The sequence below is a fragment of the Mesoplodon mirus genome (assembly GCF_964341445.2).
Source record: "Mesoplodon mirus genome assembly, chromosome: 1".
Lineage (NCBI taxonomy): Eukaryota > Metazoa > Chordata > Mammalia > Artiodactyla > Ziphiidae > Mesoplodon > Mesoplodon mirus.
The window spans coordinates 192,580,725-192,652,813 of NC_138976.1; the positions used below are offsets into that span (position 1 = coordinate 192,580,725).

General features: G+C 37.5%; 1 long non-coding RNA gene across 1 annotated transcript; it reads right to left on the bottom strand.

Moving 5' to 3' along the window:
• Positions 1–49,172: 49,172 nt before the first annotated feature.
• On the bottom strand, positions 49,173–56,427 carry LOC309804797. The gene is made up of 3 exons (XR_014294166.1): positions 56,212–56,427; positions 54,605–54,693; positions 49,173–50,808 (listed from the first exon to the last, which is right to left on the bottom strand). It is a non-coding gene; the product is annotated as an uncharacterized lncRNA (long non-coding RNA).
• Positions 56,428–72,089: the final 15,662 nt, after the last annotated feature.

Here is a 72,089-nt window from a genome sequence, read left to right on the forward strand (position 1 = left end):
ACCATGCAATGACTCAGGGAGAGCCCTGAGCACATTATTCAGATAGACACCAACATGATGCAATTTTTCTTCGGTGTGTTCAGTGAGAGAAGCAATACAAGAGGCACTGCCCTTTTACTTTGGGGGAGGTTGAAAGTCCCTTCTTGGAAAGGAAAAATAAGTACTTTTAGAGCATTTAGAAAACCTAGAACCTGTGACTCAATTTTTTTAAGTGCAGAGTTAATTTTACCCAAATGTGTTTTCTTAAAAATTGCAACCAGTCAAGATCAGTATCTTCAAGGGTTGCATCACTTTTGATATTTGCTGACTTTACACTGTTCTGAAATTGAGGATACCTTCCCTCTACTCAGTTAATGTTTATTTTTATTAACTTTTAAAACTGTTTTAAGTAGGAGATCTTTTACTGGAGCCTGAGCATTGATAATGTTAACCACTGTGACACTGCTCTGTTACCTCACATCAACCAATCAAAGAATTGTGCAGGAGCTGATCACATACCCTGTGATTCCCCTCTCTCACCTGGTATTTAAAAATGCTTTCATAAAACCCATCAGGAAAGGGGGTTCAGGTGTTTTGAGTACTACCTGACCTGAACTCCCTGCCTGGCACCTGCAATAAACGCTGCACTTTCCTTCGCCATAACCTGGTGTCAGTAGATTTGCTTTACTGCACATGGGAGAGCAGACCCAAGTTTTTTCATCAACATATTTATATATATTATTATATATTGTAGGCAGTGGAGATATTTTACTTCTTTCCTATTGTGCTGTTTTATTTTTTAACTGAGTTAACCATGAAAGTCAATTTTTGTTGATAGAGGAGCAAAGGTACAAATTAATTAGCTATAGTTAAAAATTTAACACTTTCAAAATGCTTGTTATTTATAATGAGGTTTATTTAACAGAATTAGGAAATAATTCTGTATTTAAATGGTTCGATTGTGATTGTGGAACATGAAACTGGTAGTCCACAGGACATATACTAAATTTTCACCCTTAGTGATACTATATTTGTACCATCCATGTCAAGCTAAAATGTTGTTTTTCAACAACCTTTAGCAAACATATCTTAGTTTAATTATTCAGAGGGAATATAGGAGCTCAATTTGATATAGGGAACTTGAGCATTCCATCAACATGAATTTGAAGAATACACTAAGAATATCTTCTACATTACATTGGAGTAGTGAATTACTGGTAATTATTTAGGGAATTCTTTTGAAAAATATAGTCACCAGGGGCCAATAATTGAATTCTTTTGAAATATAGAGATAGATATTAATAAGAATGGAAAATCATATTTTCATTTTATATTGCCCATATCTTCATTTTGTTTGTAGGTTTTGAAAGTTTGCAAGAGAAAGATATCAGAATTTATACTTCATTCAGCAGAATCCCTTGGACCAAATGATCACACACTCAGAATACATAAGTGGAGACATTACTGACTGTGGCCCAGGAGACAAGGACAAGACCTAGAAAAGACACAGTCAATAATGGAGGGAAAAAAGATTGGAATAGACAGGCATTTCTCTTAATGAAAAATGTTAACAGTAGAATCCTTGAGGGAGAATCTTTGAAAACATTGGATTTCTATAACAATAAAAAATTGAGTCCCAAAGTACAATGAGAAATAACAATAATGAATAAATAGGATAAAGAAATTATATGTTAACTGGCATACATTCCAGGCGATGATCAGGCTCCTGCAGAAACCAGGGCTTTCTGGCCTTTAATTCCCCTTGGGCAGAACTGCAGCGCCCCTGTCCCCAGCCTTCAGCCATCAACTCCAGGACTACAGAGGCAGATTCCTGGCCCTCAAGTCAGGCTGCCTCACTGACTTGAATGCCCATGGAAAAGGGAACATTGATCCTGACCTGAGACACAGCCCTCAGATGTTTGTAAGCTGGAAAGTCTGCATCAGACTTCCTCCTTGCATCTCTCTAGGGTGAACTAGGGAAAACAAAACGTCACAAAACCCTTTCCCACAGAAGAAGTCTGGGAAAAAACACATGACGATCTTGGCCTTGGTGCCAGGTGAGGCTGATATCACTAGAGCACACCTTCTCCTGGGTTTGGTACCAGAATCCAGGGCCCTGGTGGGAGGACCTGGGCTCTGCCCTGGGTTCCATGGACACAGACAAGCAAGTGTGATCTCAGCAACCTTCAAGGACCCAGATGTGAGAAAGAGGCAATGAAGACACGATGGCTGCTTCAGGGTGGCTTGGTGTCAGCCTAGAACAGCTGGACTTCATAAGGAATAACACACTGTGGAGGGAAATAATAAAGAATTTATAATAGGAACAGAAAATAGTTTTATTTGAGCCAAGCTGAGGGCTATAATCTGGGAGGCAGCCCCTCAAAAGGCTCTAAGGAACTTCTCCACTGAAGCATGGTAGTCTTATACTTTATCAGAACAAAGAACATACATCAAACATGACAGGGGTCTATTCCTTAAAGATTTCAAAAGAGACAGATTGAGGACATATCTAGTGAGACAGTAGGGTCCTGGCACGTGGGAAAGGAACCTCATCTTCAAGAGGGAGTTAACATGGGCACCATAAGAAGGGAGTCATTTATCCTTCTTTTTGAATCAGACATTTCTTTTCCTTAATGGTTAAAGCAGATGTGCTGTGTGTGTTTGACAGGCTCTTTCAGTTTACACAAAGTTTAGACTGAACCATGTATAAGCCTAAATGATTTCCCCATACCTCATTACGTGAAAAGTTTCTCCCTCAAAACTATAATTTGGGGCTTGACTAATCTTGGAGATAAACCAGACCCATAATACCCTCAGCTCTCTAGGCCTCTCCACCTGCAGATCCTGCTGTATCCTCCCCCCAGAGCACAGCACCACAAGAGGGTGTCAGGTGAGGGGTTTGAGACTCAGAGAATTGACTCCCGAAAGTGTTTCTGTTTTCCAAGATAAATAACAATACAGTTTGGATTCTAAAAATCATCCAAATAAGTGAAAAAAAAAATGCTAGACCAACAGTGAATCACAGCGTTTTTCATAAGATAAATGAATGTTATATAATGAAAGAGTAAATAGAGCCCAGAGGCTTTAATATGTAAAATTAAAATGGAGTTCAGTAGTGTTTAAAACACATCCAAAGGTCATATTTATGAGCTGCACGTCCAGCTGTATTCCACAAGAATTTAGGCAAATGCATGAAAGATGAGTTATGAGTAAAGCACTATCCCCAAACTGTGGGTGTGGGGAAACTCATCCTAGCAAGCACTTTGTGCAGAACTAATACATTGCAACCATATCAGGTTTCAAAACTGATACTTTCTGCAACTAAAAAGGCAGAAATTAGCTAAATAAGCTACCTATGCCCCCTCTGTCCTTCAGTTATTAATTGACTCCTATTTCTTCCTCTCTTATCTATTTTTTAAATTCCAATTTCAAATGCCAAAATATTCAGCTATTATATATTTTATTGTTCTCTTAATTTAGTCTCTACACAGCCTGAAATTTCTTTTTAATTTCCCTATTATATAATTAGTTTTATATTCATCAATTATGTGATATTTCCAGCAGGTACTGAGATTTTATGCTCCAAATATATGCCCTTCCATACTTTAAGGCACATAAATATACTTTATACTTTTACATCAATTTAAAAAGTAATCTATTGAGTGCAAATTCTGTCTTCAGCATTTTGTTGGGGTCAGCAGTGGGGAGAGAAAATGTAGAAGAAGGAAAAGACATGGCTTATTGTTCTCAAAAGAAGTTACAGAGAAACCTCTGACTTCCTTATCAAAAGGAGGCCCATTTCTTTTTCAATGTCTTTTTTTAAATGTTTTTAAACTTAATTTATTTATTTATGGCTGCATTGGGTTTTCGTTGCTGCGTGTGGGCTTTCTCTAGTTGTGGCAAGCGGGGGATTCTCTTTGCTGCGGTGTGAGGGCTTCTCATTGTGGTGGCTCCTCTTGTTGCACAGCACGGGCTCTAGGCTCATGGGCTTCAGTAGTTGTAACATGCAGGCTCAGTAGTTGTGGCTCGCGGACATAGTTGCTCCACGACATGTGGGATCTTCCTGGACCAGGGCTTGAACCCGTGTCCCCTGCACTGGCAGGCAGATTCTTAACCACTGTGCCACCAGGGAAGCCCTCAATGTCTTTTCTATTGACTTCAAATCTATCGGGCTTTAAAATTATTTGTGTGTGTGTGCTCATATTCTGACTGTCTCTCATAGCAGATTGTGAGTTCTGTGAAAGTGAGGCAGGAGATAGATGGGCCCCAGGGTAAGCAGCAGGAGTTCATTCCCTCTGGACAGAAACTCCAAAATATCAATAACAGGGCAATCGAGAAAGGAGGCTGTGCCCTGCCCAGATAAGAGATAAAAGACTAGATGTTCCTCATTCTCGTAGTCAAGGAGACCTTCCCAGCTACACATGTGCAGAAAGGTTCCTTGGAGGTCAAAAAGGGAGAGGGCACCACCTCATAGTAAGTGATGTCAACTACCCATAGGCCTCTTCGCTAGAATCCATCTTGGCTAAGAGATGCACATGAACACGGGAGGAACCTGAGGTATACCAAATATGGACTCAGAACCAGGCAAAGCAAGATGATTGGTCAAAGGAAACCTGGAAGAAATTCCCCATAAAAGTGATTCAAACTACCAAGTGAGCGCAACTCTCTCTCTGAGCCCACCCATGTGTCTAGCCACATGTATTCTTTGTCCTCCTAATAAACATTTTACTTGTTTCAGTACTTTCCATGTCTGTGGAAATTCATTTCTACACAGCAGACAGGCCAGGAACTTGTCACTGGCCACTAGTCCCTGGTGGTCTAGTGGCTAGGATTTAGTGCTTTCACCGCCCTGGCCTGACTTCAAACTCTGGCCAGGAACCAAAATCCTGCTTCAAGCAGCTGCAGGCTGAGGCCACCTGAGATGAAAACAGGGGCAATGTTTATCTTGTTTAAGATCATGTCTTGTTAAAAAACAAAGTTCAACTGAGTACATTTGAAAATCTGGATGGCCTTATTTGATGCTTTATGAATTGGGCAGCATCTCATCTAGTAAATAGAAGGGCACTTTGAGAAGTTATACAGAGTGGAAGGTTTTTATAGAAAGGAGGGTGGGCAAGAAAGTCATTAGCAAAAGAAAAAAAGGTTATTTGGGACCAGTACTATCTTCTCTTTGTAGGGAAGGGAAGCCTTGAGTTTATCATGCAGATTGCCTCTTCTTCTTGGTTTGGGGGAGATGGAGAGGGCCCCTGTGATAGATTACCACATTGGTGCTGACCAGAAAATTCCAGATTTCAGAATTAAGATAACATTTCTGGTGAAGGTCGAAATTGCAAGTAGGTTAGGCATTAAATATATGCGTGGTATCGTGGGCTTCAGCACAAATGAAACCATTTTGTGTCAGTGGTTTTCCTCCTTAATAGTCCCTAATGCAGAACTAGCAGAAACACAACAAAGATTTGTGAAAAAGGAAATGAGTGCCTAACTCAATTGGTCAACTGGTGTAAAGAATGTGGCATAAGAATAAAAAGATCTAGAGAGCAGATGAAAGAAGCTTTTGTTTATATTTGTAAAAGGAATGTCTTCTGTGTTTTCAAATTACTGCCAATCTAATCAGCAATGTTGATGTGACTTAAAAATGATGCTTTTTGAGAGGTTAGAGAAAGGAAAAACAAGAAAAAAATAAGGATGTTTGGCATTCTGGATGTTGGCTAAATGGCAATTTAATCACTAAGAACATATTTTATTCTATTGTCATGATATATATGTAATATATGTAAACATATATTTATATGTCATACATAATATATATTTCCTTTTAATCACCCCTTTTGGGGTACAATTTACATACAACTAATAGCACTCATGTTAAGTGTATAGCACAGTTAGATAAATTTTGACAAATATGTACATTTGTGTAATCACTACCACAATCATGATACAGAAAATTTCCATTACCCAGAAAGTTTCCTTAGGCTGCTTTGTGGTCAATCCTCACCTTCCTACAAAAGTGATATGATGATTTGCTTTCAGTGACTATAGTTTTCCCATTCTCAAATTTCCATAACTAGAATCTAACAGTGTGTATTTGGTTCCTGTTTTCTTTCACTCAGCATGTTTTGAGATTCATCCATGTTATGTATATTAATATTTCATTCCCCTTTATTGCTGATGTGAATTACTCATTCACTTGATGATGAACATTTGAGCTGTTTACAGTTTGCAGCCTTAACCTTTATGAAACCATCGGGATTTCCATTAGAATTCTTTAATATCTTACCCAATTCAACGGTATGATTTGAAAGTTATCAGAAACCTGCGCTTGTCAGAAAGTCTTTAGTATGAATCTTCCTGAAGATGAAGCACTTTTGAAAAAGCATCTATGAATGATAAAAAGACTTAAAAAGACACAGTTAAAGAGCTGGTTAAAATGCAATTGACAAAAAAAAGTGTTTACTTCTGTAACATACAAATTTGACATATTCAAATTTTAGAAATTTTATTTAATTTCATATAACATAAGAATATCTATATTAATGATATTTAGTATAATCTAAATGTATAACCTAAAATGTTGGAGATACATTTATCTCTAATCAATTGACAGTGCCTCCCATAACATACCAAATAATCCTTATTAGTTTAATATCTCTCTTTGAGATGACTTAGGGGTCCTCTGAAACATCCCAAAACTATCTAGAGGTCAAAATATATTTCATTAGGATTCTATCCTTGAGAAGTTTATCCAAAATGTTAAAAAGTTTCAAGACACTTGGTCAAATAGCATTACAGATCACTGTGAAACAATGTGTATCCATTTAACCAAAGTTACAATGAAAGATTTTAAAAGCAAATAGAGAAAGTTATAACAGATTATTTAAAAGGTAAAGAAAATTTACAATCTGTAATCAAAAGCAAATCAATATTCCAAGAAAACTTTTTTCTCTTAACAGAGAGAGAAAAAATTTTTAAGTTTTTGTACCAGTTTACTTTTAATCTTAAAATTCATTTACTTAATTAAATTCATTCTAATCTTAGTGAGTCCTGACAACACATAGAATTTCTTTCTAAAGATTACTTCTTCCCCAGAAATCTACAACTTTCTATATTCATATTAACTTGCCCTTTATTTTATTTCCTCTTTAGAAATAACCAGCTTTAAGACAAAATTACTTCCTTTTTCTTTAACAAAATAAATTCCTATTCTTCATACCTTCTTTTAATGAAAACACACATCCTATTACCCTGTATACGAAAATGTTCTCATTATTTCTAGTGGCTTTAATTACATATTTAATTAGAATTCTCAAGTCTTAAAAACCTAAATTCGTAGTGAAAATTAAGAAGTAAGCAATTATGAGCTGTTCTTTACATTAGCATTCTGTAGATTGGCAAATTTATAAATAAATGCTATTTATAATTTCTAAAAATATGTACTTTCTTATGGAAAATGTCTCAGTGTGACACCAAACATATTTATTAATAGTCTTAAATATCTTTACTTTCTCTGTGAAAGGAAGCCAATATTTAGTAATTAATAGTTCAGTATATTATTTTATTTGGAAAAGACCTCGATATTCAATGAATTCTCATCATTTAGCTTAATTTAGTTAAACTCTAAAATTTCAAGTTACTAAAACTTCCAGAAAAGCTATTTTTAAGTAGACATTCCTAAAATATAATTATTCCCAGAGTTCACCTAAAACTCTTGTCTCATTTACTTCTATTTTATTCACTTGTTCTCAAAAATTATGTTTAGATTACCCAAGAAAACTTTATGAGACATTAGACCAAGTCAGCCATTATCCCAAATTGAATATTGAATATTTTTCAGATCACATGAACCTGAAATTCATTCAAGTTAGTTTCTTTTATATTTCTGAGAATTTCTGTAAGTGCTTAATTTCCTTTAAGTCAATTAAATAGAGCTCATTTACAAACTAACTTTGATAATACCATCCAAAGGAAAAGAGATATATTTATAATGTACACATGGACATACATACATTCCAGACAAACAGAGATCTCACAGTTTTCCTGCCTGAGTTTTAAAAGGACTCTTCTCCCTTTTTCCCCCTCAGTCTCAGGAATTGGCAATGGTATAGACAAGAGTGAGTGAGAGTACATTAGAGCCCAGGGTAGAACATTTACATTTCAGAGGCACAGGGAGAAAAATGTAAGTTCCTCCTAGTAAGATTTGTTTCCTTCTGGTCAGAAGAGTGAAGAGATACTTTTAACAAGCCAGCTTTTTCATATGCAAAAACAAGATTTAGAATGTCAAAAAGTGCCCCATCTGGGGCATTATTCTCCAGAGCCTAAAGAATACTGTGACCACATGATTTTTAGAAAGATATCACCTTCTCCTTTTCATGGGTATGAGCCCATGAAACTAAGAGCTAGGAATTTCCCAATTCTGCAAAATACACCGTAGGGAATATAAGATGAAACAGAGCTCTGATTACCCATTCTCAGTTGTTTATGGCTGGTAATCTTAAAATCTCAAACAAACAAACAAATGCAGTCTCTCAGGGTTTCAAAATCCTCAGCCCAAAAGGGAAAATCCCAACAAATGTTTAGCCACTGACAGACCCAAATGGCTAAGAGAATGAATACCCTGGTATTATCACACACAAGTTCCACTACTTACTAGAGAAATCTCAACCAGCAAAGCATGTATCTTTTTCCCTTTACCACAGAAATCAAAAGTGCCATGGGCCAATGATGCCTGCTCAGTGGCAAGTGTTCAGGGCCATCTCTGAGACAAAGGTGCTCAAGCAGCTGCTGAGTCGTATCCATGAGCTGTCACTTGTCAGGGGCCAGTGTGCTATGGTTGAGATGCCCACTAGGGTTGGTGGCCCCTTCATGGTTGCCAAAATTATTGCCAAACCAAACACAGATTCACTCACCCAATGCAGAGCAAAGCCAATCTACTGATACCAGTTGTGGTGAAGGAATGTACAGTGTTTATTTGCAGGATGTGAAGCAAGGATAACAAGCAGCTAATGCTCAAAAGACCCAAACTCCCTGAAGACTTTTGGGCAAGTGTTTCTAAAGACAACATTAGGAGTGAGGGTCTCAGGGTGAATTATCAGTTCATGGACATTCTTTTGATTAGTTGGTGGAGAGGTGACAGGGTGATGTTTTTGGAACCTTAATCATCAGCCTTCTTGTTCCAACCAGTCTGGGACCTACATGCTTGTGATCAGCATGTAGTCAAATCCTCCATCAGGTGGAGAGCCTTAGTGTCTACAAAAAACGCTCAAGTGTCGTGGTCCATACGTGGGTTGGAAAAGAATTTCCAGACACAAGGCAGAATGTAAAGAAGATATAATTTATTAGAGGAAAGTGTCTCTGCCAGAACAGCAGGCTGACTTCCTAGTAGTCTGGGGGAGTCGACCCCAAACATGTGCTATTGATCAGTTTTTATAGCCAGAAAACAAAGGAATGCTCAAGGTGAAAATTTATTTTACTAATTGGTCGAGGCACATATACTTTCCTTCTATAGAGTGTCAGTGGGACAGGGAAGATGCCTTTTCTTATTTGGGACAGGTCTCATCGCCCAGCTGGGCTCAGGAATTTCATAACCATCACAACATGGTGGGGAGGGCAATTAAGGGTCTGATAAGGGGTGTAACACTGACACTTTTTCAGAGAGGGTTGTCCTTTGTCCTTGAAGCACCATTGTCCTTGGAGCACCACATCAAGGATATGTGTCAGACTGTTATCTATATCCCTTGAGGAGAAAGGGATAGAGACAACACTGTTTTTCAATCTATTGTTACTTTTCTTGCTTGACTGCTTTTCCTTTGTTTCTGAATTTGGTCAGTTCTATAATCATTAACTGCTCTTTGGAAATCAAGGGGGGCCTAGGAGACTAAAGCTTTGTTCTACAAACAAGAAGCAGGGAACACTGGGAGTCTGTCACTGCGAAGGCCCCACAGTATCCTACTCAGTTTCACAATCATGAATAATGTTGTTTCTATGAACGTTCATGTACAAATTTTGCGTGGACATATTTTTCTCATTTAAATTCCTAGGGGGTGAAATTAGGGGGTTGTATTAATGCCGAATTGTTTTCCAAAGTAGTACATCATTTCACATTTTCTTCAGGAATGTATGAGACTTCTGGTTGTTCTCCATCCTTACTAACATTTGATGCTATCAATCTTTTTAATTTTAGTCATTCTAGTAGATATGAAATTATTTGCATTGTGGTTTTAATTTTTCTTTGATGACTAATAATGCTGAACATTTTAAAATGTTGCTTATTTACCATTCATGTGTCTTCTTTGGTTAAGTGTCTTATTAAATTTTTGGCCCAATTTAAATTAAATTGTTTGTCTACTTAGTATTGTTTTAGTAAAAGCTGAAGAAGAAGCAAGGTTGGCTGGATTACAGAAAACAAGGGGGAGAGTGGTAGGAATGAGGCCAAGAGAGACATGGGAGAAGGGGAGAACAGATCAAAAAGGCCTTTGAGGCCTTGGTGAGAACTTTGGATTTATTGTAATTAAATTGAATTCATTGGATGATTTTGAGTATAGAGTGGCACAATCAGGCTTAAATTTTAAGGGACCACTTTGGCAGCTCTGTGAACAGGCCAGAGGAATGGGAGTAAACACAGGATAGACTAGGAGGTTATTGCAGCAGTCAGAAAGAGAGAAACTGGTTAGCTGCAGTTCTGAATGACCTTTCCCCTCACTCTTGTTCCTGACATTCCAAACTGCACAATTTCAGATGTGGAAGACTGAGAAATTTCCTGGATTTTCTCAACAGAATATTGACTTACTCAAGGCCTTTAAGTGGAACACACTCTACTGAGGGTTGAGAGAAAGCTGACAATAGTGGCTTGCTTAGCTTAACTCCGTGGTTATGGTTGTTAGTTGTGGTTGCAATATTATGGTTGTGTGACTCTTTGGTTAGTATTCACTTTCTCCATCTTGGAATATACGTTTGATGAGGATGGAAAAATGATCTCTGTTTTTAACTCACCACTGTAGCTTCAGTTTGAGCACAGTGCCTGCCAATTAGCATTTAGTCAATGGGTTTTTCTGTAGGGGAAAATTGTATGTGTGAGGGAGAGAGAGAAGAGGGGCAGAAACAGAGAGGGGAAGAGACAGACATAGGGACAGGGGAACAAGTCCATATTGCAAAAGAACAGGACAATATTTTCTGTGAGTAGAATGCTCAGAGCCTGTGTACTGTGTTCTTTTCTACTTTCTCAGGTTAGATTTATCACTTCATAAATTTTCTTTATCTTATCCAAAATGAACCTACATTTTTTTTCCCTTATACGTATAAAGAAAAAGATTTTTTGTGGTGGAAAATTATTAATGTCTCACTACAATTCAAGTACCATACATGTCTCTTTCTATTATTTGTATATCTTGAAAATATACCAGCATTATCGTCTAACACAAAGGAGGCACTAAATAAAAGTTTTTCTTTGAAACATTGGTACTATAAATTATAAGAGACAGGAGCCATGTTTTCACAGCTCTGTTTCTTGAGCACCCAGCCCAGTGGTATTGTGGAGATGGAATAACAATCACCATGAGCACAGGTCATTGCTGACAAAGGGACTTGCTTTCTCTCTAAACCATTTGACTTTGTTGGTGCCCAGGGCAGGATGCTCCAAAATATGCCTCAGTGGAATATTACTTTGAATTAATGTTACTGAAGAAATGACTGATGCAAGAGAGACACACTGACCTTCCTATCTGTCTCCATGAAAGCAGGAAATTAATATCTCATCTGAATGCTGCCCTCCCTGTACCAGGAGGTAGAAAGACATCATTAGCACCAGAGATAGGGAATGCAGGGTCAAGAAGGCTGTATAAACCTTGTTACTTCTTTAACTCAAGAAGGTTGGCAGGGACATTTCTTCCTCCTCAACAGCTGACAAGACAACCAGGAGGCTGGCTAAACCCTGCTTCCCAACACAAGACTGCTGCAGCTGAGAGATCCTAGGACACATGACAAAGGCCAGCAGAAGGTAAAATTTCTTATCTCCTCAACTTCCCAGGCCTGTAAGGTCTGGTGGGAGGGAAAGTGCTTAAGAGTCTCCTTTTCTCTATCTCTAAATTTAGATTAGCAGAAGAAAATACTTATCGAGCAAGATCCTTGTGACATAGAATATCTGGTTTTTGGAAAGGAGTAATCTTGTCTCAGTTTTTCTTAATCCTTTCCTCCCAGAGATAGTCACTGTTTATCTTTGTCTCTGTCTCCTGAGTCATGTTTCATAAGAAGAAAGAACCATAGGGCAGAATACAGGCATAGGCCCTATAAGCCTGGTGTTTGAGACAGCCTCACAGACTGGTGAGTTACCAGTTCTCTCCAGTCCAGTGCCTACTAAGACAAACTTTGCTGTCAGTCCTCTATATAAAAACTGGATGAGATTTTTCCTTCTGTATTTTTCTATGTCCTGAGAGTTTGGCTTTTTGTCCAGTGAGAATATTCTCTCTGGTCTCCACCATCTGAATGGTGTATTTACTAGGGTGCATCTGGTAACCAGTTGAATTGACTGGGGTTCTGAGACAAAAAGTTATAAACAGCACACTCTAGTCTTGTTGTGCCAGCTGTCAGAGGAGTTTGTCCTAAGGGGACCCAGTCCATAAGGGGCCTTTGTTGTTTCAACCTTCATTACCTTGTAAGTGTTGGAAAAGTCCCATTCCAGCAGCATATGCCTGATGTCACAGATTAGTAGGTTTGGGATCAGAGGTGCCTCAAATTCCCAGGAGAGACCAGGGACACAGTTTGCATTATACCACCCTTACTGCCTGTGCAATGAAGGCCTTTGCTTTCTTAGATTATCCTTGGAAATGAATTTTCACATTATAGGGGCTATACCATCCGTGCCTTCTCCATCTGAAAGTATGCTTATTTCATCCATGGTAAGGATTTATTCTAAGCCTGAAAAGTTACCTCTGGGTCGTTCCATAAAAAGCCTTACTGATTTGAGTCACTATTTGAAATTAATGAAAGGTCTTACTCCTCAATGGCCAGATGATGGATCCTTTAAATTTGCTGTATTTAAAAGATTACCTTTTTGAGAGCTCTCATCATGAACAGCTGTCATATTGGTATTTATGGAAGGATCAAATTGAAAGGAAAAATAATGTATAACAGCTAGCCTTAGGGAATCATTATTAAGATGAAATAACAGAAATTAGACTTAAAATAAAAATCCAACGTGAATTCCCCTTTTTAAGAAAAATTTAAAAAATTGCCCCATCTCCTCAGCAATTCCTTAGGCCCTCCTACAAATAATTAGGAAAAGATCAGTTGGAAGCTAATATTCAAGAGCTAATAGAAACAATTATCTTTGTCTTCCAAATCTCTACAAAACCAGAAATGCAACTTAGGAACAAGTCAAGGCCCATTTATCTTCACCAACCCTGAAACCTATTCCTCTCAAATTCTTGTAGATATTATAAAAGTTGAGGATAATTGGAGCAAAATTGTCCTGTACTTAAGAAGAAAAAGTTTTTAAAATAATAATTACCCTGAGACTTATGATAATAGAAAAATACACTCCAAAACTCACAGAAGAAAATTTACATTTTTTTCTCTGTCCCTTAAAGTTATAAATCTTACCATGTCTCTGAAATGTAAACACAGCCACATTGCCTGAGACTGAGCCCAGATTATCTCAATTGTTAGAACCTGAAACTAAAATTTAAAGAAAAAAAAGGAAAGAGGTGTTTTTTTAAACAAAAACCACCAAAAAAACCCTCTCTTGCTCAAACTCTAAATCACAGTCTCCTTAAAATTGTTTATCAAGGGCAAGTACACTTAAAGGGCAAGAAGACTTAAAAGTCTTCTCCGTAACTAATAAAAGACTGTAGCTATCTGGAGTAAACTTAATTTATTCCAACAAGCAATCTAAAAATTCTCAAAAATATAACAAAAACGAATACAAATATTTTTCAAATTCACATTATCTTGGATAATTTTTGGTAAGTAAAATCTAGTTCAGGTTTAATGGATTAATTAATACAGACATATCTTAAGAGTTATCAGCATTAAGTATAATAGCTTTATGCTAGGTAGTTTTACTAAAAGTCAAATAAGCTCATGTTATCTCTTTTACAAAATTTCTCAGAAAACAGTAATAATAATAATAATTTAAGATGATGGGTAACACTACTTTAACATCTTATGAAATTGTCATGAGTAATCTGAGTGATTGTTAAGAACAAATTAATTAAATAGACATAAGATAAGAATTCTTTTAGGTAAACTTTTTTTAGCAATAATTGTTTTTGCTATGTCAACTTAAATAGTTTTCTAAATGTCTTTGATAAATTGTACCCTTAGAGTTTTGCTAAGCTAAATTAAATGAATTGAATGTCTAGATCATTTCCAACTAAGACAAAATACTGAAATATTAATTGCTGCACGAGTCTAAGTTTACCTACTTTTGACCTCTTATTACACACTAAATATGTTTGGTTCTATTAGTAAACATGTCTTGTGCTTCATTAAAAGCTTGTACTATGAAGTAGAATATGTTTCTAGAAATTATGAAATGTATTTATAAGTTTGCCAAGCCACAAAATACTTACACAGTTAATAATTTTTAACTTTATCTTTACAAAAAAATTAAAGCTTCAAAGGATTAAGAATTGTAAATAATATATGTGGTTAAAGCTACTAGGAATTATAAGGAAATTAGAATATGTTTGGGGGTAAGAAAAAGTGTAAGCTATGGAGATGTTTTTGTTCATGTAAAAACTTTGTTAAGTGGTTTTTGTCCTAAAGCTGGTAACTTCTAATTGGGAAAGAGAACAAGGGACAAATCAAAATGGGCAGAGAAAGTTGTAAGAGGTTTGTTAAAAAGGAATCTTTAGAAAGGAATTTTATGTGTAGTCAGGTCTAAGATTGGAATGAATTTAATAAAGTGATTGAGTTTTAATATCCAAAGTAAGCTGGTAGAAAATTAAAATTTGTTTTTTCTCTCTTTTTGCAAAATTTTCTTAATTATTGGTCTGCTCTTAATGAGAAATTGTAAACAAAGACTTTTTTTTACATTTAATGTAATCTGTCTAGCAAAACAAATATTGTACATTTTGTCTTGATGAGTCTTTGATAATTTTGAAGAAAAACTGAGTGCTTTCAACATTAAAAGAGCTAAGTCTTTTTACACTATTTAACTGTCTGTATTTACATGTGAATCTTTGTCACTTTGATTAAATTGATAACTAAATATTAATTCACAGTGACATATGATCATATTTGACAAAGTGTTTTAAAACATTTTTATTTTTGAAAAAGTAGATTTTCCCCCAAGTCAAATTCTAAATGAAGTCTTATTGACCTGGAAATAATGTTCAGGTTTTCCAGAGGCCCCTTGGAACACCCTCAAAGATTTGTTTTATCTTATTAGAAAAGAGAGCTATGAAACTCATTAGGCTTATTTGGTATGTTACTTACGTGGGAAGCATTGCTAACTAAATGATCATAAACTCTAGGTTATATCATAAGGGTGAATGTTATTAATATAAATGTTCTAGAAAGTATATGAAATTCCTAAAATTGGATATGTCCTAGTATAATGTTATCAGTCATAATTCTAGTTATTATCTTAAATGTTTTGTGTCACAGAGATAAATTTTCTTGTCAATTCCATTAGAATGAATCAAATTTTTAGTAATGGATATTTGTCTTTTATTACTTAGACAATGGTTTTACTCAGATGCTTTTACAAAAGCTTCCTGAAAATGTGTTTCATGTTCAGAGAAATTCATGGAAAAGGATCTAACAAGTATTCGAGAACACAAGTTTCTGATGAATTTCAAATCATTACACTGAACTAAGAATGTACAAAACGCTAATGGAGAAATTGACGGTTTCATAAAACTTCTAACAAAAGATCAAACAAAACAAGAATTAATTACATGGGACTAAGTAAACTGAAGAAGATGGTTATAATATTTTATGATTTTAAAAATAAATTTATTTAGTTTATTTATTTTTGGCTGCATTGGGTCTTTGTTGCTGTGTGTGGGCTTTCTCTAGTTGCAGTGAATGGCAGCTACTCTTCGTTGTGGTGCGTGGGCTTCTCATTGCAGTGGCTTCTCTTGTTGTAGAGCATGGGCTCTAGGTGCATGGGCTTCAGTAGTTGTGGCTCGTGGGCTTTAGTAGTTGTGGCTCATGGGCTCTAGAATACAGGCTCAGTAGTTGTGGCACGTGGGCTTAGTTGCTCTGCGGCATGTGGGATCTTCCTGGACCAGGGTTTGAACCCATGTCCCCTGCACTGGCAGGCAGATTCTTAAACACTGTGCCACCAAGAAAGCCCCATTTTATGATTTTTTTTCGTGGTACGCGGGCCTCTCACTGTTGTGGCCTCTCACGTTGTGGAGCACAGGCTCCGGATGCGCAGGCTCAGCGGCTGTGGCTCACAGGCCCAGCCGCTCCATGGCATGTGGGATCCTCCCAGACCGGGGCATGAACCCGTGTCCCCTGCATCACAGGCAGACTCTCAACCACTGCACCACCAGGGAAGCCCTATGCTATTTAAATTTGAAACATTGCTGGTTTTATTTTTTTTAAGTTTTGTTTCTCCAAATGTAGGAAAATTTGTTTTTCTTTCTTAAGCTTAGAGCAGTTTGGTAAATTATACCCTTGTAAGCAAAATTGAATCATTTGTCTTTTTCTCCCTACCCGATTCCTCCAGAATTCAGAAGCTTTCAGTGAACATTTTTATTTTCTTGGCAATATAGTTATTTGCATAATTTCAATAAGAATCTGTTCTCCTTATAATAGCACATAATTGCAAACATTGATTATATTATTAAAGTTTTGCTTAGAATGTCATATTTGAGAGAGATATACATAAACTTAGGTTTGACCAAACAGCTTTAAGAAACTAAGGTTGACTTCATGGAGCCAATAAAGCCCCTTGGGAAAATAGTGTGGTACCTTGCTTAGAGTTCCCAGCAGCCTTACTAGTTGAGTAAGGAAGGTCACTTCCTGGCAAATGCAAGAACCTCAGAATATGTGGGGGACATTGAGGAGAAGAATTCACCCAAATCTATAGATGTCAAATGATTGGCTTGGCTTCTTAGCCTCAAGGGACTATTAAAAGTTTAATCTGGAGATTCCTTATAAAAAGTTCCAGCAAAGCAGATTTAAAAGAGCCTATATGGGAGATTTCCCTCTAACCTTGGAGATATTCTGCAGAGATAGTGGTTGACCAGAGGTAAAGCCTGAAGTCCTTCATGAATTTCAATCAAAATTGAACTTTAAGAAGCCAGAACTCCTCACAGTGACATTCAGGAGAGAGGGTAGAGACAAAGATGGCAGAGTAGAAGGACGTGAGCTCACCTCCTCTCATGAAACCACCCAAATCACAACGAACTGCTGAACAACCATCAACAAAAAAGACTTGAACATACAAAAAAGACACTCTACATCCAAAGACAAAGAAGAAACTACAACTAGATGGTAGGAGGGGTGCTTTCATGATATAATCAAATCTCATACCTGCTGGGTGGGCGACCCAGAAAGTGGAAAATAATCATCATATCACAGAGGTTCTCCCAGAGGAGTGAGAGCTCTGAGACCCACGTGAGGCTCCTCAGCCTGGGGACATGGCAATGAGAGGAGGAGATCCCAGAGCATTTGATCTTGAAGGCCAGTGGGACTTGAGGGCAGGAGCTCCACAGGATTGGGGGAAAGAGGCTCCACTTTTGGAGGGTGCACACAAGATTTCATGTGTACTGGGACCCAGGGCAAACAAGTAACTCCATAACAGCCTGGGCCAGACCTACCTGAGGGTCTTGGAGGGTCTCCTGGGGAGGAAGAAGTTGGCTGTGGCTCACTGTGGGGGCAAGAACACTGGTGGCAGAGAACCCAGGGAATATTTTTTGGTGTGAGCTCTCCTGGAGGTCACCATTTGGGCACTGAGACCTGGCCCCACCCAATAGCCTGCAGTCTCCATTCTGGGATGCCTCAGGGCAAACAACCAACAGGGTGGGAACACAGACCCTCCCATGAGCAGACAGGCTGCCTAAAGTTATTCTGATCGCACAGCCGCCTCTAAACACCACTTGACACAGCCCTCCCCACCAGAGGGAGAAGACCCAGCTCCACCCACCAGTGGGCAGGCACCAGTCCCTACCATCAGGAAGACTGCACAAGCTCCTGGATCAACCTCACCCATCAGGTGGCAGGCACCAGAAGTGAGAGGGGCCATGATCCTACAGCCTGAGGAAAGGAGGCTACAAACACAGAAGGCAGAGAAATGTGTTCCAGATGAAGGAACATCATCAAACTCCAGAAGAACAACTAAGTGAAGTGGAGATAGGCAATCTTCCTGAAAAAGAATTCAGAGTAATGATAGTAAAGATGATACAAGTAACTGGAAAAAGAATGGAGGCACAGACCAAGAACATAGATGAAATTTTTAACAAAGAGCTAGAAGTTTTAAAAAACAAAGAGAGACAAACAATAACTGAAATGAAAAATACTCTACAAGTAATCAATAGCAGAATAAATGAGGCAGAAGAATAAATAAGTGAGCTGGTAGACAGATTGGTGAGATTTGGAACCGAATAAAGAAAAACAATGAAAACAAATGAGGACAGTCTAAGAGACATCTGGGACAACATTAAATGTGCCAACATTCACATTATAGGGGTCCCAGAAGGAGAAGAGAGAGACAGAGGGGCTGAAAAAATATTTGAAGAGATAATAGCCAAAAACTTCCCCAACATGGAAAAGGAACAGTCACTCAAGTCCAGGAAGCACAGAGAGTCAAATACAGGCCAAACCCAAAGAGGAACATGCCAACACACATGAATCAAATTGACAAAAATTAAAGACAAAGAAAACATTAAAAGCAACAAGAGAAAAACAACAAATAACATACAAGGAAACCCCAGTAAGCTTATCAGCTGATTTTTTCAGCAGAAACTCTGCAGGCCAGAAGGGAGTGGCCCAATATATTTACAGTGATGAAAGGCAAAAACCTACGACCAAAAATACTCTACCCAGCAAGGCTCTTATTCAGACCTGACAGAGAAATCAAAAGCTTTATAGACAAACAAAAGCTAAGAGAATTCAGCACCATCAAACCAGCTTTACAACAAATGCTAAAGGAACTTCTCTAGATGAAAAAGAAAATGCCACAACTAGAAAAAAAGAAAATTATGAATGGGACAGCTCACCATTAAAGGCAAACATACAGTAAAGGTAGGAAATCATCCACTCACAAATATGATATCAAAACAAGCAATCATGAGAAGAGGAGAGTACAAATTCAGGATATTGGAAATGCATTTGAAATTAAGAGACCAGCAACTTAAAGCAACTTTTCATATATATATATATATATATATATATATATATATATATATATATATATATATATATATATATATATATACACTCTGCTATATCAAAACCTCATGGGAAATGCAAACCAGAAATCTACAATAGATACACAAAGGAAAAGCAACCCAAATTCAACACTAATGATGGTCATCAAACCACAAGGGAAGAGAACAAAAGAGGAAGGGAAGAAAAAAGAGCTACAAAAACAAACCCAAAACAATGAACAAAATGACAATAAGAACATACATATTGATAATTACATTAAAAGTAAATAGATTAAATGCTCCAACCAAAAGACATAGACTGGATGAACAGATACAAAAGCAAGAACCATATATATGCTGCCTACTAGAAACTCACTTTAGATCTAGACACCCACACAGACTGAAAGTGAGAGGGTAAAAGAAAGGTATTCCATACAAATGGAAATCAAAGGAAAGCCAGAGTAGCAATAGTCATATCAGACAAAATAGACTCTAAAATAAAGACTGTAACGAGGACCAAGAAGGACACTGCATAATGATCAAGGAATCAATCCAAGAAGAAGATACAACAATTGTAAATATATATTCACCCAACATAGGAGCACCTCAATATATAAGGCAAATGCTAATAGCCATAAAAGGAGAAATTGACAGTAACACAATTGTATTGGGGGATGTTAACACCCCACTTTCATCAATGCACAGATCATCCAGACAAAATCAATATGAAAACACAGGCCTTGAATGACACATTAGACCAGAAGGACTTAATTGATATTTAGAGAGCATTCCATCTGAAAGCAGCAGAATACACATTCTCCTCAAGTGCACAAGAAACATTCTCCAGGATAGATCACACGCTGGGCCACAAAGTGAGCCTTGGTAAATTTAAGAAAATTGAAATCATATGAAGCACCTATTCCAAACACAATGCTATGAGATTAGAAATCAACTACAAGAAAAAAAAAACTGTAAAAAACACAAATACATGGAGGCTAAACAATATGCTATAAGCAACCAATGTATCACTGAAGAAATCAAAGCAAAAATTAAAAAATACCTACAAATGAAAACAAAAACACGAAGATCCAAAACTTATGGGATGCAGCAGAAGCATTTCTAAGAGGGAAGTTTATAGTGATAAAATCTTACCTCAGGAAACAAGAAAAATCTCAAATAAACAACCTAACCTTATACGTAAAGCAACTAGAGAAAGGAGAACAAACAAAACCCAAATTTAGTAGAAGGAAAGAAATCATATAGATCAGAGCAGAAATAAATGAGAGACAAAGAAAACAGTAGGAAAGATCAATGAAACTAGAAGCTGGTTCTTTGAAAAGATAAACAAAATTGATAAACCATTAGCCAGCATCATCAAGAAAAAAATGGGGAGAGCTCAAAGCGATAAAATTAGAAATACAAAAGAAGTTACAATGGACACCACAGAAATACAAAAGCTCATAAGAGACTACTACCAGAAACTATATGCCTGTAAAATGCACAACCTAGAAGAAATGGACAAATTCTTAGAAAGGTACAACCTTCGAAGACTGAACCAGGAAGAAATAGAAAATATGAACAGACAAATCACAAGTCCTGAAATTGAAACTGTGATGAAGAAACTCCAACAGGGCATCACTGGTGGCGCAGTTGTTAAGAAAACACCTGCCAATGCAGGGGACATGGGCTCGAACCCTGGTCCAGGAAGATCCCACATGTCACAGAGCAACTAAGCCCGTGGGTCACAACTACTAAGCCTGCTCTCTAGAGCCCACGAACCACAGCTGCTGAGCCTGCATGCCACAACTACTGAAGCTCACATGCCTAGATCCCATGCTCTGCAACAAGAGAACCAATGCAATGAGTAGCCCATGCACTGCAATGAAGAGTAGCCCCCGCTTGCCACAACTAAAAAAAGAAAGCCTACATACAACAACAAACACCCAATGCAGCCAAAAATAAATAAATAAATTTAAAAAATTTATTAAAATTTATTTTTAAAAAAGAAACTCCCAACAAACAAAAGTCCAAGATCAGATGGCTTCACAGGTGAATTCTATCAAGCATTTAGAGAACACTAAACACCTGTTCTTCTGAAACTATTCCATAAAATTTCAGAAGAAGAAACATTCCCAAACTCATCCTATGAGGCCATAATCACCCTGATACCAAAACCAAACAAAGGTACTACAAAAAAAAGAAAAAATAAGTCAATATCACTGATGAACATAGACTCAAAACTCATTTACAAAATACTAGCAAAGTGAATCCAACAACACATTTAAAGGCTCAGACACCATGATCAAGTGGTATTTGTCCCAAGGATGCAAGGAATTTTCAATCTCCACATATCAATCAGTGTGATACACCACATCAATGAATTCAGTAAAGTCACAGAATACAAAATTAATACACAGAAATCTCTTTCATTCCTGTACACTAAAAACAAAAGATCAGAAATAGAAATTATGGAAGGAATCCCATTTACCATCACATGAAAAAGAAAAAATACCTATGAATAAATCTACCTAAGGAGACAAAAGACCTGTACTCTGAAAACTCTAAGATGCTGATGAAAGAAATCGAAAGTGACACAAACAGATGGAGAGATATACCATGTACTTGGATTGGAAGAATCAATACTGTCAAAATGACTATACTACTTAAGGCAATCTACAGATTCAATGCAATCCCTATTAAATTACCAGTGGAATTTTTTTTTAAGATTTTTTTCATGTGGACCATTTTTAAAGTCTTTATTGAATTTGTTACAATATTGCTTCTCTTTTATGTTTTTGTTTTTGTTTTTTTGGGTTTTTTTTTTTTGGTTGCATTGCATGTGGGATCCCAACTCCCTGACCAGGGATTGAACCTTCATCCTCCTCATTGGAAGGTGAAGTCCCAACCACCGGACAGCCAGGGAAACCCGCACCAATGGCATTTTTCACAGAACTAGAACAGAAAATTTTAAAATTTGTATAGAAACACAAACCCCCAAAGAGCCAAAGCATACTATGAAAGCAAAATGGAGCTGGAGGAATCAGGCTCACTGTCTTCAGACTATATTACAAAGCTACAGTAATCAGTATGGTACTTGCACAAAAACAGAAATATAGATCAATGGAACAGAATAGAAAGCCCAGAAATAAACCCACACAACTATGGTCAATTAATCTATGTCAAAGGAGGCAGGAATATACAATGGAGAAAAGACAGTCTCTTCAATAAGTGGTACTGGGAAAACTGGACAGCTACATGTAAAAAAAATGAAATTAGAACAATTTTCTAACACCGCAGACAAAAATAAACTCAAAATGCATTAAAGACCTAAATGTAAGACTGGATATTATAAAACTCTTAGAGGAAAATCCAGGCAGAACACTCTTTCACAGCAGCAATATCTTTTTGGATCCACCTCCTAGAGGAAAGAAAACAAAAACTAAAATAAACAAATGGGACCTATTCAAACTTAAAAGCTTTTGCACAACAAAGGAAACCATAAACAAAACAAAAAGACAACCTACAGAATGGAAGAAAATATTTGCAAATGATGAGACTGACAATGGAATAATCTCCAAAGTATACAAATAGCTCATGCAGCTCAATATCAAAAAAGCAAACAACCCAATCAAAAAAATGGACAGAAGATCTAAACAGACATTTCTCCAAAGAAGACATACTGATGGGCAAAAAGCACATGAAAATCTGCTCAACATCGCTAATTATTAGAGAAATGCAAATCAAAAGTACAATGAGGTATCACCTCACACCAGTCAGAGTAACCGTCATCAAAACGTCTACAAACTGTAGACTACCAAAATGTTGGAGAGAGTGTGGAGAAAAGGAGTCCTCCTACACTGTTGGTGAGAATGTAAATTGGTTCAACCACTATGGAGAATATTATGGGATTCCTTAAAAAACTAAAAATAGAAGTACCATATGATCCAGCAATCCTACTCTTAGGCATGTATCTGGAGAAAATTATACTTCCAAAAGAGACATGCACCCCAGTGTTCAGTGCAGCACTATTCACAATAACCAGGATATGAAAGCAATTTAAATGTCCATTGACAGATGAATGGATAAAGAAGATGTGGTACATATATACAATGGAATATTACTCAGCCATAAAAATGAATGAAATAATGCCATTTGCAGTAACATGAATTGATGTAGAGATTATCATACTAAGTGAAGTAATTCAGAGAAAGACAAATATCATATGATATCACTTATCTGTGGAATCTGAAAAAATGATACAAATGCACTTAATTACAAAAAAGAAACAGACTCACAGACTTAAAAAACAAACTTCTGGTTACTAAAGGGAAAAGGTATGGGGAGGGATAAATTAGGAGTTTGGATTCACATATACACACTACTATATATAAAATAGATAATCAACAAGACCCTACTGTATAGCAAAGGGAACTCTACTCACTATTCTGTAATAACCTATATGGCAAAAGAATCTGAAAAAGACTGGATATATGTATATGTATAACTGAATCATTTTGCTGTACACCTGAAACTAATTCAACATTGTAAATCAACTATACTTCAATATAAAATTAAAATTAAATTGAAAAAAAAAGAGATTAACAAAAGAAGTGTCTTCCAATGCAAGGATCAGATCAAAGAACATGAATGGAATATTCCTACTGGGACGATTAGGAGGATAACACATCCTTGGTAGGTGCAGAGCCTGTTCACTTATCCTCTGACTTTCCTTGTTCCCTTTCTCTACTACATCCAATTAAGCAGATAAAAACTTTGAGAAAGCTGCCTCTTCCTTCACCAGTGCCAAGAAGGACAAACTCCAAGAGCCATTTGTCTGTCTGTCTGTCTTCCTCTGATGTTGCTTCTTCATGTTTGAGCTATTGGGAGGAGAGAGAGGCAATAAATTCTCCTAATAAAAGCAAAAAATAAAAATAAAAAATAAGCCTATATGGTCAGTCACAATCCTTGCTATACTTATATAAATAAGACCAAGTTTATTGAATCTAGACTTATTTTGCAAACAAATTTGTCTTAATTTGGCTATCTTTGATAGAAATGAGGGTGATTTTAGAGAGAAAAATTATCTTTTGATAGAAACCAAAATATGTATTGTGGATATTAGATTCTAGTGCTATTAATTTTCCTTGAAGTTTTGTTAATTACCTGAAAACTGGACTGTGTCCTGAATTTTTCTAGTTTCCTCCACTATCCGACTACAACTCTCCAAACTAGTGTTTCCAAATTTTCTCCCACCCTTTTAACTTGGAATCATTGAAACTAAAACTGCTTTTTTTTCTGAAGTCCTGCATACTGAAGGTAGATATCTTAATATAAACTTCAGAGAAATCTCCACAGCAGCTCATGTTTAGACAGTCTTCTTCATTCCTGTTGCTCTATGGACCACTCAGAAAGTTTACCTGAACATCTGATGGACATTCAAACTACAAAAGATGCTTTAACCCTGACATTTAGAGATCTTCTCAACTGTCTACCCTCAGAACTCAAAAACTGATATGAAATTTGCCTCCATTATTAACCATAGTTTTTTTGTCTCCATAGCAATGCCTCTTATTCAATACCTGATTGCTTGTACAGTAAGCTTAACTTCTACTTGGAAATACTGCTTTGGAAGAGAAAATTAAGGTAAAATGATCATATGGATGGACTCTAATCCAATATGACTTGTATCTTTATAAGGGGGGAATACTAGAACACAGACATGCATAGACTGAGGGGCAACCATGTGAGGACACAGCAAGAAGGTAGCCATCAAAGGAGAGAAACCTCAAAGAAACTAAACTTGATACTTTGATCTTGGACTTCTAGCCTCTAGAGCTATGAGAAAATATATTTTTGTTGTTTAAGCCACCTAGTAGCCAGTGTGGTATTTTGTTATGGCAGCCCTAGCAAACAAATACAATCACTATTAGGGAAAAAAAAATCATGTGCTTTGTTATTCCAGTAGAATGATTTTAACACTGATTACTTCTTTCCTTGAGATTATAAAAGACAGTGATAAACATTACTGTAGAGTATATATGAGTTGTGTCCTATGAAACAAAGGTAGTTAACAAACACCTCTCAGCTGTAGATGATGCCATGTGTTCATCTGATCAGCAAGAGGACATGAGTGGAAGGGAGAACCTTTTCTGCTTCAGACAAGCAACTTCCTGGGTTACCCTGAGTATGACAAAGAGGCCCATTGCTTGGGGACCAGGTCTCCAAGCAGTCACAACAGGCCTCAGGAACCCACAAGAAAATTGTGAAGGAAGACTATTACTAGCCAGGCCCATATGAATCCTTTCCTCCCATCACTGTTCTTTTGTGAAAAATTCTTCCAAATACACATTTTTGTCCCAAAATATCATGTTGGATGCTTGCTACTAGGAGCAAATTTTTCTAGCATCTCTGTTGGATGAATTTTCACACTTGCAAAATCACTCAGAAAAGAGTTCATCCTCCCAACACCTCCCCTGCACCAGTGTCCCCCTAAACAGCATCTGACCACAATATGAAGGAACTTACCTCCCAGGTAAACAGGTGCTTGAATGTAATTTAATTATCTCTGCATCCTCTCCCTGGTCTCCCTGTGAAATATAGTCACCTCTTTGCATTAAAGCATTTCTGTGAGAAGCCCTGTAAGGTGCTGGCTATTCTCAAATCTGTCCTGCTGGTTTCTCTGAAGTGCCTAGAAGCTGTCCTCTCCACACACAAACTGTTCTGACAAACTTCATTTGAATGATTTGGATTTTAATTCTCAATTTGCTTCTGTTCCTAAGCCTTAAAACTTTTTTTTTTTTTTTTTTTACCAAATCAGGAAAAAGCATGATTAAAAAAAAGACAAGTTTGGGCTTCCCTGGTGGCACAGTGGTTGAGAGTCCACCTGCCGATGCAGGGGACAGGGGTTCGTGCCCCGGTCCAGGAAGATCACACATGCCGCAGAGCGGCTGGACCCGTGAGCCATGAGCGCTGAGCCGGCGTGTCCGGAGCCTGTGCTCTGCAACGGGAGAGGCCACAACAGTGAGAGGCCTGCGTACCAAAAAAAAAAAAAAAAAAAAAAAAAAAAAGACAAGGCTACTCGCAGATCTAACATGCTAAGCTTTAACTTAGTACGTTCTTAGGACTGATGTTTTCCAAGGAACAAACTTTTTTGTTTCCTGTGCAATAATAAAGGTTTGTTATAAAAGTTAAGTACAAAAAGTGAGAAAAAATAAAAATAGTGGAATCTTCACTGTTGAGTTCTTAACATATTTTCTGATATATGTAAAAAGAGAAAAATTGGCAAAATGAGTACCAACCTTTTTAAAAATAAGAATTAAGCCTAAATCCCTGGATTTACCAATTTTATAAAATAAGAAAGTAACATTTTATAAAATACAATTGTATGAAATATGATTTTATAAAATTTGTTTAGCTAAGTAACAAATGATTTGCCCACAAAACAGATTTAGCAGGTGGAGTCCAGGGGGCACATTCTACAAAATAAATTTATTGACACTGTAAAGGGTCACTAGCATAAAATTGTGGTGGGAATAAAAAGGGCAGTGACCTTCGTCCTGAAGTTTAGGAGTGATCCCTGAATTGAGAGATATCTGAGTTGAAGTGGTCACTGGAAACAAATGGTAGAGACAAATCACAGAGAGCAGACTGTATCAATTCCAGCTTCTGGACTCAGAGAAGGAAGGAAGAGCTTCAGATTTCATTGCAGAGAATGAGGCTGAGAAACTTTAAAATCAGATGCTTTTTCCCAGATCCAGGGGGCCAGCTAATGCACAAAAATGCTTAAAGCCACATAGGTATGTCACCTTTATTTCCTAGAGAAGATGTTAGCATTTTCTAAATCCTCATCTACCGTGCCTGGCATGCATTATTTTATAGCTTTCTGGAAGTTTCATCAGCACCACTGGTATATCTGTAGTACGATGTGTCTGTGGAGAGTAGAGAATGCAGGTCCGGGCTGGGGGCAACGGACTCTTCTAGCTACCACAGTGAGTGGTGCCCCTGCAAACCTGAGTAAGGAAGACAACTTGCCTTTGGGTGGGTAGTGTTACAATCTGCATGTCTAGGGGCACAAATGTAAAGACCGACCCTGTTCTGGGAATGATTATGATTCTGACTGACCTCAAAGGGGTAATTATGAAACCCCTGGATCATCAGGATCTGGATGTTCCCTACTTTTTCCATGGTGTGATCATGACAGAAAGTGTGGCTGTAGATATCTGGGAACATTTCCAGAAATGTCCTCCTGTAGGAGTTAATTATAAAGTAAATGTGTATAAAAGAGAAAATAATATTGACACCTATCAAGGGGAGTAGATCTTAAGGGTTAATATTGTAGATGGACTACTTTGGAAAAAATCTTTTTCCCTTGGAGTATTAAGAAGTCATCGCATAATTGCCATCTCTCCACATTTTGTTCTAGAGTGCCTGGTTTCTTGATATCAGTGTGAGACCTCTTTTAAATAAAAATCTATTTGTAAAAATCCAGATCTGTAATATGTTCTAAATATCATTGTAGTGTCTTTTAACTATAGATTAAAAATCACTTCATTTTCAACAAAATATTTTGATGTAAACATCAAATGTTTTGAAAACAAAGGGGATCTGTTTTTGTTGTTTTCTCTTTTATCTAATTTTTGTATGCATTTTGTCTGGGCATATTAAATGGTAAAAATATTTATAAGATTTGCACTAGGTGAATCTTCTTAAAAAGAAAATACGGAAGGCCACAGAGTCTGGGAATATTAATATCTTTTTAATAGATTGATCCCCCTTGATTTCTTATTCTGGAGTAAAGGTACAAGTTTTTCCATGAAAATTAGACACACAAATCATCTGACACAATATATGACAGATGGAAAATGATTGATGGGAATTTTGCTTTAATGCACATTGTTCATTGTAATTTTGCCCAGCTTAATGAACTGTGAATTAATAATGAGGAGCAACACATTCAATGTATTATAGTAATAAAGTACTTTTATGGACATTTTTCATGTTTCCAGACTTTCTTGGCCACCCTGAACAGTTTTAACTCAAAGGATTAAAAAATAATCGCTTATTTAACTGTGTTAAAATAGTCAACTTTGAAAAGGATATTTTCCTGTATGAACTTTTTCCTAATTGATTCCATTTTGTTCTGATCAGTAAACTTACCTGAGTAAGCTGCACTATTTAAAAAAATGTGATCTGATAGAGTATTAGATGACATACATGACCATAGTCCATTGTTTTCTGCTTCAACGACATAAGGGAGTAAAGTGAAAAATTAATAATTATACATTTTTTAATTAGGAGAATAGAAAAACTAAATTTCTTGTAGAAATAAGCCCAAAGAGTCCTCGTGTCAGCCCTGCTCCTCTTAAAAGACCGTGATGCTGTAATACCAATGGATAATCTGGGAGACAACCAGCTGTCATTAAAATAGATTTTACCAAGGCAAGGACAATAGGTTGCTTATTAGCAGTGAGAAATCAGTAGTGTTTTAGAAGTGTACCCTTTGGAAAGTGTGAGATATATAATAAATGAAAGCCTTCCATTATTCATTGTTATAAGCCAAATGTAGATTAAATGTACACTACCTTCAATTCAGATATTAAGATATCCTTCCCTCAGTAATTTTATGAGGTAACATGTAGAATGTCAAGCATAGGCTAAGTCATATATTTTATAATCTTTCAAAAATTTTTAAAGCCATGTGTTAACCCTATAATGAATATAAAATGGATCCTAACTGCATGTCTTAGAAAATGTGCATTTCATAGAATTATTTAAGAATGAATCCTTAATAGCCCATCTTTTTAAGTATGTTAGCTGAACGTTATGATTGTGTAATATCATTTTAGGGCATTACCACATTTTAAGAAATAAAATAATATTCAGAAGCATAATTTTGCCAGAATGTAAAATTTAAAACCAGAAATTTGACTTGTGAAAAATCCTCACATGATTATTGGCCTGTTAAAAAATAAAGCAAACCTCACAAACCTAATGCAAGCTATTATGTGCAAAATAATGTGCTAGTTACACAGCCCTCTGGGAAGTGAATGTGAGTCCGGATGCTTCTTTCTTGGTTTATTTCATTCCTAGAGTACCTTTGTTGCAGGTTTTTCTTATGTTCCCAAAGGAAACAAGTAAGCCATCTCAAGTTTAAGTTTTGTCCTCAATAAAGTAAAAAATGTGCCAGATACCATTTGACTGGATGATAACTAAAACTGGACAAATATTTTCTCTCACTGGAGACTGACAGTGTTTTAGTTGTGCTTAAAATTTGTGATTCTCCTAAAAAAGGGTACAAATGAAAACTTATGGTTACCAGGAGATAAGGGGGGAAGGATAAATTGGGAGATTGGGATTGACATATACACACGACTATATACAAAATAGATAATAATAACCTACTGTATAGCATGGGGAGCTCTACTCAATACTCTGTAATGGCCTCTATGGGAAAAGAATCTTTAAAAAATGTGGACATATGTATATGTATAACTGGCTCCCTTTGCTGTACACCTGAAACTAACACAAATTTGTAACTCAACTATACTCCACTAAAAATCTTTTAAAATAAAAAAATAGAGTACTACATGCATTTCTAAGAAATAAACATTATTTTCTTCATTCTTCTAAAATAAATAAAAATAAAATAATGTAATATGTGATTTTCAAGCTTATGAACACCTAAGAATGAAATTTGAAAATCTACATTTGGAATGTATAATTCTTTTGTTCAGAGGCAGTGACATTACAAAAGAACAAAACTTCTCAAACATTTCCCCATTTAGAGTAATGCTGACAATGAGTGTCTGGTGGATCTCAGAGGGGCACAACTGATAATATATTTATCATGCTGCCAGTTTGCTAAGTGGTTTCATATTCACTAAGAAAGACTTGTCAATGGATACTGAAGAATAGATGTGAGGTCTCTGTGAGGTCTTTGTGCCAAGTCTCTGTGTGTTGTCTCTGGGTGAGATCTCTGTGTGAAGTCTCTGTATGCGGTCCCTTTGGAAGGTATCTCTGGGAAATCTGTTAAATCTGTGCTAGGTTTCTGTCTGAGGGTCTGTGAAGCAACATGAGGTCCCTGTGTGAGGTCTCAGTATGTGATCTCTGAGAAAGGTGTTTGCGTGAGAAGTCTCTCTTGGGAGGTGTGTCTGTGAAGTCTTTGTGTATTGTCTCTGGGTCTCTCCATTTCTTTTTTTCTTTTGGTCTCTTAATTTCTTGTCTCACTGTACCTTATGGAAGACGGAGCAGCAAGAGAAGGGCAAAGGGACTTGCTTCTTTCTGTTTTCTTGCTGTTCCATCAGCATCACCTGTCTGTGGCACTCTCCCAGCAGGAGCCAGGGGGGTCCAAGTCCAGCTTCCCCATATTCCCAGAGCTCACTTCTGGGTGCCCCTGAGAGCACCCAGCAGCAGCCAGGCTCAGGTCCCAGCCCTGTCATCTCTTTCCTCTGGGTACCGACCCCTCCCACAAGTCCTGACTCCACTCTCACTGCTCTGCCTATTCTGGAGGCTGCCTTGGGAATTGGGGCCCAGAGGTAGGGCCTGGCTCCAGGGAGAAACCAGGGGTGTGAGCAGTCCTGTGCTCACTCTGCCCCCTCCACCCCAGGTCACAGCATTTCCACGTGTTGAGGGGCCTGACAGGGATGGGGGATGGGGTCCATTTCTGTTGTCATCTGGATCAGGGGCATCAGCTGGAACAGAAATCTCCACAATGAGATAGACACCACCTGGAGCTGTGTCCACCATGCGCCTTGCACATGGCAGGAAGCACCAAATCACTCTAGAGAAATTCTTCCTCATCTCCCTGCTTTTCCATATGGATGGGGGTCAGGAGACAAGAAAAGCTGTGCTAGAAGCAGATCAGTGGAACACCCCTGGATTGCACCCTGCCCCATCCACTTTGCACAGGTCACCTCCACACCACCACAAATCCTGTCTGATTGCTTCTTCACCTACCAGGCTCTGGGGTGATCAAGGACTGGGAGACAGGCAAGGCTTACTACACAATCACAGGCCAGTCCCCACCTCTCCCCTGGAGCAGTCCTTGGGCCATATGTTTATGTGAAGGTCACCAGACTAGGAGTCACATCCCAAGTTCCCTAGTCCTGGCTTTTACACCTATTGTTAAGTTATCCTTCCTAAAAGTCAAGAGGTGATGATGTGTAAGCTTATTAAATATAGTATTAAGAGATTAACCTTCCCTGATTTGCTTTACTTCTATAAGTTTGACCTTCTGTTTTGACCTAAAGGTGGTTTCTCTAGGTCTGTGATCTTAGAGTTGGAATAGGGTAGAGACCCTGGGGTGGGGCCATGATGAGCTACTGGACCCTTAACTTTTCCTCCCCTTTAGGCCTTTAGATGGTGGTTGTATGTCAGGCGGCTGCTCTTTCACAACTGCGCATTTATGGGAATCTGGTACCACTTTGCCTCCTTCCTTGGATACAGTGATTTTTCTACACCTACATCCCACCCTAAATTCACAGTGTTTGACCATCAGATAGTTACTACCCACAGTCACACCCCTATTCCATTCATCCAAAACTCCTTCTCTGGGGTTAACATAGAGTGGAAGGTAGGTGACCCATGAACATAGCCATTCATTTATATGGGACTGGACTCAACATAGCCCTCAGCAGCCTCCCTGATACTCCCCCCACCTACACACACAGAGCTGGAAATGCCATCCTTGCTGCTGCTCTAAAGTCTAGGAGAAACAGAGGTGGGGGAGGGTGATGCTGTACATTTTATTATGCCTAAGCTAAAAGGGGTTCATAGGGCATATCTCAATCCCAGCCTTCATCAGAGAGAGAAGGAACTCTTAAGAGCAGATGTTGGATATTCCCTACCAAGAGATCCAGGGGCAAGATTTCTCCTGTTTCTCAACTCAGAGCCCATACTCTATTCCCCCCAAACTTCCATCCACTTGGCTCTGGCACTTCCTGAAGCCTGAATTGCAATGTCCGGCCCTATCGTGTAAACCTATCCACTACAGTTGCATAAAGTTCAAAGTAGCATAGAAGAAGGAGAAAGACTGGTTGAACCAGGTCCTTGGGTGTGGGTTTCGTAGGTTTTTCCCATCTCATTGTTAGAGTAATTTTGGTTTGTGTAATGACAGTATCATAAGGTGCAATGAAGGGACACGAGACAAGGAGCAAGCTTGTGATGCTACTGTCCACCTCCCTCCATGCCCCTCCCTTCTAGAAGACAAAGTGCACAGCACAGACAGCAGCCATTACACTATGCTTTTATTAGAAAAAATATATGTATATATATATGTATTGGGGAACATTAAATATCTTGGATGTGCTAATGAGAAAATCATTTTCTCTACATGGACTGAATTTTTACTTGGAGACATGTTTTCCTACTAAAGGGAAGACTAAAGAAGGATTTTACTGTCGAGCAGGCAAGACACCTCCCCAAAGATGACAATGCCTTGGACAGTGTTGATGGCGGGCTGGGGCACCTGGAATCCTTGGCCCATACTGGCAGGTACTAACTGGAAACAAACTCTTCTTGGGGGGCAAGGATGGGAGGCACCTTAGGCCCAGCTGCTCATCGTCGAACCTTACACTTTTCAAACTATGTTGGTGTCTGACTTCCCTTTCCCTGATAGTACAACTCTGGCCCTTGGAGGTAGCTTTATGACCGCAGGCTGTATAACCCATCATTCTCCCTTGCTCTGGGTAGGAGGTAAGCTTATGGTAGCCGAAACACCCACATACTGGGACTTGGAATTCCAGTTTGTGTTCATTTAACTTTGTGGCATGAAGTCCATGGTGAATTGCTCTTTTTTCTTCTGGGATCTGTCCAACAGCTGTCATGCGTGCCCGACCCTCAGCAGTCTCACTCTTCAAGGTCGATCTGCTTTTGACTGATCCGTGACTCTGGGCAGTGGCTGATATGGGCTTTTTTTTTTGCAGAGCATCTCGACCATTGACTTTTTTCTTGGGGGAAATCCACTTTAAAAATAGCCTCATCCTTTTTCTGAAGAGGCTTTCTGGAGGGCTATGTTTCTTCTCTGGCATGAGCTGGAGACATCTGCTCCCAATAGAGTCTGTTATTCCCCTGACCTGGGCAGGGCGGCTCATACTTCCAGCTTGAGAGGTCCCTAATTCTTTAAACCTTTCTTCATGCTCTCCTGGTTTATGCCTCCTACAGTCCTCTCTTTTGTAAGTAGGGGCAATCATCTTGCTCTGGCTCTTGCATGAGTCTTGGAGTTTTGAAGTTTTGGGCTCCTGCTGCCCTAGGTGGCTCCTTTGGGCTTCCATAAGGCCACTTGGCTCCTGGGAAGCTAACCTGTCTCTGGTGGGGACTCTCTGGGGATGGCACTGAGGCACCTGAGAAGCCAAGTTGTCTGCAGCAAGGAACCTGTGTTTGGGAAAGTCCTGAAGCTGGTTGTCTGACTGTACCTTTACTTTGGAGTTAAACTCACTAGCAACCTCCATGTTAAGGCATGGCTCACCTGGATGTTGGAAAACAGACAGTCTAGGTAGTAGGAAACTTCTACTGGCCCCTGGCACCTCTAAACTCCTCATATGTACATTTGTGGTTTGGGATTTTGTCAACACTTTGGTTTCCAAGATAACACTAGACTGTGGTTGAAGAGCAGGAGACTCCTTGGCCTCCACAGCCTCCCTGGCCTCTTCACCTCTCAAAGATTGGGATCCTAAGTTCACCTCCATCACTGTTACCCTATGGCAGGGGTCTCGTGAGGCCTGACCACCACTCTCCTCTCTTGGCTCATTCCTGACCATTGCTGAACTTGGACCTGGCTCTAGGCTGTCCCTCTTGACCCATTCCACACTCTCACTCTTCCAGGTTCTGCCCACAAGGCTGAGTGTGAGGGACTGAGAAGGTGGCCTGCCCTCCTGTCCAGTCAGAGAAGCCTTTGAGGGCCCATGGTAGTCAGCAGATGGAATCGCTCCCAGGGCACTCTGGATTTCCTTACACACAGTGGAGGGGACAAGGAGAGGCCTCTTCAGGGTAGGAACTGACTCTTCTCTTATCACCTTCTCTCCTGAATGAGCCTGAGGAGGTTTCTCCAGGAACTCAGCACACTTGACTGTTGAGTGGGACCCAGACACACAGGTGGCTGAAGGGGAAGTGGCAAACTGTAGAATGGTGGAGGGTTGGAACTTTTTCGACTTAAAGAGATTTATGGGCTTGAGGACCTTGAGGGGTAGGGTCCACCTGTTCTTTACCCAAAACCTTATAATACGTGCTTCCAGCACCTCTCGAGTGTCTGGATCAAGGAAGGAAACCCTACAAGAGGTGTTCATGCAGGGTTCCCAACCCTTCAAGCAGTATCTTCCACAGGCTCCAGCAGGCACTGCTTTGCACGTCTCACCAGGAGGGTCTTGACATGAGACTTGATGAAAGTTGCCCTTGCCAGGAAGCCTCCCCAGGCAGCTGTAGGAGAGCAGATGGGGCCAGGATGGCTGGACAGGACAGGCAGGGGTGGGCACCTGCAGCCCAAGAACCCTCCTCTGCCCCCACACTGACTTCATAATGCTCCTGCTCTCCTTCACCCTAGGGCTTTAGCCACGCCCTCCCATGGCTCCCCCTCCCAGGGCTGGGGTCACATTATAGGCTCTGGGAGGAAGGACGACCCAGGAGAGAAGGGGAAAGATTCTTTACCTTTGCAGAAGTGAAACCAGGTTGTGAGTCCCCTCCAGTTCTTCCAGGCAATCTCTGCAAGCTGGAAATCAGGAGACTGGGTCATGGTGGTGAAGGCAGAGGCCTAAGAGTCTTTCAGGAGGCTGAGTGCAATGGCCCTTTAAGGGAAATCTTTGGAGGATTAGACTCTGGAGCCCAAGTATCAGTGTCCAAGGCCACATGTCCCTGACAGTGATGGTAAGTCTCACTTGAAAAGGGTTTGTCCTTTGCAAAGTGCTCTCACGTTCATTAGGCTCTGTTAATTAGGCTCAGGCTCTGTTTCCTGAGGAATAAGCTCTGCCACTGGCATCCTCAGAGACCGTGAAGCTGGGCCCTCAGGACTAGGAGAGATGGAAGCTAACTCTCGGGTCGCGCAGGGCTGAATGGCAAAGGCTTACCTTTCAAAGATCCACTTTTCTTCCTACTCCTGCTCCTCCCCTTCAGCTTTACTTGAGGCTGAGAGATAAGAAAAAGTGAGGGGCGAACACCCAACTCTCACTGTCCTCTATCTAGGCAAGCTGTGTTCATGTACATGACTTTCTACATTTAACTAAAACTCTGTGGGGTTTTTTCCCCTTTTACTTATTTTTAAAGTGGATAACAATATTTTCAGTTTTTCTTCTTTGAAGAGTGCAAAGAAGGTTATTTGTTTTTTTTTGGGGGGGGGCGGGTATTCGGGCCTCTCACTGTTGTGGCCTCTCCCGTTGCGGAGCACAGGCTCTGGACGCACAGGCCCAGCGGCCATGGCTCACAGGCCCAGCCACTCTGTGGCACGTGGGATCATCCCGGACTGGGGCAAGAACCTGCGTTCCCTGCATTAGCATGGGGACTCTCAACCACTGCACCACCAGGGAAGCCCAAGAAGGATTTTTTAAGTTTTAATCACCATAGATTTCTTCTGTCACTGTTCCTCTGATCAAGAAACACACACATTCTCAGACCTAAATGCCCACGTGAGCTTTGTCAGATAGGATTCTGCTTCCCAAGGCCAGACCTCTAGTCCAGCCTCTTCTCTCAGGCTCTCAGGGGCTCAGCCCCAACACAGTGGAAGGTCTCACTTGAGACACCCGCTGTGGGAAGGTGGCTGGTGAACCAGGGCTCAGGGGTCAGCCTTCCTGAAGAGATTGAACTCTTAGTAATCCAGTCCTTAACCATTAGTCACTGCATTTGGGACTTGCCCTGGAGCCCTCTACCATACCTGAACTCCTGGTCTAAGATCTTAGGCTAGAAATCCTCATGCCCACTCTAACCCCTCTCTGGCCTGGCTTTTCCCTAGAAGGATGATGTTCTATACTTTTCTGAGAGTTCCCATCTCAGGAGTCTCTCTACGTGGTTTAGAAAAGTGGAAATAAGAATAAGAAAAAAAAGAGAATCTCTGCTGGGATTAGGCCAAAGGTTTCTTACCTTCCTGATGTTTCTATGTTTCCTAGGTGGTGCTAAGAATAGATTACTCTGGAAGCAGTGGAGTAACATTAGGAAGAGCCCCAGTCCACACAGGAACCCAAGGATGATATCAATCACCCAGGAAGTTGGGCTGGATCTCAGGCAGATAGCAACAATGTCTTTCAAAGAAAAGAGATTCTCCATCTTCTGAACTGCATTGCTGCCCTCAGGCACAGAGCACTGGGAGTTCACTTGATGGCAGAACCCCAGGCCTGCATCACAGAGCTGTGGCCTTGTCACAAAGGGCTCCTGAGTGTGGGGGAGGGGCAATAAGAGAAATAGGCTGAATCACTGCCCCTCCTTCCCTTCCCATCCACACCCACAGACACCTGCACCCTCCTGGGGCTTCCAGATCCCTCCTTCCAACTACGCTCATCCTGTCAGAGAGACCTTAGCCAATTTTCTGTTCATTCCATCTGGAGCCTGGTTCCTTCATCCATTAGAGACCTTTACTTGAGGCCCACCAACTTGATAACTCTTGAACATCTTAAGCTGACCCTGGAAGACTGGCTGTTTCACAGACATTTTTACTCAGGATTTCCTTTGTCCTCAGCTCCAACTTTCCCACATCATGTTTGTGTCTTGTGTAAACCCAGGGATAGAACTTGAATTTCTTTCACACTTATTTAGTTTTGTGAATTTTGAATAGTGTATGTTTTGCCTCATTTTCTATCAGAGGGAACTAGACACAAAAATTAAAATAATTTATTTTTCAAAATTCATAAGTATGAAAGAATTATAAAGAGTTATGTAATAGGAAAGAACAAATCTGCCTCCACATGAGATCTTTTTTACTTTAATCTTTATGCTTTGTTGCCTGAGCTAACTCTGTCCATCCCTGTGATCCAGGCTGGCTCTGCACTTTTTGTAAAACAATGTTGCCTAGAGCCTGAAATATATAGGATAGACTATTTCTAAGGCTCTGACTTTTAAGAGCCCATTCATGGAGATAAAAAGTTGCAGAACAGAGAATAATAATTGTTTTCTTGGACGTTTACAGGAACACATGGCCTGACCAGGATCTGACCCATCTGGCCAGCCTCTAGAACAAAGGATCCAACACCAAGATATTTGCAACAATTAGTCATGCCCCTCCCTCACCTTGCCTTTAAAAAGGCTTTGCTGAAAGCCTTCAGGGAGTTTGGGGTTTTTCCTGGGCATGAGCCACATGTCTTCTTGCATGGCACTGTGTAAACCTTTCTCTGCTTCAAACTCTGATGTTTCAGTATTTAGCCTCACTGTGCATCAGGCACACAGACTTGCATCTGGTAACAGTTAAACCTTCAAATGATGTTTTTGTAAGTTTGTAGTGTTTATAATTCTGGAGTTAGTAAATCTTTAAACTGCACAAAAACTTTTGGGACACACTGCAAACACGCACACACACACGTACTCATGTTCCTTAACCAATCTAGTACTTTCAAATCCAATAATCCATAATTTTCTACTTAAAAAAAATCTTTCATATGTTGTCTCAACCCAACTTCTTAGTTTGCAATGATAAGACAGTCCCCACTCTCCAGATAAATTTTGAAATATGTGGTCTTAATCCATTAGGGCTGCTATAACAATATACCATAGACTGGGTAGATTAAAAACAACAGACATTTATTATCACAGTTCTGGAGGCTGGGAAGCCCAAGATCAAGTCACCAGTATGGCCACGTCGTAGTGAGAGCTCTCTTCCTGGTTCACAGCTGGAGCCTTCTCTCTGTATCCTCATATGATGGGAGGAGGCTAGAGATATCTCTGGAGTCTCTTTCATAAGGCACTAATCCCATTCATGAAAGCTCATAAGCACTTTTGCGTGGCCCCGCCTCCTATCTTTAAGAGGTAGGATTTCAACAGGTAAATTTTGAGAGAACATTAACATTCAGACATGTGCACTCATTCTATACCCGGAAGCTAGGAATGGGTTAGGGTGAGCCAAGGTCCTGACCCTAAAGGGCTGTAGGGTGAAGAGTAGGACTAGGGGTCAAACCCTTGGGGCTGAGCCAGGCCTTGAGCAGCCTCTTCAGATATTCCTAGTGTGTTATGGATGTATTCTCTTTTCTGAGTGTGCCTTGCCTTTCCTGCCCCATCCTCCCAGGCCCCTGAAGCTTCAAGTCCAGCCTGAACCATATAGAAAGGGAGCTTTGAGTCTTACACAAAATTCCCTTATGACATCCCTTAGCAGTAACACAAGATTCACTGAAGGATTCACATGGTAAATATGTCTTAATGCCCCATGAGGGCTTTAAAATAATGTGTATTCTCTGCTTGTTGGTCATAATTTTATACAGTTTTAGTGGGAACGTGGGCATGTGAGTTTATTTGGCTATATTGCCATGAATGTGCACTTTCACAAACATATCTCCTACATCTACTATTTTTCCTACAGTATTTCCCCCCCATATGATATTCTCACCATAATTCAACCTTTTGTCAAAATTTAGACTTAGGTCTGTCACCATGTGGACATGCTTTGTAAGAAAATAGCTTCAACCGAGGAGGTCAGTGGAAGGCCTGGACCAGCTATCTTGGTTCCATGATAGTAAGCAAAGGATCGCAAACTACCATGTTAAGCTTAAGCACAAAGCAAAGTTGATTTAAGCATAGGTACACTCTCAGAGAGGGAGAGAGAGAAGGAGAGAGAAAGAGCAGGCTGTTTCTGAGAACAGGCTATTTCAGCGAAGTGAAGCAAGCCCAAAGCAAAGTATATCGAAGCAAAGGTACACTCTCGGGATGGTGGGGGGGATGCGTGTACTGTTTCTGCAAATTGAAAGCAGCATTCCTATAAAGGCTTACGAGCACTTTTTTTTTTTTCTTTAAACAAGATGTTGAGGGTAGGAGTTTTTATTAATTAATTTATTTATTTTTGCTGTGTTGCGTCTTCATTTCTGTGTGAGGGCTTTCTCTAGTTGTGGCAAGCGGGGGCCACTCTTCATCGCGGTGCGTGGGCCTCTCACTATCGCGGCGTCTTGTTGCGGAGCACAGGCTCCAGACGCGCAGGCTCAGTAGTCGTGGCTCACGGGCCTAGTTGCTCCGCGGCATGTGGGATCCTCCCAGACCAGGGCTCGAACCCGTGTCCCCTGCATTAGCAGGCAGATTCTCAACCACTGCGCCACCAGGGAAGCCCCTTACGAGCGCTTTTAAGGAGCATTTTGCAGAGAGGCGGGGGTGAGTGACAAGGATCATTATTTGATTGACAGTCCTGAGCTATGGAACAAGTTTTCTGCTGCGCATGCTCTCATCCTTGAATCCCCAAGAAATGCCTACTGGGTGGGGGGAGGGCCAAAACCACATGTAATTTATTGTAATTATGGTATAATGAGTTCGGATTTACTATAGGTTATACGCCTGTCTGGTCTGGGCATGCACAGCCTGGAGAAGTCCCCTTGTGTTACTGTGCCTCTCTTTATCAGGATAAGCTGCCCACCACCAGACCATAGTTTCTCCCGTTCTGGGTGGAGTCAAGGGAGAGTCCCCAGATGGCTGCGTGTGACTCAATTTCTTCTTCTTGTCTTTCTCACCACTGTCACCTCCTTGCTGCTAATGTCTGACTAACTACCTAACAGGTCTTCTTTGCATTCATATTTGCTCTCTAAATTTTCTCTATTACTTTATTTTCAATATGTTTTGTTTGATGGGTTTTTTTTTTTGGAAATTTAAAAATCTTATGATAACATTTACCTTGATTTATTTAATTATTGTTCTACTGTTATTGATTTCTGCCATCTTGTTTTATGCTTTATTTTCTACATTTTCTTTATTGTTTCTTTTTTTTCCCTTCTTTGGCATCTTCCATTTTACAGGTCAAGGGTACTTATGCTTGTTTGACATTTGGGAATTTTTAATATTGTAATGGTTTTATACCTTGAATTATGTTAATTTTCTCCTCAATTTCTTACCCGTGGATGAAAAATGTTCCCTGCCATATCAGTACACAAAGGATGTTGCAGTCATCAAGTCAGATGTCAAAGCAGGAACCCTCAACTGTGCACCTTGAGGGGATTCGGGATGGAGAAAACCAGGGTACTGATTCTAGAATTAAGGTGCATATCAAAGGAATGATTTCACGGAGCCCAGATTCTTTCATCTTCTCATACATAGAAAAGTGCTAAAGTCCTTAACTTGAGATGTCTAGTTTTCTTTAATTAATAGTAATCTTTTGATGTTCTGACTACCTGGTTTTGGTTGACTCCTCCCTTAGGTCTTCTGAGTAGTTCCTCAGAGTGATCTGACAGGCTGTGTTCTGGGCTTAAGTCCTCAGAAAATCTGCCAAATAAAACATAATTCTCCTTTTGGGTTGTGCATAGTTTTCAGTCAGCAGTCTTGGCAACCAATGAAGGGGCCCAGAGCAGACTTTTCTTCTTTGCCTGAACTCTATGAGGATCCAGAGTCCTGGCACCAGCAGAGGCTTCTTGGGCCTGTCCGCTTTCTCAGAGAGTCCAGACGAATTTGGGTGAGTATCTCCTGGTTCTTGGATCTCCAGTTTTGGTTGATGATCCTAAGTTGTATGCAGTGGTGTTCAACTCTTCTCTTGAGTAGTAGGTTATCCTTGAAACTTGGTTTCAAGAAGAAGTACCTGGGTCATCCTCAGTGAAATACACTGGGAAGATTTTTACTCAGTTTAAACACTGAGAGCTTATCCTCAGTAGAAAAACACTGGGAAGACTTTTGCTCAAGTGGGTTAGCCTCACTTAAAAGACATTGGGAAGATCTTGCTCAGTGTAGACACTGTGTGGTTTATCCTCAGCTGAAAGACTGGGGAGACTTTGCTCAGGTGAAAGACACTGAGTAAAAGTTGGACTGAGTAATTAGGTGGAAGACTAACCTGTCTTCCTTGAATTGGCTACTTTAATAGAGTTTGTCAAAATAAAAGTGATCTTCACAAATTGAACTCAGAATGGGGAACTTAGCTTTCAATACAAAAGAAAAAGGAACAACAGATTTCCAGCCTCCAACGGATATCCTGGCCAGGTTTATGTCCATACAAAATTTACATTTACAAGTGCTTACTTACTTGGGACTTAAAGAAAATCTTGCCCTAAAAATGACTAAGATAGGACTCTTTTATTGCATATGCAGTTAAGTTAGAAAAAGCTGGCTCGATAAAAACATCTTTTCAGAATTCTGACTTCAAAAAAACAAAAGGCTTTCTAGGGGAAACTTGCATTTCTCTTCCTGTGTCTTTGAAATGTAAGTGTTCTGATATTCTTCTGTGTGTGTGTGTGTGTGTGTGTGTGTGTGTGTGTGTGTTTTGAGAACTTGGTCACTACCATCCAAAAGTACTTATATGGTGTACATTTGGCAGCCAGTCAAATAGATTGGGATTCTGAGTAGTCTTTTGTCTGACTGTACAACTCTCAGGGGCTTTTTGCCATCTTAACCTTCATTGTGTCAGCCTGTACAACAAAGACCATTACTTTCTTAAACTACTTTTGGGAGTAAACTTTCTGGATCTTATTTAGACAGCATCCTTTACACTCTTTTGTGGGGAAGCCACTTGCGTCTTATTGGTTTGAGTCACTATTAAGGTATACCTCATTTATGGCCAGATGATGGATCCTTCAAATTGGAGAAACTTTTAAATTGGTAAATTTTTAGAGAGCTCTCATTATAAACAGCTGTTTCATTGGCTCCTATGGGGGGGCGGAAATGCTGGAAATTAGTCATATAATGGTTAACCTAAAAACTCCTTTAGTTTCAAACAAACCCAAAAAATTGGTTTGGGAAACCTTATTTGTGGTCTCTGCTTCCCCTAAATGGGTCTTACAGATGCTAATAAAAACATTAGAATAATTATTGTTAATTAGGTTAAGTAACAGGGAAAAAAACTGAAGGAAAAGCCTAAAAACTTTTTCCCAACAAGGTGGAAATTTTAAAGGGACTTCTCCTAAACGAATAAGAAATCTTTAGATGGTTATTTTAAAGTGGGATAAATAAAACAGACATTAATGAGATAAATCAAAGATTGGATACAATACTACCTAAGATTGGATGGGCCAAAGGGATCTCCTACTTGTCATCAACATTAAAGGGCCAGACCCAAACAAGTCTGCCCTATTTACCCCAGTTTAAAATACGTATATTTTATTACATGTAAATTTTATACACGTAAAATTACACTGAGATACCTGACCAACAATTACTTGGGGCAAAAGTTAGACCAATTAATCAAGTTAAAAGATTGACAAAAGTGCCTGAGTCCCTTGGTTCAACCACTCTCTGGGGACCCCAGAGTCTTTTTAAAATTGGTGTGTTTAAATGGGCATTGTGTAAGATAATTACCTCTCTTTTGCCTAATTATATTGTGTGGGATAGACATGTTTCACTGGGGAATTCTTCCCCTGCCTGATATTATAAGATGGCATATGAAGGAAATATTAATTAAACATACTAAAGGAAACCAGTGGGATTACCTGAGCCTATACAATATAAAGTAAGAACTGACAGCTAATATTTAAGGGATAATAAAAATAAATAATGGAGACTTTACTCTGGGTCTAACCTGTGCACTCAGAAAGAGGGTCTTTGTTGAATGCCTTATGCAAGTTTTGAAGGTATGATCAATTAAACCATAAAGTTCTAGACTATAGAATTCTGAAATTTCAGTCTAGTTGGAAATCTTCTCACTGATACAGAAAAGCAAGTTAAAGAAAACGTAGTTGGGCAAATCAATCTTTTAATATTATTTAGGTGACAGGCCAGTTCTTTGGGGAATTAAAAGCAACTGTCTTTGTCTTGCAAATCGGTACAAATCAGAAATGTAAATACAGACCACAATGACCTGAGACTGAGCCTAATTAGCTAAATTAGGTAGAACCTGAAACCAAGGTTAAAAAAGGGGAAAAAGTGGCCTTTTAAAACTCAAACGGCTGATTAGTCAGTCAAGAAGACGGAGGAGTAGGAAGATGTGGAGTTCATATCTCCCCACAAATGCATCAAGAATACATCTACAAATGGAACAATTCTCCCAGAGCACCTGATAAACACTAGCAGAGGACCTCAGGCACCTGAAAGGACAAGAACGATCCACACGTAAGCAGGTAGGACGAAAGAAAGAAGAAGGGAAAAGGAAGAGCAGATGAAGTGGGACGTGACCTGTGACCCTGGGCGGGGGAGCGGAGCTGAAGGTGAGAAGAGGTTCCCGCATCTGGGGAAGCAGCGGGGAGAGAAGCTGGGGCAGAAGGAGAAATTTGGTGGCTCAGAGAACACTGCAGCAACCAGTCTGTGGCAGGCAGGAGAGAGTGAGGCCTACACAAGTGGTCTGGCCACAGCTCTGCATGCCCCAGCCGCTGGGGACCACTGGTGCACACGGGGGCTGAGTGTTGGAATGTGGGGTTTGAAGAGCAGACCCAGGAAGGGGAATGATGTTGGCTGTGAGGGGACAGCTCAAGGGGATAGGAGTGAGGAGCTCCACAACAAGGAATGCTCCTGGAGGAAGCCCAGACCAGCAGAGAAGCAAAGTGCCACTGCTGAGTGATGCACAAAGGGCGGGGCCCCCATTGAAGCCTCTCTCCTCACGCACTGGCCCCTGCCTCCACAGGCACTAGGAAGGGCTCCTGCCAGAGTGGCTCACGGGCCCCCAGTCATCATCACCTCAGCACTCTCCTGCTTGGGTGGCCCATTTGCCCAGCTTGCCACCTTGACTCCCTCCTGCCTGACAGGCTCGTACATCCCATAGCCACCCAGCACCCTCTCACCTGGGCAGCCTGCCTGCCCTGATTGCCGCTTCTACATCCTCCTGCCTGACAAGCTCATGTGCTCCAGCAGCCTTGGGAGCAGACGCCAGTGGGTGGCCCACATGCAGAGATGGGGCTGAAACCACAGCTGAGTTCCAGGGGACATGCAACTAAGGAAGAAGAGCTGAAATCTCTCCTCATGGCTGTGCAAATCATGGCATTACACTTCCTCTGATGGCTTCCTAAATTCAGCACCTGGGAACATCCCAATGGACAAGTGCTCCTGCAGCTGAGACAGGTCTGGCTTTAGCAGCTGTGGGTTTTGTGGGCACATACATGCTGGGGTTTGGCCAGGCCAGAGTCTGAGCTGCCTCCGTATCTCACATAGTGGGTCCAGGTACATAATTACCGCAGTCCTGGGACCTGACCTCAGTGGATCTGGGCCAGTGGCCTGGTGAAAATGATGCCTGAGTCACCAGGGCCAGTTGCCGCCATAACCATGGTTAAGGTGGGACTGAGAGCAGTACCAACAGCAGTGTACTTTGTAAGCCCACACAATGGGCGGGAAGGAGACAAAACAGAGCACACCCACAGGTGGACACCTCCAGAGGAGGAATACTCAATGGCTTCTGTCCCAGTGGGGGTGCTCCAGTCCTCCCGACCTCACACCGCAGATCAGAAACACAGCTAAGAAACAGACCTGAGGGCCTCTGCTCCAACGACTAGGGATCAGAACCCAACCCTGACAAGGCAGTGACAGCCACAGAGGAAAGGGAACTTTCTGCTGAATAAAAATCAAAATTAAGAAAATCAACAGGAAAGATCAAACTTGGAAAATGTTTGCAATATCAATATCTGGCAAAGAACTTAGATACAGATGAAAGAATTTTTACACTTCAAAAATAAAAAGACAATCCAATGGGAGAAAATGGCAAAAATATATTTATGGATATGTTATATATATAAATATAAAGTATATGTATCCATGAATATATGCCTATTGGCTATTTGCATGTCTTCCTTTTATTTTTAAGTGCCTAATTACACTATATATATATATATATATATATATATATATATATATATATATATATATACACACACTATTACATATAAAATAGATAACTAATATGAACCTACTGTATAGCACAGGGAACTGTATTCAGTACTCTGTAATGACCTATATGGGAATAGAAACTAAAAAAGAGTGGATATATGTATATGTATAACAGACTCACTTTGCTGTACAGCAGAAACTAACACAACATTGTAAATCAACTATACTCCAAAAAAATTAATTAAAATATTTACATATATTGTATACAACATATATATTAAGTATATATAATTTATATATATTTAGAGATTGCTCCATCAAAGACGTACAAATTATAATTATGATGAGATACCACTACATACCACTATAATGTCTAAAATTTAAAAAACTGTTAATATCAAGTTTTGGTGTGGACCTAGAGAAACATGAATACATTGTTAATGGGCTTGTAGCATGAAAGCTTTAAAGTTAAATATACATTTGCATATGACCAAGCAATTACCTAATAGTTCATACTTATCCAAGAGATATGAAGTCTTAGGTCACACAAATTTGTTCACAAAAATGTGTAACACCATTATTCATAATAGGTAAAACTGGATATGACCAAAATATCCAAGATTTGTTTTTAAACATCTTTATTGGAGTATAATTGCTTTACAGTGGTGTGTTAGTTTCTGCTTTATAACAAAGTGAATCAGTTATACATATACATATGTTCCCATATCTCATCCCTCTTGCGTCTCCCTCCCTCCCACCCTCCCTATCCCACCCCTCTAGGTGGTCACAAAGCACCGAGCTGATTTTCCTGTGCTATGCGGCTGCTTCCCACTAGCTATCTATTTAACGTTTGGTAGTGTATATATGTCCATGTCACTCTCTCACTTTGTCACAGCTTACCCTTCCCTCTCCCCATATCCTCAAGTCCATTCTCTAGTAGGTCTGTGTCTTTATTCCCGTGTTACCCCTAGGTTGTTCATGACCTTTTTTTCCCTTAGATTCCATATATATGTGTTAGCATGCGCTATTTGTTTTTCTCTTTCTGACTTACTTCACTCTGTATGACAGACTCTAGGTCCATCCACCTCATTACAAATACATCAATTTTGTTTCTTTTTATGGCTGAGTAATATTCCATTGTATATATGTGCCACATCTTCTTTATCCATTCATCCGATGATGGACACTTAGGTTGCTTCCATGTCCTGGCTATTGTAAATAGAGCTGCAGTGAACATTTTGGTACATGACTCTTTTTGAATTATGGTTTTCTCAGGTTATAGGCCCAGTACTGGGATTGCAGGGTCGTATGGTAGTTCTATTTTTAGTTTTTCAAGGAACCTCCATACAGTTCTCCATGGTGGCTGTATCAATTTACATCCCCTCCAACAGTGCAATAGGGTTCCCTTTTCTCCACACCCTCTCCAGCATTTATATGATACTGGCACAAAAACAGAAATATAGATCAATGGAACAGGATAGAAAGCCCAGAGATAACCCCACACACATATGGTCACCTTATCTTTGATAAAGGAGGCAAGAATATACAGTGGAGAAAAGACAGCCTCTTCAATAAGTGGTGCTGGGAAAACTGGACAGGTACATGTAAAAGTATGCAATTAGAACACTCCCTGACACCATACACAAAAATAAACTCAAAATGGATTAAAGTCCTAAATGTAAAGCCAGACACTATCAAACTCCTAGAGGAAAACCTATGCAGAACACTCTATGACATAAATCACAGCAAGATCCTTTTGGACCCACCTCCTAGAGAAATAAAAACAAAAATAAACAAATGGGACCTAATGAAACTTCAAAGCTTTTGCACAGCAAAGGAAACCATAAACAAGACGAAAAGACAACCCTCATAATGGGAGAAAATATTTGCAAATGAAGCAACTGACAAAGGATTTATCTCCCAAATTTAGAAGCAGCTCATGCAGCTCCATATCAAAGAAACAAACAACCCAATCTAAAAATGGGCAAAAGACCTAAATAGACATTTCTCCAAAGAAGATATACAGATTGCCAGCAAACACATGAAAGGATGCTCAACATCACTAATCATTAGAGAAGTGCAAATCAAAACTACGTTGAGGTATCACCTCACACCGGTCAGAATGGCCATCATCAGAAAATCTCCAACAAGATTTATATGGGTGAACCAGTTGTGGTATATCCATACAATGTCATATCATACAGCAGTAGAAGGATAGAATTATGAGGAATGCAACAAGGATGAATCTCAGAAACACTATGCTGAGAAAAAAGCTAGACACACAAGAGTATGTACTTTATGTTTCTGTTTATATGACTTTCTAGAAAAGGAAAAATGAATCTATGGCGACAGAAAACATATCAGCAGTTGCCTGTATCAAATATGGAGTAGAGAGTGACTGCAAAGAGGAAAGGGAAAACTGCAAAGGGGGGTAATAGGAAAATTGTCTACCTTGATGGAAACAGAGTTACAAAATATTTACATTTGTCAAAATTCATTAAAGTGGACATTCAAGTTAGTATATTTTTTATATTATACCACAATATATTTCTTTTAATAAAATAATTATGAAGAGTAGGTAAGTGGGCAAAGGACCTGAACGCCAGCTTTAGCTATGTTAGAGCTGTAAAATCAAAAAAAGATCAAGTTGCCCCTAATTTAAAAACCAAGAAAATGCATAGAAGTTGAGGAATAGAGATTTTAACTTATTTTAAGAGTGAGTTTTCTAACAATTAGAGCTTCCTAAAAATGAAATAAACTTATTTTGAGTTGGCAATTTCTTTCTCAGTGAGGACATTCAAGTACAAGAGGACAATCATTTTTCAGGTATGTTGTAGAAGTGCCTTAGAGATTGAAATTTGCATTAACCAATATTTAAGATGATTCAATAACATCAGAAAATATGCTATATTTATATATGCTCTTTTATGGTAGAGTTCTGTCTATAATGTTTTCTAAAATATCCTTTGAATTAATATTTCAATAGTAGTCTCCAGTGCTGCAAATGTAGGCCAGAAAGTTAGATCTGTGCACAGTCTATTTTTTAAGAAGCTTGTAATCTGGAAGAGAAGATAGACAAAAATGTTGTAGCAAAATGCAGTAAGTTTCATAATAGAGATATCCTCATGCTCTTATATGACATGGAAGCAGTGTCACATTCTTAATATGTCATCTTTTTCTGAAATACTTCAGTATGAATTTCTAACAATGATAATAATTAATTAAGGCATGAATTATTTACGGAGAGATACTAGTTATTCCTAAAATATTTGGAGATTGTTTTAACATGAAGGTATTTCTTAGAATACCTCCAGTAAAGTTCCAAAACGTGTCTTTCAAAGCCTAAATGTGTTTGTACAATCCTGAAAACCTCAAGGAAAAATGTGAATGTTGCTGATTATCCACCATTTAAAGTTTTCTAGGCTTTGGCATTTTTCTGTAAGTATAAATAGTTGACTATGAACTATGCAGAGAGTTGTTTTACCTGAATTTCTTTGAGATCCATCAGATGTGGCCATTAAAATGAGTCAATCTCCTCCATTACAACTACTCACTGTGCAGGCTTCTAGTCAAGCATTGGTGGAGATAGCACAGCTCAATTTAAATGTAAAATTCAAGGTAATGTAACTAAACAAGTTAGTCCTATCCTTTTCCCCTTACTTTCCCTTAGAGAGTTTTTGAAGTTAGGGATTTGTAAAATGAAAATATTAAACCAAATGTAATAGCAAAATGTCATTGATATCATTAGTGAAACCAAGCCCAGTTTCCATTTACCCCAAAGTATAAATTGCCTATCTGAGAAGCAGTTCAAATTTAAGTCATGTCAGATTGGTGGTCTTTCTGAGTTTCAGTTTGGAACTCTTATTTGAAGTCATTGTTTCATTCAAGAGCATCTCAATATCAATAGCAGGTTTTCTACTTCAGCAAAAGCCTTGATGTACATCAGTGCCATTGGGTCCAGAGGATAGCCTCTTTGTACGTTTTTTTCTGCCAGTCTCACTGCAATGTTAAAGTCACTGATAACACAGAGCACATTTCTAATCCTAACTATATGCCATAATTTTGGCAGAAATCCACTCCTCCACTTTTATGCAATGTATTAACAACCAGAAATTTAATTGTATTTGTTGAGACTGTAATATCAACGTGAAGCATTCCTTTTGTGAAGCTCAAATTCTTAACACTTGCTTTCCCCTTTGCAAGAAATACTTACTCCTTTACTCCCTTGTCCCCTTAGGCTACCTACGTCATACTTCAGTTAAGAAGACATTTCACAAGGGATGCCTTTCCTCATCCTTCCAGGTGAGAAAGGTTCCCTGTCCCATGGCTCATAGTACCCTGTCTATATTTACTACAATTAGTAATTATTCTTTAGACTGCAGGCTCTAAGAAATATGGACAATGCTTGCTTTTCCACACCTTGTATTACCAGCACCTAATGCAGTGCCTGGGACATAGTAGAAGTTCTATAAATATGTAATGATTGCTGAATGAATGAATGAATGAATGTGTTAGTCACAAGATAAATGCATAAATCGTATTTGTAAAGCACAATACAAAGTAATTTCATTAATATTCACCCACTTATTTGTACCTTTATACCCTTCTCTTCATTTATATATCTTAGAATTACTTTTAATTTTATCAGCAGGGATACAGGATTTAATGATGAAATTTTGATGACATGTATTAGAAATATTTGTGAGTGAGTAAGCACTATGCCATGGTGAGAGAGAGAAAAAAAAAAAGCTATTGCTATATTCTTGACTCAAATCATACTCAATATTATTTGTTACATATTATATTACACACACAAATGCATTCTCACTGGCATGGTATCACCTACATTATTATAATTTCCATTTCCTTCCCAATCCCTTTAAAGCCCATATCTGACCCTTAGACTTATTAAATTGCATTGTTTTAAACCACTTCTCCAATTTGTCAAGGTCATATTACGGTCATGTTGAATTTTGATCTTGACAAAGTATTAATCAGTCTTATCAACTAAAGAGAACTGTAAATGACTAAATCCACATGCTTTTCTATCATCCTAGACTTGATGAAAATATTAAATAGCCTCTGGCCCAGGATTGACATCTACATATAAAACTTCTGTCCACTTTGGTTGAGGAGGAACTATAAATGAGTTTCATTGTTCTACCTACTTTGTTTCCAATAAATAGGTCTCTGGTGCTGATCTATTTTTATAAATTTGTGAATGAATTCGATTTGTAACATTTTTATAATATTAATATTTAATGTCTGATTTCAAGTCGTGGATGAAAAAATGCTAACATCAATGAAAACTACTACTTGCCCAAATAGATTAATAATAGTAAGAACAGTTAAAGTAGATTTTAAATCTACTGTCATGTTTATGTACTTTCCTGAATTGTTCCCACTGTGCCACTTCCTTACTTTCTGAATATGACAGGTTCATGCATGACGTCCTCCTCTAGATGCTGTGCCATTAAGAAATCTCACTGATTATAATAGGTGATCATCTATGATGGATAATAAATATGCTTGTGCATTTTCAATCACAAATCCATGTCTTGCACACTGAAATGATTTTACTTGTTGCTTGATCACGGGGACTTCTTCCTCTGAATAAATAAGACTTGACTTTGCCTCTTTATGCAGTCATCTGCTCACAGTTCTGCCTCTCTCCAGTAGACTGTGTCTCCTTAAAGACAAATGAATATTCATTCATCTTTGATCCCCTTTGCTTAGCATGCATAGTAAGTGTTCAACAAATGTTTGTTTAATAAGTTAAACACCAATATGCCGTGAAGTAGGAAAATCTGGAGATGTGAGTAGTCAAGATGGGGGGTGTGATTAAAGGACCCCTCTGAATTCTAAGAACAACATACTTAGGAGGGAATGCATGAATAATCAACAGGGCTGACTACTTGACAACTAGTATGTATTCAACTTTCAAATTCTATATTATAAGCATCCCTGAGTGTAAGTTGAAATGGATAGACAGGAATTTTTGTTTTATTTTTTCTAATGAGGAAGCAGTGTAGGTCTCTATTCTCATGGCCTCTGTTGCTTCCTATGAATATTTCTCCAATATCTTGACATAATCATTTTCAGGAAGCCAAGAGAGTCCAACAGAAAATGACAAACAACAGAAGTTGCTTTCATTTTCTAGTGTTTGGAAAAACATAAAAATAGGTTTAAGTTTTTCAAACATACTTAGATTTCATGAGATTTTACTTGGTTTATAATCAATATGATAAGATGCATATATATGTATATAGAATCATCATTCATTTTAAATTGGAAATAATGTGTATCCCCATGGCTGATTTGCAAACTGTCAATAATAAGAACCAAGCTTATGTCCTCCTAAGTCTTTTGTAGCCCCATTTTAACACATTTTCTGAAAGTTATTTCACTTCAACCACTCTAGATACTTTCTAAAAAAACAAGAGATGACTTTTTAAAATTTTCCTTTCAAAATGAAAATATTAAAATATGCTACAAATTGGTGCAATAATGGAAGCTACAACTTACCACGTAAGTTTGTTTGTAATTGAGCAAAATATGTTCCAATAATTTTTGCATTGTATTTGCCTTTCTCTCTGTAATTACTAACCCTTTTTCTTTCACTATGGAATGTGAATTTTGATTTCTCATCTTCAAATTTGCCTTTAAATACATTTCTACCCTTACTTTTCTTCCATCTGGAAGCTAAGTTTTCAAGAGAAAATTTGTTGCCACAAATATTGAATGACTTCATATTAGGAATAATTCTAATGCAACTACTTTGTATTTGGAAATGTGCCACTGTGTTTAGGAAGGCTAAACACATACTTTTGGGTAAGTTCAAAAAAGATTACTCCAATGATTCAACCAAATATATTTCAAGCATATTGATAAGAAATTTCAAACTAATTGTGTGTGATAGCCATCAATTAAAGACGTAAAATGAATGCCTGCTATTTTAAAACATAGTTAAGCCAAGGAAAAGCTGTGCATAACTAGCATGTTCTGTAAAGATAATTGGCTCACTAACTAAATTCTAACAGCCCATTCACATTTCTAGATTTTAATTGAAGAATGGATGGAAATAGTAAGGTGAGCTCATTGCCCAATACACATAAGCATGTGACAATTTTAATTTCTGCAGAGATGCCCATATTGTATGAAATCTTATTAATATTGTGATGGAATACAGTGAATCATGCTGTGAAAGAAGCACATATTTGTTGTACATGTGTTCACACACACACACACAAACACACAGATACACACACATTTCTTTCCTCTCTATTCTCATTTCAGTCCCATTTTTCCTCTTCTTAGATAACTGGTATCATGAATTGAATATAAATACTTTGAATCCATGCTTGAACTTTTTACTATATGCAAATGAATCCATGAAAAACACATGACTGCTTTGAGTTTTAAAAATTTATATACATGTCATCATGCCAAATATGTAATCTTAAAAATCATTTATCATGTATATAATTAATTACTTCGAGTGAAGTATTGCATTGCATCTTAAAAATAGTTTATATATGTCTTTTGTAAGCAGCATAAACTGGAATTTTTAAATTTATTTTTATTGTCTCTGTGATCAAATGTATGGTGATTGTTGATCTATTTCTCCTTTATTTTTCCATGTTTTATCCCTACCGGTACTAACTTCGTTTAAACACATTTTTCATTCTCTTTTTATGGTCTACCTTTTTATGAATCATATATGAAGTCTTCATTTTTAGTGTTTTCTGAAAAATTTGACATATATGTCTAACTTGAAAAAGTCTAAAACTAATTATCTCATCTTCCTCCTAAGCGGTTCATGGACCCCTCAAATTTTAAATCTGATCTCCAGTATTTCAGTATATTATCTAGTGTTTTAGTTTTACTTTGTACACACCCCCATTGGCTATTATTTTTTACACTCTACCGTTATTCAGATTCATTCCAACATTACAAATTTCTTTGCTAGTCACTGTTCAGTGCACCTTCCTACTTCTTTTTATGCTTATTTTCTTTCTTACTGAAGAACATTCTTTGTACAATGGTCTCCAATCTTGCCTAAAACACATGAGAATTATGTGAGAACTTTTTAAAGCTCCCATTATTGAAACACCGCCTAGATCACTTTGGTTAAAAAAAAAAATCTCCAAGTATTGGCTTCAGGCATCAGAATATTTTTTTTTTTTTTCTTTTTGCGGTATGCGGGCCTCTCACTGTTGTGGCCTCTCCCATTGCGGAGCACAGGCTCCAGATGCGCAGGCCCAGCGGCCATGGCTCACGGGCCCAGCCGCTCCGCGGCATATGGGATCCTCCCAGACCGGGGCACGAACCCATATCCCCTGCATCGGCAGGCGGACTCTCAACCACTGCGCCACCAGGGAGGCCCCATCAGAATATTTTTTAATGCCTTCAGACAATTCCAATAGCTGCTGCTACTGCTTTAGTCATTTTGTTGTTGTTGTTGTTACAGTTTGTGGGTGGTAATTCCTCTTTGTCTAGGAATGAAAATTTCTTTACTTCTTGTTCTTGAGTAGTTTTTTTAAAATGAGGTGTAGAATTTTAATTTGGACAGCTATATGTGCTCAGTACTTTGAAGATATTATTCTATTGTTTTCCAACATCTACCTGTTTTCTGATAAGACAACAGCATCTACATGTTTTCTGATAAAACAACAGATATTTAAAGCCAGCCCTCAAAAACAAGGCTTATTATTTCCAGGGCCCCCTTGAACTTCTTGGTTTCAACTCCTCCTCACTATTCTAATGTTGAATTTGTTTTTTCTCCTTAAATCCTGAGACTGGGGATCCCCCCATTTTTTATAAGCTTGTTCATTTTCTTTTTATGTGCTGCTACATGTAAAAGCAACATATAAAAGAAAACACAAGTATAACAAACTGTGTGTTCAGGTTGGAAGAAAGGATTCTCAATATCAGTTCAGCCTATCCTATTGACTGAAAGCATTTACCTTGTTTCTTTTACAACTAACTTGAATATTATGAGTCTTACATCTAATATACAGTACTCTTCACCCTTCTTGGAACGTCTATGCTCAATAAGGACATTAGTTGATTTGTCACTAATATTGCTTTCCCAACATGTGAGTGCATTCAGAGTTCTATCCTGTCCCATATACATAGCATAATCTTATATTTTGTATCTAACTGGCATCAGTTTTCCTTTTTTTTTTCGATTTACTTTTAGCAAGACTGTACTGAAACACTCTTACACCTTAATAGATCTAATTGTCTGGACTTAAAATAATAGATTTCTCTATCACAGGGGCATTTGTCTGTACAGATACTGATTTCTGTTCTCTGCACATGTTTTCATGTTATATGCCCAGTGTAATATGAAGCGAGTTAATTTATTGTGTTGCATATAGTAAAGAATCCAGCAGAATAATGTTATTTAGGGTTTTTTTTCCATTATTTCTATGAATAACAACAACATCAACAATAATAGTAATAGAAAAGATAATTTCTACCTATAGCAAGTCTCAGTTTTTTCTTAAATGCAGTAGAAGGCCCTTCACACTCTATTTGTCATCTTGGCTTCAGGTTTTCATATTGTTGGCTAGAAGACAGACAAAGGGGATTATGGACAGAACTGAGCCTGATTTCTGCTAATCTCCAACTTGAATTATTTCAAGGTTTGCAAAATATGATTCAAGTATTTCACAGGCCTTTATAACCTTTGTCATCTGTCTGGTATATGTGCCATCATGGGTGGATTTGGAACTGACATTTTATATCTCTGATCTCAACTGTATAAATATTTGTTTAGACTGACTATCAACATAGAACACAGACATTCTCTTCTGATGTATGGATGATAGAATAGTCCTTAACTGGGCCCCTAAGGATGGGGCAGGCACAAACTAACAGAGGGCAATGAGGCAAATTTTCAATGAACTCAGATTTTATATTTTCCTTTAGGTAAAAGAGTGGTTGCTTCTATACCAAAAAACTATTTCTTATAATTTGGGTTACATTAAAAATATCTCATATATACAACCATTTATCGGAATCTATAATAGTGACTTGGTTTTCTCAAATACATTATATATGGAGTCCTTTAGACTGGAATTAAATTAATCATGGTGGTATTTTTTTTCTTCTATAGACTTCCCAGCTATTTTCCCCTAGGAAAACTCTCTTAAATAATCAAGAGAAATATTTTAGGCAACATTAGGTAAATCATCACCCTTATTAGATGAATTAATATTCTTGAAGTTATAGCTCATTTCATGGAACTCAGATTAACCTGATGTTATGGACATTGTCATTTATCAGTAAGTTATTTGTTAATTTGCTCAGTATGTGACATAAAATATGTAACTTTAATAAGTGAATGGATCACCTCAAATAATTCAGCAAATCTTGAAAATGATAAGGATTAAAATTGTGGATGTATAAAGGACACAGAAGCTTGGAGAACTTTAAAACCATCTATTTCTCTCCTGTTTCCCTCAGAGAAGGAAATGAAGGCTGACACTTTAGCATGGTTTGGAAATCCTCCTAAAAAGTATCTGACTTTCTCTTAGAATTAACAAGTAATTTAAAGTTTTAAGAACTGCAGAACTGATCACATGAATTACTGTAATTTAGTCAAGAATTTTTTTGAATATCCACTTTTGACAAACATTGTACATATATATACCAGGTTGTAGAGATGAATAAAATCATCCTTAGTCTCAAATAACTGAAAGAAAAATCCCCCAATATTAGTAAATACTGAGGAATTAAGGATGATGCTATGAGAAAATTTTTATAATGTGAAATTTATTAAGTTAAATAAAATATTGTGCTTTTGAGATTAGAATGAATTGGTTTTGTTCTAATGATACTGATGATAGACAGTGGTTGTATTTTGCAGAAGTTTTATGGGAGCAAAATAAAAACTTGATAATGTGATATAAATTTGGTCCCCCAAGGCGATTTTTATTGTTATTTCTATTGGTGTTGTTAATGAGAGAAATTTCTGTGAGCTATTAGAAAAAAAAATGTGGATATCAATATCTAATCAAAAAGAAGGACAAAATAATGGATAATTAGAGGATATATATAACCAGTAAATTAAAAATATACTCACATGCTAAGGAAGCACAGTGGTGGAAGTTTTGCTCATCATAAAGCTTTAACAGTGAGTAGAAGGTATCTTGGTGTCTTGGGTGTGGGAAGATATGCTAACAACCAGTGATAGATCCGTTGTAAAATTTGGAACTGTTTCTTTGGTATTAAATTTCACTTAAGACCTGTGCTTCTGGACAGGATGGAGTAATAGGAACTGGATTTACTCTCCTGGCTTAAACTGCTAAAAGTAAAAATATATATATATATTAAACAATACTTTTAGACATTGAACAACAAACAGCAGAAGACAACGGTTGTATAAAGCTTTAAATATAATGATAACCCATAAAAACCAGTGGCATAATGTTTTGTGTAATACAGTTAAATGTTGGTGTTTGAACAAGTCCCTGGTCACCTGTGAAAAATAAAGGTGGATTCTCTTTTCATATTTATTAACAAAATGAATTTCATAGGGATGCAGTATTTAAATATGTTAAAATACTACAATTACTAGAAGAAAACATTTTTGTTTTATTTAATAAGAGTTAATTTTTAAATTTTTTTATATTTTTATGTGTTGCATTTATTGCTTTAAGATTATACAAATATGTTTTGATATAATTTAATACATGCAGCATCAACTAGAGTATTCAATACACAGAGTATTCAATGGGTATAGGCTTAGTAGTGGGACCAAATTAGCCCTAGACTAAATTGTTTCACTTGCAGCCTAATAAGGCTTACAAGGAAGCCTCAAAATGATCAAACTATTTCTTAACTACCTCTTTGAGCAAAGTTACAAATATTTAAAAAAATACAAATACGCCCTGCAACCAGTAAAGTAAAATTCACAGTATCTGACATGCAATCTAGAATTACTAGGGATGCAAAGACGAAGGAAAATATAACCCATAACAAGGAGAAAAATTAATGAATGAAAACAGACTGAAAAATGGTACAATCAGTAAACAAAGACATTCAAACAGTTATTATAACTAATTTTCATAGGTTCAAAAAGTTTAAAGGAAAGCATCAACATCTTAAATAGACATATAGAGGATATAAAAATAACCCAAATTGAGTCCCTAGAGATAAAAAACATAGTTTCTGAGATGAAAAATCAACTGGATGGGATTAAAAGAGATGAGGCAATGCAGAAGCAAAGATTGACCTCCCTGCAAAAGCAAAATTTTGTTATTATAATCTGTCCCACTGAGTAGTCCAAATATAAAGTCAGAAATGCAAAATGCCAGCTTGGTCATCTTTTTCCATTTCAAGTTTGCTTTACCCTTTCTGGTTTGTGCTTCCAAAAATAATTAAAGTATAAAATTATGAAAATTGTATTCAATGGTATTAAAATGAAGCATCTATCCATTTTATGGATTGCCCTGCATAATGCAAATACCTAAAATCTAAATATTATGTGTATATATACATATATGTATACATACATATATGTATATATATCTCACTAGCAGAATGAAAAGAAAATATGAAAGTACAACACAAGTTGTGGAGGAATAGAGTAAAGGAAAGTAAAATGATAGTATTTTTGTTTTTAGATATAGTTGCCCTACGCAGTGGAAAAATGATATACGGATTAGCATATTTTGTTTTCTGAGAAGCATGAATCAATTTAAAAGATGAAAGGGCAGATGAATTTAAAGAATCATTAATTTAAATACATAATCAGTCTTCAATTTTTTTGTTACTGACAACATCCCCTTTAAGATTTTCAAAATGCTGAAAGGTGGGATTCCAAGATTTTTAGTTGCTATAGAAGCAATTATTAGCAAATCCTTTCTTCTAATCTCATTACAGAAAATAGTGCCCTTTCTGCCCAGAGAACTCCCATTAGAACAGATAGCTAGTGGGAAGCAGCCACATAGCACAGGGAGATCAGCTGGGTGCTTTGTGACCACCTAGAGGGGTGGGATAGGGAGGGTGGGAGGGAGGGAGATGAAAGAGGGAAGTGATATGGGAACATGTGTATATGTATAACTGATTCACTTTGTTATAAAGCAGAAACTAACACACCATTGTAAAGCAAGTATACGCCAATAAAGATGTTAAAAAAAAAAAAAGCAACTGCATTTCGGAGCAGCTCAGAACATAGGGTGTACCACTCTGGAGCTATCCTACATTTCCTGTGTCTGATTAAATATTGTGTATATATGCTATGTATTTATATCTCCATCTAAATATACATCTATATCTCCTAAAATACTCTCTCACATATAATGAAGTCACAGTTTCCAGATAGTTGTTCTGGTAGTCATTAGACAAAATATAGTCTCATTTATTTAAAAAATGTGAAATGAGAGAAATGTATGAAAAACTTGATCCATCTTCTGACTGAATTTGTGGTATTGGTACCTTCAGAAGAGGAAATAATTAATTTATTGTAAATTATTTTATTCCTCATTTATTAGAGAGGAAATTTATAAACTGAAACTGTTAGGGCTTAAAGGGTTTTTTTCCAGAAGATAATATCTGAGGTTCTCACCTTACACTGAGCAGTATATCACTAGTAAACAATCAGACAAGTATGTACATTATTAAGTTATTTTCTTTTCACCTGGCTTTTTAATACTATCATCTGATATACATCATATTAATTGACACTGCAATTTCTTCCTTGATTTGTATATTTTTTTCTACAAACACTTTGCATTCCAACTTCCACGTATCTGATTTACTCATCCCTGTGATGGTCTTCATCTTCAGACATCTTGCTGTCTGGGCTGTTCAACCCTGTGACAGTAAAAGCACACTCACTAGGGACTAGGAGTTTGAGAAGGACTTAGAAAATTGTTTGGAACCTGAAAAAAATGGCTCCAGAATATGAAAACAAATCTGCAAAATTGAGATCAAAACCTGTGTAATTAATATTTTCAACTAATATTACTACAACAGCAATGTTACTCAGCTTTCATATAGTTATCTATAAATTATATTGGATATGTGACTTGGGCACATTTTAATGCATTTGATAACATTTAGGGTAAAGCTTCTAAAAGGGCAATTGCCTAGGACTGAGGAAGGTTTAAAAATGGCCCTGCACAGAATGAACTAGAAGTGACTTCAATGGGAGGCTGAGGCAGAGATGCTGGACCCGGAGAGTGACAGAGCAGGCGTACATTGGAGAGAGCTTTCCTATATAGGAGAGCCAAGAATTTGTTACTTATTGAGGGGGGAGCATGAAGGTAGTGGACCCTATAATGAGAATCCTAGGATTGCTCCTAGATTTCTAACTTGGATAAATGACAGGACGGTACTCTTTGGTGAATACTAAAGGAACAGCAACAGCAGCAAAAGTCTAAGAATGGAACTTTAACATATCACAATGCCACCTTTAAAGTAAATTTGGCATTCTCCTCCTTTTTGAATGAATGAAAATACATTAATTAAAGACACACACGGGCTCCCCTGGTGGCACAGTGGTTGAGAGTCCGCCTGCCGATGCAGGGGACACGGGTTCGTGCCCCGGTTTGGGAAGATCCCACATGCCGCGGAGCGGCTGTGTCCGTGCGCCATGGCCGCTGAGCCTGCGCATCCGGAGCCTGTGCTCCGCAACGGGAGAGGCCACAGCAGTGAGAAGCCCGCGTACCACAAAAAAAAAAAAAAAAAAAAGACACACACATTCACACACCTGCTAATATCTGCTCTTCTGCAATCATGTGTTTTCTGTATAGTGTCTAAATATCTATTCCAGTTGAAGTAGTGCTTAAACACTTCAATATGCCTCTTTTCAGCCAAAAAGAAAAACTGTCTATGACTGTTTCAACATATTTTAAATATATGTATAATCATTGCCAACTTGTCTGCTTTGCAGATTCTAGTTTCCTATACAATATTTAATATCTCCCTTTATTGAAAATGTCATTGCTCAGTATTATGATTGTTTTTCATTTTTATTATATGTCTGAATATTAGAATTATTAATTAATCTCTTTATTAATGGAATAATCTCAGCACAATGTTAAATACACTTCTTCTCTATCATTAGTATATGTTATTTTAAAGATTTTCCATACAGTTACTTTAAATGGGATTTTTAGATTTTTCAGGCTTTTTGAAGTCAGTAGGATAGGCTCCAGTGAGTAAAAGAAATGCTGAAGAACAACAATATGAATTAAACAAATTTAAGTAGTTAAGAAAGCACTAATCTAGTCACTGAGAAATGTATACTAATATTTACATAGTATGTATATATAAATCAATAGTTTCTAAATGAGATAATCTACCGAACAAAATATCTTAAAATATGAATGAAAAGATGTTGTAAAATCTCTATATGATTAAAGTACAAACATTTTTATAAGCTTGGAATATAAATAATAAGCGCATTTTTGCCTGGGAGACAAGTTGTTATCTGGGAAACCTCAAGACATTTTGTAGATTATCAAAATCACTTTACTATCAATCTTGAGCATTTCTCCTATCAACTCTATAATTAGTATTGGAAATTACCATGATGACTCTATTTCACTATCAGGAACATTGAAGAAACTATTTAAAGTTCTAAACATTGGTTTTAACAAATAAAAAACAATTCATCTGAAGAAGATGTTACAATGAGCTGAGGAATTAAAAGATCTCAAAGTAGAGAAATTTCACTGACTGCAGTATAAACAACTTGAGGGTAGAGAGTGTCTGTTTTTCCTGTTTGCCCTCCAAATTTGCGAACAGTTTTATATGAACGGTGCAGGGTAATAAGCAAATGTTTAACAAATGAAAAGTACTGAATTCATTACCTTGTGGTACAAATGAGGATTTCTTTTGTACTGTAACTAGAAGATTTTAACTTCAGCATTATGAATTATTAATGTCTTTATCTGATTCCCAGTTCTGTGTCAACCAAACTTATTTGAGTGATAATTAGAGGACTTCATGTTTATCCTATCTTCTAGGATTTCACTTTTGCATATCTGTTAATTCATAATTTTGACATTTTTATAGCACAACCAAAGACTATAAAAACACATAGAGCAAGCACTTGCCAAAGAACTCTAAATAAAACACATCTCAGATATGAAATTAGATCCATGCTTGGTTATACTTCTAAGTGCTTCATCTAAAGAGAGACGTGCAACACTGCTGCATGAATTAGTCACCTAGGGTGACTTTTAAACCTACCAACAGCTGGCCCCTCTATCATATCTGATTTTATTCAATAGTCTAAGTGATAATAATTTTTGGATCAAGAACTTTATTTTACTGGTTGTAAAGGTGGGCACATGCACACGCACACAATCCCCAGTGCTTTTAAAAATTGTGGGACAGAATTAATCATAACTATTGCGTTTAAATGCCATTTATCAACTTATTAAAGTGCAAGCATGCAGGGAAAATAAGCTAAAGACAAGACTTTCGTTTTTCAATTTATTTTTTAAAAGTCTTGTAGAAATCTTTATGAAATTAACACAAAATGGTGGTACCAAAAATCTTATTGCTTTGTTTATTCCCTAGTCTGTGGCAATGTAAAGAGTGGAAGTTAAGCCGGAATTTAAGTTAAGGAAAGCTATATTGTATAAAGTTTAGCCAAAATTCTCTAACTTGCCATATTTTTTCAAATAAATAAACTTTCTATTCTCTTCCCTCTCTCCTCATCTCCCTTAAGGTATGTCAACTCTAACCCCGCCCCCCCATACACACACATTGTTGCCTCTGATATTATCTCCTCTACTAGAGGCACTTTTGTACTTATTGCTACACAATAGTTCAACAATAAAATGTGATAAATGCAGGCAAAGGTGTTTCAAGAAAGAAGGTAAATGTCCTTACACATTTTCAACATAGAAACAAAAAGTTTACAAAACAGCAAAATTAAAAAAAAAAGTTATAGATAAAGTTTGCAGATAATGTTGTCATCCCTCTTAAAAGAAGAAGGATAAGGCACAGAAGAAATGTAGTGTTGGGGACAATGAAAATCAGCAGTTATTGCAATCTATTTATGCTGCATTCAATGGATTGAGAAGACAGAGGCTTGAGTGCTGTCGTTATTACTTGTTTGCCATTTGATGGTGGGCAAAATATTTAATTTCATTGGGTTTCTCTTTCTATGCCTCTAAAATGTGGATTCCCAGGCTAAGAAAATATTTCAAATCTTTTCTAGGTCTAAAAGTCACAGACCTTAGTGTACCCTTTATAAAGGCCACATTTTCACAAAAGATAGCATTCTTGTAAAACACCTTTATAGAAAGAAAAAGCTATATTTAGAAAGCCCACTCAGTGCCCAGGGTTTTCTGAAGTCGTACTGCTGTTTGTAACCAGGTGTAGGCCAGTAGGACAACACATTTGCTTTAATAACTGTCCAGATTTCTTGGAGTTAAAGATAAGTTTTTCATTATTCTAAGTGTTGACCTAAGAAATTATTGAAAATAAGAATTGTTCTAATTTACTTCTTGAATTGCCCAGTTCTTACATGGCCTGACATGAAAGGCGATTTAAAAGATTGCATTTAAGTTTGGACATATAGCCTTCATCCTGCTGTTTCATCACAGACCTCTTACAAGATAAACACGTGCAACCATTTTGAGTTTCTGAATGGGAGTGCTCCTTACAGTATTTTCCCCTTATAAATTCCTTGCCAACTTACTCCAATTTGAATGCAGGTAGAAATTTATAAATTTCTCCAAGAACTTATTTTTATTTTTATGAATCTTACAGATTTTGTTTTAATACCGAGGACTTTGTCAAATTCATAGACATATGATAGAATAAAAAACAAAAGCATAATTCGGAAAAATCCAAAAACCTCAAATAGAAAATAAGATGCTATGTTGTTAGTAACAGAAATTAGCACAAATAGACTGAAAAACTGACCACCATTGTAAACTGAGCTTTTAACTATGGCAGTCGCCAGGAAAAGGAGGGTTACTCCTCTTTTTTTGCCTTCTTTTAACAATCTCGAAAATTAAAGAAAGTTTGAAATGACAATAAAAATAATTTATTTCCCAAACCATTTGAGAGTAGTTGCTAACACAATGCAATGTCTCCCCCAAATCCTCTAGTATTTCCTACAAACATATATCCAAATATAATCATGAAAATAAGGAAATTAACACTGACACATGACCACAGAGCTACTAATCCTCAGACCCCTTTCAAGTTTTGTCAATTATCCCCATCATGTCCTTCATAATAAAAGGATGAGCCCAGTGTCACATGTTGCATCTAGCTGTCCTGTCTCTTTAGTTTTTTAATCTGGAAAATTTTCTCAGGCTTCCCTTGAATCTCATGAACTAGAAAGTTTTAAAGAATATGGATCAGTTATTTTGTAGGATTTAGCTGTTTGTATTTGTCTCATGATTATTCAGGATATGTGTAGTTGGCAGGAATAACACAGTGGTGAAGCTCTGTTCTTCTCACTGCTTCCTATCAAACAATTTTGGCAAACTTTTAACTTGTAACCTTACTGGAATATCATGTTACTCATTTGAGTAAGGTGTATCACCCAGTCTTCTCCATTGTAAAGTTATTTTTTTCTCCTTCATTATTAATAAATTTTGTGGTAAGGCACTTTGTAATTATGTAAATATCCTGTTCCTCATCAAACATAATTTACTCAATTTAATTATTTAAATCAGTATGAACTCATAGACTCCTATTTTATTCAATTGACTATAATACATTTCTGCCATTATTTATTTTGAGGCTGAGATTGTTCAAGATTTGTCCAGTGGAAACCCCTTCAGTTTGGCTTCTATATCCTTTGATGTTTCCCAATTATTCTGTGATATCTCCCTTCTTTTTTTTTAACATCTTTATTGGAGTATACTTGTTTTACAATGGTGTGTTAGTTTCTGCTTTATAACAAAGTGAATCAGTTATACATGTATCCTCATATCTCTTCCCTCTTGCATCGCTCTCCTTCCCACCCTCCCAATCCCACCCCTCTAGGTCACAAAGCACCGAACTGATCTCCCTGTGCTATGCAGCTGCTTCCCACTAGCTATTTATTTTACGTTTGCTAGTGTATACATGTCCATGCCACTCTCTCACTTTGTCACAGCTTATCCTTCCCCCTCCCCATATCCTTAAGTCCATTCTCTAGTAGGTCTGTGTCTTTATTCCCGTCTTACCCCAAGGTTCTTCATGACATTTTTTTTTTTTTTTAGATTCCATATATATGTGTTAGCATACGGTATTTGTCATTCTCTTTCTGACTTACTTCACTCTGTATGACAGACTCTAGGTCCAGCCACCTCACTACAAATAACTCAATTTCGCTTCTTTTTATGGCTGATCCCTTACTTCTTGAAACAATAATATGTTCTAGGGTCATCTTATATTTTCCCTGTAGTGGTTCTAGAATCAGCCATTTCTCCAAAGAGCTTTAGTTCCTTCAGTTGGAGAGCTGTATTTAGAAACCAGGATCTGGACACTAGGTGTATTCATTGCTCTTGGGAAGCAGTGGTCCCAGGTACTCTCAATAGGCAGAGCTAGGGGATTTATGTACATATATACATACACACATATGAAAACACATACTCATAACCATTTACACATATTCACAAACACATTCATTAACATATGCATACATATAGTCTATTTTTTTCTATAATGTCTCTATATTGAAAATCATGTGCTCACATTAACATCCTCCATTCCCTTTCAACACCCTTTCATTCTAGTTTTTGCCCTTTTCATATTTTCACTCCCTCCACAGATATTAAAATAACACTGATTACCATATTCTTAATATCCTTAATTATTTGATCAATCTTCCTGTATTTAATAAATTCTTGTAGCTGCCACTTTCCCATCCACACATTTTCTCCACCTGGCACAGGTTAGTACAATCTGTACAGAGTGGTTGCCAAGGCCACTTCCTCATGTGGATGCCCTTTCACATGAATCAGACTTCAGGAGTCAACTCCAGGCTCCCTTATGCAGACATCCTCTCCCCTTTCTCAGACTCTGAGACCCAATGCCAAGTCATGTGGTTCCTTGAATGCCCACCTCCCCCATGCTGACAAAGTGTTATTTTACCTCACTTAATGGACTAATTTGTTCAAGAAGGGAAGGGATCACAACTCTATAAAGCAGTTATACTCCAATAAAGATATATAAAAAAAGAAGGGAAGGGACAAGGCGGGGATGAAGAAAGGGAGGTGGACAGGGATGAACAGGTATCTTTCCTTTCTAAACAATATTTGAAGAGGTCCTTCATTTAGAAGTTGCAAAGACATTATGAAGTATCAGCTGAAGAACTGAAACAATGACATATATTTACACATCTGTATCCCTACATCTATGACACACAATGTACACCTAATTTTATAGCAACCAAAATATAATTTAACAAAACTTATGATGCTTAGCCATACACTTTAATACTCAGCAACTTAAAAAAATGTGCAGTGCCATTTGGCTGTTAACTATCATCCATTTATATGAATGGATTTGTAAAACTCCTAGCCAAGAGTGCTTGGGATAGCGTCTCTACTGGTCCTTACTGGATCTTCTTCTTCTTTTGTCACTCTTTTCAGTCATTTGTTGATTCTCGATTGTATCTCATTGGTGACTTGCATAACCATTGGTAATCATATCTGGGCAAATACCCCAGCTCGGTGTCTCTCAAAGGGCTGACTGAAAACCACCTGCAACAGAATCAACTGTGGTACTAGATAAAATTCAGGTCCACAGGCCCTGTTCTGATTTCCTGCTCAGAAGCTCTTTAGAGAGTAATGAGTATTTGGAAAATACCTTAGCTAATTCTCACACATTAACACTGAAACCATGGTGGAGTTTGCATGTCTACAATTCCTCAAAGTTCACGGTTTAAAACACATAGGTCTCACCAACTACAGTTCTTTTATTTTAGCTTCATCAATTCACATTTGTTATTTAACCAACTTGGAAATTGCCAGATGTGTGAAGAGCCGCCAAAGTAAAATGTATCTATCTTTTGCAAAAATGTCTTCTACCAAATGTCTCTACAAAATGAAATGTAAATACCTTCTAAGATCTTGCTTGGAGGAATCTTACATATTTTTAAAATCTTCCAGGTTTTAGGGAATAGCAAGTGCAAAGGCCCTGATGTTGGGAAAGCCACTGCAGAAAGAAAATCTGGATGTGTGTGTGAGAGAATAGTAGTAGTAAACGAGCTTGGAGAGTAGGGCAGAAGAAATACTGAATAAAGCATGTGGGACAGGTAAAAAGTTTAATTTTTATTCTAAAGTGATGGGAACAGGTTTTGGAAAATAATGTGATATGATTCATGTTTTTTTTTGTGATTATTCTGGCTATTGTATTGGTTATAGACTCTAAGGATTGGGGCAAGAGGGGAGGAAGCAAGGAGGTTGTGGAAGAGGCTGCCTATTGCATTAGATGAGGCAAGCAATGATGGCTTGGAGTAAGTAAAGACGGCAAGAGTAAGGTGAGAGGTAGGTGCATTCAGGATGTATTTTCAAGTTAGACTGGCAAGAATTTCTGATGGACTGGACACAGGAATTGTGGGAAAGTGAGAGTTTAAGGATGAATCTAACATTTTTGGCCTGAGCAACTGGATGAGTTATGGAGCCAGGAAAAACGGGAGTGCAATGGATGGATCAAAGCAAAATATTTAGTTTTATTTGCTAAGTTTGAAATGTCTATTATGCATAGATTGGAGATATTTAGTGGGAAATTGGAATTAGGAGTCTGGAGGTTAGGTGAGTGCTTAGGGCTAGAAGTACGAATTGGGGAATCATAAGTCATCTTCCCATTAAAGTAATAGGACTAGATTAAAACTCATGAGTAGTTAAGGTAGATGCAGAGTGAAGGGGTCCAGGAATGAGCCTTAGGGCATTCTAAAAGACGTTGAGGAATGGGAGGCATCACCAAGGGAGACTGCCAAGGAATGGTGAGTGAGGAGGGGAGAAATCTAGGAGAGGATGGTGTCCTGGTAGCCAGTGAAACAAAATATTCATTCTGGAAATTATGAGGTTCATTTCCCAAAGTTTCTTGAATTGATGATCATTTGAAACTTGGTATTTTAAAAAGAGCTTTAGCAAACAGAAAAGAGAATAATTTTCTATCATGAGTGATTGATTGCAGTAGCATGGGGAATGGAAACGTTGTGAAAAGGGAATCAAGAATCTATGTAAAAGACAATTTTAAACAAAAGTATTCATTTAAAACACAAGTACACAATATTTAGACATTATGTTTTGTCTTTGTGTCAACAGCAGCTACAGCCTGCTGTAAGTGAAAGATGAAGGATTAGAGTTTAATATCAAATCAGGGAAAAAGGTGAAATAGTTGAATTCTTTGTAGATTTTTAATAGATTTCAAACCTCTATTGGTTTTGAATAATGTCATATTTCAAACATAATTTTCTAAATAATCATAACAATTTTAGAATCAGGATAAACCTTATATAACCTTACATAAAACTTATTTAAATGCATATATAGTTCATTTTTACGGGTAAAACTAGGACTCTGGTCTTCTGATTACCAGTACTATTTCTTATTGCAACACACTGTTTACATGTATAGATGATAGAAAAATGAGCATACCAGTGATCTCTTAAATGTTTTACAAAATATTAAGTAATTAAAATTAGGGGAAATAAAGCTCATGAGGATTAAATTACAGGAAGAGTTTATAAGAGGGCAAACAAGTAGGAGATGTATTTCCACACAGATAAATATGAGGTTTTAGTAGAAAATGACCAAAACTGCATTTATAAGGTCATGATACTAGCTAAATGAAATAAAGACAACCATCATGTGAATAACATATAATTTTGAAGGTGAATTTTGAATATGGAGACTGATACAGATTAACATCTGATTATAATAAAAATCAGATCGGCAGGGTAACAAGGTCTTCTTCATCCCAACACAGCTTATCAGGAATAAGGGTACCTCTTGATACTTTGGTATGTGCCATTTTAGGACAATGAACTTGCTACAAAGTGAACACATGACATAAAAAATAGTTTAGAAACATAAATATGATTCAAGAAATCCATGGATGGTGAAAGCTATGTTGGATTATTTCAAAAAGTTAGGGATGACTAGGTTAAGTAACTTCTCTTTTTAATAACAGAATAACTGTCACATGAAAGATCTCACTATGCCATTGACAAAGATAAAATCCCGGGATGCCATGGCTTCACAGTCTAATAGTCTAGAGATACAATGTCCAGTATAGTGTCCATTAGTCACAAGTAGCTATTAAATACTTGAAATGTGGGCAAGTTTGACTTAGGAACTGAAATTTTAATTTTATTGAACTTACATTTAAAAATTTAAAAACACATGTGACTAATGGCTGTAGTTTTTGACAGCACTAAGAACATTTCCATTATCATGGAAAGTTCTATTGACCAGAGCTGACCCATAACCTTTTTACTTAATTTTACATTTATTCCTCTTTGCTAAGAAAATCCTCTCTCTTACTAAAAAACAATATTAGCAAGATGGCTAGATATAAGCTCAAGATGCAAAAATCTATTGGATTTCTATAATCCAGGAACAAAGAGAGAGCTTAAAAAATTATTTAAAATGGAAAAAAAAACTACCTAGGAATAAATCTAAATAAAAATGTGCAAGACATTTATGGAGAAAATGAAACCTTATTGAAAGATATTAAAGAAGTCTTAAATAAATGGAGAGGTACATCTTGTTTATGGATTGAAAAGACTCATCATATTGGTGTAAGTTTTCCCCAACTTAATTTATATAGTCAATACAATTACAATAAAAATACTTAATAGAGGTTTTACAGGATTGCCAATTCTGAAATTTATGTGAATGGTCAAGAACAGCTCAGACACAGCTAAAAAATCCATTCATTCCAAAATGGTCCTGGAAAACTTAATTATTCATAAGAAAACAAAGAAATTGGATAATACAGACAAGTCGATTGTAAGTGCATTAATGGCTTGAATATAAAACAAAGATACACTAGAACTTTCAGAAGAAAATATACTATATCTGGGTAGCATTAAACTAGGGAAGGACATTTTAAGTAGAACAAAAAGACACTAAGCTAAAAGATAAATTTGATTTCATTAAAATTGAGAGCCGCTATTTATCAAAAGACAACATTAAAAAAGTTAGAAGGTATGAAATAACTTATTTGTGTCATATATAGCTGACCAAAGATTATTTGCTTGTATTTAAAAAACAATACAAATAAGTAAGGAAAAGATAAACAGTAGAAAAATGGACAAAAGATATTCTCTGGACTTCACAGAATAGGAAACATAGGCAACTGTTAAACAAATGAAAGGATTCTCAGCCTATCAGTAATTAGAGAAATACAAATTAAAATTGTTATGGACTGAATCGTGTTCCCTAAAATTCGTATGTTGATGCCCCATCTCCCAATGTGGCTGTTTGGAGACAGGGACTTTAAAAACATAATTATGGTTAAATGAGGTCATAATGGTGGGGCCCTAACTGATATGACTGGTGTCCTTGTAAGAAGAGAAAGAGATAAGAGGGATGTATACACACAGAGAAAAGGCCATGTGAGGACATAGCAAGGAAGCAGTGGTCATCTGCAAGTCAAGGACAGAGGCCTCAGGAGCACCCAAAACTGCCAACATCCTGAGCCTGGACTTCCAGCCTCCAGAACTGTGAGAAGATAAATCTCTTGTTTTTTAAGCCACTGAATCTGAGGTATTTTGCTAGGACAACCTGAGCAGACTAATACAAGGAACAAAAGACTAGAATGGCCATTCTAACTGGTGAAGCTATAGAGCAAAAGGGCTGAAAATTGATTCCATAACTTTGGAAAACATTTTGACATGAATTTTTAGAGTTGAATATTTGAATTCCCTACACCTCAGCAATTCTACTCTTAGTATGTCTACTCTTTTACTTATGTTAAATCTTGCACATGTGTACCAGGAAACATTAAAATAAATGTTCATGGAAGTACTGTCCGTAATAGGCCCCAAACAACCCAAATATCATTAATAGAATAAACACATTTTCTTGTATTTATACAATCAAATATTATACAGTAGTAGAAATGAATGAACACTAGTTAAAGTAAAGTGGATGAACCTTAGAAACATAATGTTGAGTAAAAAAAAGGAAGCACAGAAGAATAAAGTATGATATCAATTTTATAAATCTCAATAATAAGCAAAATCAGATAAAAATTATGTGGATGTTCAACATAAAGCCAAGATCAGAGTGATTTCTTTGGTGAAAGCAGGAAGGTGGGATCAGGGTAGAGAACAGAGAGAAGACTCAGCAGTTTTGATTCTAGTTCTTAGTTTTGGTGGTGTGTTTGCAGGAGTTTTTATTATTTCTCATAACTTACATACAATTAAATATATTCTTTTGTATATTATCTAATAATATTTAAAAAATCAAAATCCATTATATACCAAAGATAACCCCTAGACATTAATTATAGAGAGTCCACTTTGATACAACATACATAGTTACTCATAAATCTTCTGTAGTTGAAAGCTTTTAGCTATGAAATTTTTCCCCCTTCATAGGAGGACTTTATGTTCCATAATGAAGGAAAATTGTTCCTACTTTAGGACAATTTGCCTTCTTTATTTAAGTGATACTAGTTCTTTGGCTGCCTAGAAATTTTAAAAACAACTGATAACTACATCTACTGCCTGCAAGAGAATAAAGGAAAAGGAGCATAGGAGGCAATCTCATACATTATTGATAAACACATACAAAGACAATATTCGTACAAAGCTATTTCTCCATATAAAACTCTGAATTTTATTAATAAACACACACATATATATATATATATATATATCAATCATTAATAAAAGAATAAAATCCAATATGAGTACATTTGCTCTTTTTTTGCAATTAGTTCCAGGATTCTATTATAGATTATTACTTCATATCTGCGAGAGTTGGGTGTGTGTTTGTGTGTTTGGTTTTATGGAAGTTGCATTGTGCTAAATTTTACATTTCTTTCTAGAATTAAATGGCTTTTGTTATCCCTTGGGAATACTGAAGATAGCAACAACAGATTACTACCTACCAGTGGAAAAGTATAAATAGCAATTTTAGCTGCTAGTGATTCTGAAATTGCCCTTAACTTTGTCCTTCTAAAAATGCTCCAAGAATTACGTTTTGCAAATCCACAGATTTACTATCCATATTCAAGTCATTTACGTGGACAAAGAATGTAGCCTGCGGTATCAGTACAAAGGATGTTATAGCCATCAAGCCATCAGCCACTGAAGCCACCCCCAATGCTGCACCCTGAGGGGATTCAGGATGGAGAAAACAGGATACTGGTGCTAGATAATTAAAGTGCACTTCAAGGGAATGATTTCCATGAGACCAGATTCTTGCATCTCACCATATATAGAAAATTGCTAAATTTATTAAATTAAGATGTCTAGTTTCTTTAATTAACAGTAATCTTTTGATGTTCCAACTACCTGGGGTTTTTTTTTGCAAGAACCCCTAAATATCCTGTGCTCTCCCTTACCTCTTCGGAACAGTCCCTCAGAGCTATCTGAGAGGCTGTCTCCTGACTTAAGTCCTCAGTATGTCCTCCAAATAAAACATAATTCTCAACTTTTAGGTTGTGCATTTTTTTTCAGTCAACATTTAATTGTATGGCTCACGTAGGTACTATGCCTAGATGTAATGGGATGAGCTGTAAATTATTAAAACTAGATAAATTCTGTCAGCTCTACCACTAGCTGAGATCAGGCTTTCATCTCTGGATACTTCTGTCATAGACCTTGGTAGATAGGGGGTCTGTGTTGGTCTTAAAATTATTCTTAGAATTGTGGGGACTCATTCATTCTTTCAGCAAATTTTATTGCTTATATTCTATGTGTCAGTTACAGTGCTGGGTCTTGAAATATAGAAGTCAACACACGAAAATACAAAGCTAAAACACATTTTCTACCATATTAACTTTTTTCATTCATTAATTCATCCCTAA